Below are 72,089 nucleotides of genomic sequence, written 5' to 3' on the forward strand. Positions count from 1 at the left end.
GTTTAAACCATATAGAAAAATATAATTTATGGCAAAAATTCAAAACGGGAAAGAAGAAGTGAATTTCTACTACTTACAGATGTAACGCTGTAAGTTCTGTGGTATATTATTTTAGAGAAATTATGATAAACTAAACATGTTCATATTAATCATTAGGGAAACCACAAAAGTAGAGAAAATAAAAATTACAAATATAATGGATTAAAGCAAAGATATTATAGCCACCCAAAATTGTTATAAAGAGAGCAAAAAAATATTATAAACACCTTTTAGTTGTTAAATTTGATAAATCAGAAGAAATGTACAATTCCTTAAATGCGCACAGTAGAAGAAATGTGTGGACTGTTTAGTCTTTAAAAGAAATTGAATTTTTCCTTAGAAACCATCCAAAAATCTGAAATTGTTTTCCAAATATGAAAATATCACCTTTCCAATAGACTGGAATGTGGACAGAGAGCTATGTGAAACCTCTTTAACCATGCAGAAGAGGACACTATTTGGGGAGATAGCAAAGCAACAACATAAAAGAAACCTGGGTCCCAGGATTATCTCATGGAAAATAGACACCCACAAAGCCTAGTTAGCTAAAGTCTGTTCTGTTATACTTCAGGATGATATTTTGCCTTATGTTGAGCTTCTCTGTATCTGAATTCTTTCTTACATTATCCAGGCTGTGCTTGACTAATACAGGTTCTCTTTCCAACCCAATCGCAGCACCTGATAAATCACTCTTTCCTTTGCAGTGTTCTTTCTTTCAGAAAAGGACTATACCTGTGTGTCTGAGAATGATTAGCAGCTGTCTCGAAAGTTACTCTGTCTTTATTAGCAGCTCTAGTGAAGACTGCCAACAGCACACCCCTCTTAAAAATCCCTGTAATGTTAATACTTTTTAATATAATAAGTAATGTATTATGTGTTTTCAACTCTGATAAGAGTTGTATAATTTTGTAGAAAAAGTGTTGCATGTTACAGTGGTGATAATGTGAACTCTAATGTCAGACTATCTGTATTTGAGCTTGTCCTTTAATCTGTTGCCCCACCATGAACAAGCAATGAAATCCATCCCGATTTGTACACTTGTAAAATTCAGGCATTCCAATACATATATTAAAGCAATATTTAGGTGTTGGGGATATAACATTAATATTATTGGCAAACATCTCATGCTCATTGGGTTCCAATGAAAGGGAAATAGAGTAAACAAAGGCATAATCAAAATATATACTAGATAGGATAATTGCTATAGAAAACAAATGCAGCATTGATGAAGGATGGAGCAGGTGCAATTTTAAATAGTACCATTTTAAATAGCACTTATTTAAAATAGAACCTATTTAAAATAGCACCTGCTCCATTTTATACAGTGCCTATTTAAATTTTAAATAACATTTGCCACTTAAAATTGCTGGTGAATCATGGTCTTATGAGGAAGGGAATGGGAAAAGATCCATATAGTTATCTGGAGAAAGGGAATTTAAGAAAGAAGAAAAAATGAAAACATTCGAGGCATGAAGTCATTGTTGTCATGCCAGAATGATTGTGATAGATGCAATTATAAAGGATGATTTCATAAATGTAAGGAGTAGGTGCAAGATCATGTTGGAAATGTAGTTTCTTGGAAAAGTTTAGATTTTGACTCAAATTTATGTCAAATCTTGTAAATTTTCTGAAGAGAAGTGATATATAATACAACCTACATTTTATCAATATTGCTGGCAACTACATTGAGATTAAACTCTAGATGCACAAAGCAGAATTGAGGAAGAAATCTAGAAGGTGCGGCAACAATGTAAAGACTGAGATGATGATTATTTGGGCCAGGCTGTCAGAAAAGGAAGCGTTCATAGTCACACATCAACTATATTCTGCCCAGAGAATCAATGAAATACGCATTTGTATTCCATGTCAGGTGTGCAACACAGAAAAAATTCCAAGATGACTCTTCAGTGATTTCCTGAACACGAAGGATACTTTTTCATTACCTGAGATAAAATTTTAGATTTTACAAGTATCTACCTGAAGTATTGTATAGATAATATATGTTAATTATATTCCTAAGTCCCTTTGAATATTGTCTGGCACTCGGTGCTCAGTAAATATAATATTTTTTTCACCATTACTATATAGCATTGATTATTCAATACATATTTTGCTATACTCATTCCAGTCTTTCTTACTTTATAGTTAAAAATTTATATGAATTGAAAATGTAGAAGAAAATAATATACATTTTACTTATTTGAATAAATTGATAAACAGTGATGAACTTGTGTGAATCAATTAAAATTTTAATCCTAAAAATGAGATTAAACTTTAATGCTTCAAAAATCATTTATGAAAATGAATAAATATATTTTACAAAGAAAACCTAAATACAAATGAAAAGAATGCAAATCACATGAAGTGAAAAACTATCTTATAATATGGCTTAAATTTAAATAAAAAGATACATATAGGAAAAGAAGAAAAGATACTTTCTTAAATACACATTAAACAGTAGTGAAAATTAAAACTGCAACAACAGATTATGTAAGTGCATTTTTAAAAGGAAATATTTGATAATGCTTAAAATGTACAGGGTTCCTATTTGGAGTAATGACAATGTATTGGTACATTTCATATATAAGATTTGTCAAGAAAACCATGCATAAAATTCTGCAAAATATTAGGTTACTTCATTTTAATTAATAATTTAAAATAGTTTCCAAATTTCTTCAATGTTCATAATACTTTTTTCTTTAACTTAATTCTACCAAAATATTTGCTTGCTCTGAGACCAAATATTAAAATGCTCTTTTTATTTTTTTTACTTGCTTGTTTGTGTATGAATAAGATTGGCCAAGAGTATTTATAAAAACAACAGTGAATATATCCATAACAAAAGATAATGTGTATTTAAACTTTGCAAGAATATAAGCATTCTGATGATCATGGTCAAAATTTATTAGTACTGCATTAAATTATTTCCATTCATCATATGATTCTATATTTAAAATAAATCTATATTTAGAATTATTTTTCTTGTACAGTTGAGGAGACAAGAATTAAACTTCGGTGACTTACTAAGGGATATACATTATAAAGTTGTTAGATCTAAATGATAAACTCAGGATTTTTCAGTTCAAAGCAGTATTGTTAAGAATGAGCTGTATTTCTTCCCGACAGAATAAATGGAATAATTTTGAAAGAACACTCCAAATAAAATTCTCTGAAATTGGAATATGCATGGTGATTTCTATGACACAGTTTGAAGAATAACACCACTTTTTTTTTTCTTGCACATTAGTTGCCATTAAAATCACATACACTTAAACCACAGGATTAACACATATTTCATGGCATCCAATTACTATATTGATTTCTGAAAACATGTTTTTTGAAATGGTAAAATAATGCATGGTCTAATAGAGCATGGTCCAACAAAAATCCAAACTCCTTAAAGGATAGTACGGTTTTAGAGTGAGACCAAAAATACCCTAGAAGGAAAGCAAAGGAAAATGTACTTAAATATTCAGCATCACTGTCATTTCAATTGTCTGGAGCTCTCTCTCTTCTGCATGACTCTGATGAAAGCATTTTTCACCTCTTTGTTCCTAAGACTGTAAATGAGTGGATTCAGCATGGGGATTACCATAGTATAAAAGACAGAGGCTACTTGATCCTTTCCCAAGGAGTAGGACTTCCTTGGTTTTAAATAAATAAAAATTGTACTGCCATAATAGATGGTGACTCCCAGGAGGTGGGAGGCACAAGTAGAGAAGGCTTTGCGCTTTGCTGAAGTGGAATTAATTTTCAGGATAGTAGACAGAATGGACACATAAGACACAAGTATTGTGATAAGAGACACCGATACATTTAAACTACCAAGAATGAATAACATGATTTCAGTATGGTGAGTGTCAGTGCAGGACAGGGCTAAAATTGGGATTGTTTCACAGAAAAAGTGATAGATTACATTGGAGTTGCAAAAGTGCAAACTATTCATAAAAAGAAGGTTGAGTAATGATTCAGTGAAACCAATCATGTAGGACCCAGTGATGAGACTGCAGCAGAGTCTCCTGGACATAACAACTGGGTAGTGAAGAGGATTGCAGATGGCTACATAGCGGTCATAGGCCATTGAAGAGAGAAAGAAAAATTCAGTGACAGCCAAGAAGAAATAAAAAGACATCTGGGTGAAGCAGCCAGTATATGAAATATATTTGTTTGAAGTCAATAATTTCTCTAAGGTTTTAGGTGTGATGACTGATGAGTAACTGAGGTCAAGGAATGAGAGGTGACTAAGAAAAAAATACATGGGGGTGTGAAGCTGGAGATCCAGGTGAATTAACAATACCATACCTGCATTTCCCAGCAGGGTAATAAGGTATATCAGGAGAAATAACATAAAGAGGACCAACTGGATCACTTCAGAGTCTGTCAATCCCATCAGGATGAAATCAGGCACATTTGTGTTATTCCTACTTCCCATTGTGTCCAATCATTGTCAACTGTTGAGAAATGCAATGTGATATTTAGCATGAATGACTTCAAAACTGTTTCTGCTTATGCAAATGATTTTGGCATTTTTTTTAAGTAGACAGCCTAGTGATTTAAAAAATGGATAACAAAAATGTAGTTTGCAAAATATGACTAAAAAAATTCTTAGTTTGCCTGCCAATTGTAACTTAGGTTAAAAAAATTAACATTTGTTTATTATGTAATAGATATATATATACACATATGCATATGTTGTATAATTGGAATAACACGACACTATTAGAAATACTTCCTTTCATTAGGGCATTTATACAGATGAAAATATTATACTGTAGTTATTACAATTATACATATTTTTATAGGAAAAAAAGCACATAGAAAATTAAGTAATTTACCCAGAGTCACATTCGTTAAGTATTGTTTGCTCTATGAGTTCAAAGATAATGTTCATAATATTCTATTGATACTTATATTTAATTTCAACAAATAAAAATTTGCTTGTTATGTATTAAAAATTATAGAGTATTATTAATCATCTGCTGTTTTTTTCCATCCTATATTATTTAGTTCAAATGACAGATCAAAAATTAAGACCTTGTATCTATTAACACTATAAAATACATATTGCTATTAATTTTAGGCTATGTTTTACACAGATTAATCAAATTTCCTCCAAAAATTATATTTTCAATATATGTACATTTCTTGGTGACGGTGAATCTGTAAGTTCCAAAATTTCCATATCTATACAAATTCTGGCATTACTTAGTTAAGGCCTGCATGATATGTACATGTATGTGTATATCCTTCTAATAATATACCATTTTCCCATTTTTCTTGAACTAAACTAAAACTCTCTCACTTTGTGATTAATACTTACCCATGAGTCAAAGTTGTTGAAAACCTTCTTCCAGCATTATCTGTATAGAAATTTAACAGCCTCAAGTTTTTCTCACAAATAAAATATGTAGAGCGCTTAAGGAGCCTGGAATTTATGTTATGTAATATTTGTTTTGTTTGGGATAACTAACTTTTAATTATTTTTGCATGGGTTACTTGAGGGAAAATAAATCAACCAAAATATTTTTGTTCAGGTCCTAGGCAAATAGAAAGTTCACTTGGAAAGTATGTATACCAGGGAGCTACTGTGAACATAAGCATAGCAGAGCATCCCTTGTCTTTCACCTTGATAATGCCATGACACTTCTTATTTTGAGGATTGCTGATAATGAAACATTTGGTCATCTCTGGGACCAATTTCCAAGACAGATTACTTGACATGATGCCAATAATAGAAGTTAAAGAACTAATGTATGTAACTGTAACTACTATGAAAATACTCAACAAATATCCAAACATTTTTATGTACCCTAAATACATGCCCTAGAGAACTCCCATCTTCAAAAAAATACAATTAAAAAAAAAACATGATGGGTGTGGGGAGGTGGACAGTGGGGTATATGGGAGCCTCTTATGTTTTTTAATGTAACGTTTTGTGTGATCTCTTTACTTTAAAAATGATCATTCAAAAATTAAATTAAATTTTAAAAAAACACTAATATTAGTAAGTCAGGTTTATAACAGAAAATTACCTTCCTCTTTGAAGCCACATAATGTTGAGCAGTATTTTTGGTACTATTTTGTGATGCTCTAATTTATGACTGATTAGAAGAGGAGGCATTTCTACAGAAAAGATAAATTAATCTGTAGCTGACAGGTCAGATTGTTAACCATGAGGCATGTGCTAGCACATTATTCACAATGAAACAATTCTGGATTTGAATGTGACACTATCATATGACTGAATATTGTTTATTATCCAAAACTTACTATATGAGAAAATTCATAGACAAAAATTAAAACCACTCATAAATTTTGCTGTTTTTTAGAAATTTCTTCCATGTATTTTCTTTTGTGCATATAAAGCTTATTTATGCTTAATAATAAGTGTTTATATAATTTTATCTCACTGAATTTTCAGTAGTATCCTGCTTTTATTATTGAAAATAGCCATTTGCAAAACCCACAACTTCGTGCATTTTACATTGCCTAGTGCAGCATCACAAACTTTTTCTAGGAATGTGCAGCAATTGGAAAATGGGGAGTTTTGAGACATCAAAGAAATCAAATAATTTATCAACACAGCATATGTATTGTATTAAACAACAACAATATTTGTTCAACTTATTTTATCATTCAGTATATTGGCTTTTACTATATTGAATGAAATTTGAGAGGAAAGAGGCGAAAATCATTGTTGAAATGAATAAAGCTTTTATAAATATATTAATGGCCAATATCTTATTTTCTCTATATACAACAAGATAAAATCCATTCTTGTAAATCTTTCATTAATTAATGACAATGAGGTCAATTTTCATGTAGGATTAGGAGCAGTTGGTACAAGAGAATCTGTTCATATTGCAGAATTTCAGGAGAGAATACCATGGTATGAATCAAAGAATGGCAAAATAATACATGTTTGATGACTGTCTGAATGTATAATTTTTCAATTCACCAAAAATTCAATTTCACAGAGAAAATATTTGGAGAATAAAAGGCCATCACCAATTTATTTGACCATAGATATCCTTGGGTTTAAGATGTTCTATGTACATCCATCCCAATAGGGTCTGCTCATTCCTTGAAATTCACCATGAGGGAGTTTTTCTTCCCAGCATTTTAATCAATTTTTATAGCCATTAAATGTACTTTCAAATAAAATTAGAATTAGTCAAAGAAGGAATATTTACAAAATTTTATATGACTAATCTTTTTTGTTGAATCTTTATTGATGGGACTCCAGTACATAACTAGTAATAGTCAAATTATTTTGATAGAAGACCAGAAGAAAGATTCAAACAGGACAAATAACTTATTTGCCCTACATTTCAATAAAATTAGAACTTTATCCCTGATAATTATCAATGTCATTATTTGTTAATAATTCCTACCTTTAAATCCCTCATTTTTTATGTTATTTAAACCTCTGTTAAGGAATTTCATAATTTTTTGGTAAATTGGCTCTATTGATCATTTATAGTCTCAATTATTCCTCTGTAATACAAAGTTCTGCTTTTGTAAATAGTATTACATTGCACAATTGTATTCTGATGATTGTATTTACAGGTATACATTTATACATTGTTTATTCATCTATTATTTATAAACATTGCAAAGTTGGGTCTTATATTTTAATAGTTAATTACAAGACCTTTAATTGGAGGCTTAGTGCACTTATATTTAAAGTTATTATTTATTTGCTATTTTCATTTAATATACACTTTTATAATTCTGATTCTTTTCTTTTGGGTTCTTTTTTGTGTAATATAATATTCAATAATAGCTTTTATCCCTCTTTTGGATTTTTTTAGCAATACTTCATTGCATTATATTGTTAATGTTTTTCTAGGGATAAAATTAGCATCCTTATTATTTTATTGCTCTTAAGATTATCACGATTGTTTCTAGGGAACTAAAATGGCAGCATAAGACAATCCAGGGACTGTTCACCCAGAGAATCTTTGAAAAACTACAATAAAAAGCCAAACTATTTTCCTCAAATCTCCCCAGAAAAGTTAAATGATTGTAGTTAACAGGGTGACCTGAATCAAGAAAATGCAACCTAATACTGGTAGCAGGAGCTCACCTCTATCCCAACCCCTTCCTGACACAGTGTGGAGTGAACCTGACTCTTACTGTGACTCTCTTTTGGAGGAAGCAGAGTAACCCCTTTGGGCATACTGGATTGCATGTGTGTGGTTTCCAATTTATCCAGTGGCAGTGTAAAGCTTTACCCAGGAGTCTCATCTTCCTCTTGCTCTTTCCAGAACTTGCCCTGCAGCCAGAATAAGGTTGCAATCAGTTAAAGCAGTGTCAGAAACAATCAGTTCAAAACTGACTGGGGCAAAGGATTCCTGGTTTTGAAACTTACAATAAAGCATCCTGAAAGATGGAAATAATATTTCATAGGGTTAAGGGAGAGATTCCAATTCCAGTAAATGGGCAGGGGGGTGGGATTTCTAAGGCCAAGAATTAAGCTTAGGAGAATACTCAAGCTCAGTAAAAGAGAGCATCCCAGGATTTTGATTGAGGCTGATCTTCTTGACGATGTTGTAGGGGTGGCTACAAGGTTCTTGGCCAAATTATGGAAAATAATTCAAAGACATACCACAGTTAAGCAAAGCAATTAAAGAGTTTAATGTGAATCAAAAGAAATTGAGAGCACACACTCAAGACAGTGTGTGAGCATGCTTATGGGAGAAACACACTGGGGCAGGGGCTGCAGCTTTAAGTTTGACCTTCCTCCCCTTCCATCTTCCATGTCAAATAAGCTTTGTAAGTGGCAACATTCTCGTTGGTTCTGAGTATGCAAAAGAAAGATTGGAATGGGAACATTTTCACTGGTTCTGAGTGTCTTCAGGTATTGGGCAGTTGACTCCTTCTTTGTTGGAAGGACTTTCTGCTGTGAGATGGAGGCAAAACTGGGCCCCTGAAAGCAAGGCTTTTATATAGAACAGACATGTCCTTATTGCCTTAAAGCCTTCCTACGGCACCCTTTATTTTCTCTCTCATCCCTGTTCTAGCCTATCTCAGCTTCTCGCTCAGACCGTTTTCATCCTTATTCGTAAAGGAAACCTGAAAGGCAATGGTCATTTTTTTCTGGAGATGCTTCCTGCTGGTTAGGGACAGTAGTCCCTGCCTGATGGCATGTAAAACTCTCAGGCTATTCAGTTGAGGCAGGTGGGAGGTGCACTTGAGACAGTGTTTGGAACTGGCTTGAATCCTTGCATGATCACTAATTTGCTTTGTAAAGCAATCAAACTGGAAGAGATAAACCTGGTTAGGGCTTCAAAAACATGAGGGCCTATTGGGAGAAAAAAAGAGTAAGATTAATAATGGACCTAAAGGTGGTATGGGCCTGAAAACTTAAGTAACACAGAGAATGTGTTGGGTCCATAAGATATGGAGGGGCACTGTATGCTAGTGAATGTAAGCCTATCCAGAGCAGAAGTAAGGAGAGGTATGCCTTGTTTCTGCAGGGAAATAAAAATCCATTTTGATAGCTTAAGTAAGCTAGGGGAGGATGCCCTAGACATTAACAAGTGTTTGTCAAGCAAAATAAAGGCAGTATTTAAGAGAGCCATTCTTTTATCTTATAGGAAAATTCATTAAATACTTAAAAATGAATCGTCTGCCAAGATGTTTAACATATTTAATATCCCTCTGCATATGATCTAGTATAGAAGAGATATTATCATATCAATCAGGTATATAGGTATAGTAGTTAATACTAATTAATGTACAAGTTTCTCTTTGAGCTGCAGTTAATATATCTAAGTTCCAGGTTTGCAATGTCATGCATATTGTCTCTCCATGGGAGCAGGCCTAAATGTCATTTGTGTTTATTTAAGTTCTACTCACATTTCCTTAGTATTTATTGCTCCACTTGGTATAACCTTCACAACTGCAGCACTGTTGGTCTTGGAGGAAACAGTAAGGTAGCCACCAGTGTTTTACTGACCTGGTGCATAGTGCACTCCAGGCCCATGGAACAGAGCCAGTCTGGAGGCAATGTTCATTATAAATCTAGTGATATCAAGCCATCTCTGGCTGCCACAGGGTTCAAAAACTGTAATGTATTTCCATCTCCTTCAGGAGCATCACCAGCAGATGGTGTAGATACTTTTGTTGTTTTGGGGGTCATAGCAATCAATCTAGCCCATAACTCAAATGGAGAGGTACTATGAAGGTTACTAGGGGCCTAGTTTAATTCATAATAGTTAGGCAATACCGAAGTCTCTCCCTTTTAATTTTTATACAATTTCTAAACACTTCCAGTGCAATTTATAAAATATCAAATAAACTTCACTATTTCTAATTCTCTGTTTTTTTTTTTTACTTTTACAACTTCACTATGATTATATTAATTAACAGGTATTTTACTTCAGCAGTATAGGGAAAAACTACTCCATTATGTTATGAAAATCTACGATTGTAGATGGAATCAAGATTATCTTCCTTCTACCACCTTAATAAGCAGAATGAGGTGGCCTCTGACAGGTTTCTTTGTTATGAGATATGTTTGTTATCAATATCAATTCTGATTTTGACTAATAATGGCTTTGTTTCGGGAAGCAGACTTGGCCCAGTGGTTAGGGCGTCCGTCTACCACATGGGAGGTGCGCAGTTCAAACCCTGGGCCTCCTTGACCCATGTGGAACTGGCCCACGCGTAGTGTGGATGTGTACAAGGAGTGCCATGCCACGCAGGAGTGTCCCTGCATAGGGGAGCCCCATGTGCAAGGAGTGTGCCCCATAGGGAGAGCCGCCCAGAGCAAAAAGAAAATTCAGCCTGCCCAGGAGCAGCACCGCACACATGGAGAGCTGACACAAGATAACACAACAAAAAGAAACAGCTTCCCATGCCGCTGACAACAACAGAAGCCGACAAAGAAGAACACACAGCAAACAGACATAGAGAACAGACAACCAACAACCAGGGGGTGGGGGAAGGGGAGATAAATAAATAAATAAATAAATAAATAAATCTTAAAAAATAAATAAATAATGGCGTTTTGGAATTTTCCATTTAAACACTTCAGTTTAGAAAATGTTTTAACAACTTCCAAGAACCAATCTTAACCATATAGACTAGCTACTTCATCTTTAAATAAGTTTATTAAATTATAGTTAGCAACCAATGATATTAAATTTATCCAATTAAGTCTTCTACTAAATCCCTTATTCAGTTTTGTAAAAACAAGTCATTTCCCTTTAAAGTCTGCATTGTCATCTTTAAGTTAATTTCATTAAATACAAAATTACAAATTTTATCAACTTAAAGATCTAATAAATATACTGCTAATTTATTTTATTAGTATTTTATAATACTAGAGCTATTACAACCAAGCCCCCCAAAAACTGAAACAATTATATTTTATGCAAAAAAATTTCCTTTTTTCATCCTCCACAAGAGGCTAGCAAATCTTTTTATAATATTCTAAAATAGTAAATAGCCTTAAAAGCATACAGATTGCCAAATTCTGGAATATATTATAACTGCTTAATCTGTTTTAATCATAATTTTGAAAAATCTTTCTATAACTTTCAAGGGCTTTTTCTTACTAAAATTTGGAAATTGGATGATTAATTATTCTCATTCCAAGACTGTTAAAATGTTTATATTTGAGAATTACAGGACAAACTATGCAAATCAAGTTTTGTTCTATAACACTTCTTCTGTCCTTATCATTCTTAATTTTCCAGGCTAGTAAACAGAGTTTTAATTTAAACCTACATTTCTGTATCTTATTACACCTAGACCTTCCCTCATAGTTCTCTAAAAAAGAAGGCCTTAGGAGAGGTCAGGGTAGGTCAAGGAGCTTAGGTAAAACTTTTTATTCTTCCATTAGTTTCTACATTTATATTTTTTATATGACCTTTACCTCCTGCTTGTCTTTTCTAATTTCAGTTCGAGAAATATTCATTTACATTGTAAGGGCTTATTTAATTTTTAACAATTTGAATAAAGTTCTTTTAAGAATTTTCATTTACTAATTTTATACTACCATCTGGAGATATGAAAATATACACTGAACAAAGAGTCAGGCACAAATAGAGAGTTAGACACACAAAAACATAGCTCACTAATTTTACTTATAATTTTCATTCTCTTATAAAAAAGTTTAACTATAAAATAACATTATATTCTAATAATCACTTTGAAGGCTATTTCTGATTATTCTAATATGCATTGTGACCATGCAGTTTTGCACAAAAATGTCGTTATTTTTAGTCATTGGCTTATAACCAAATTGTTCTCAATTCTTTAAAATATAATCTACAATATTTTCCTTTACTTCAAAGTGCTACTTATTTCTTATTTCAACTTTTACAGACCTTGGATAAGCAACACCAATTTCAGTAGGTTTTCAAGACCAAAACCAAATTCATCTTATACTCACTAAGGTCATTGAAGTATCAGGAAAAACTGGTTTCTCTCATAACCTCTTGCTTTCAGGCTCCTTGGTGCTCAGGGTGGGTGATCCACAACTCCCCAGTGCGCATAGGTAACAGGATTTTGGCAGCTGCTTGACTGGAAGGGTGAGTGCCAAACTGGGGATCAAGGATTCTACCAGTGATCTCCTCAAAGGCCATGAGGTCCCACCTGGGGTGCCAAGTTGAAGGAAACCCCACAGAGGTCCCTCTGGGTACCTGCCCAGAGTCTATGAATAAGAGTCCACATCAGGATGGTCATGAGAGAAAGCAGGTTCATTAATGCTAATGGAAGGATGCAGGACAGGGTTGTTTCACATCTGCCTTTCCCTGAACCATGGGCAGCAGAGGTTTCTATGGGTTTAAGAGGGGAGAATAGAGTGGTAAACATCACAATAGATTTCATTGGTTGCAGCGGCTTGCTCGGTCGGTAGAGGTGGGGTCTGGCTGCGGACGAGGGATCGGTCCAGCTCTGGACGAGGGGTCGGTCCCGCTTGGGACGAGGGGTCGGTCCGGCAGCAGACGAGGGATCGGTCTCACAAGGGGTTGCGCGGTTCGGCTGACGGGGTCGCCCGGCGAAGCTGGCGACGAAGGGGTTGCCAGGAGAAGCAGGCGACGAACTGGGGACAAGGGAGGCCAGGCCCTTGTCGGGGGCTCTCAGGACTGGAGGGCGCACGGCAGAAGAACTACCGCGGAGACAAGGTAAACACGCAAGTCCACTTTATTGAGGGAGAGGCAACAGTTTATAGCGGCTGGGGAAGGCTAATTGGTCGAAGCCACGCCCTGTTCTGATTGGTTGCTGGCAAAAGGTCAGTGGGGGGTACTGGATGGGGGAGGGGTGGTGGTTAGGGATTGGCTGTCGCTGTTGCTGGGGGAAGGAGCAGGGTTTAGGGATTGGTGGCTGCTGTTGCTGGGGTGGAGGGCAGACTTGAGTTTCCCGCCCACGCCTGGCTGTTGCTGCTGTTGGGGGAGGGAAAAGGGCAGACTGGATTTTTCCTCCCACGCCTGGCTGTTGTTGCTGTCGGGGGAGGGGAAAAGGGCAGACTGGATTTCTCCGCCCACGCCTGGCTGTTGCTGCTGTTGGGGGAGGGGAAAAGGGCAGACTGGAATTTTCTGCCCTGCGCCTGCACAGGGAGAAGGAAGAAGAAGGGTGCCGCCCCACAGGCATCGTGTGGCGCCATCCGGGAGGAGGGGCGGCCGCGGAAGCATGGCTGCCGAGAAGGGGAGACCCGAGGGCACTCTGCGCCCATGCCGAGCTCCCTTCAGGGGTGGCGGTGAGTCCGACCAGCCACCCTATTATGGGGGCAGCGGCTTGGCCTGCTGCGGCTGCTCCCCCGCCAGGCCAGCAAACCACACTTCAGCCCGAGGGATGACCGCAATTGGTTATTAGTGTCTGCTGCATTGAGTGGGGGTCAAGGTAGGGAGTATGAATGGGCTTCTCTTTATCTACTGTATTCAGGTATTCAGATTTAAATGGTTGACTCTTCCCTTGTTGGTGGGACTTCCAATGTCAGGCACAGACAAAGCTGGGTGCCCATGAGAAGGAGCAGGAGTTTTATACAGAACTGTTTTTCCTTCTTGCCCTAGTGCTTTCCTACAACACCCATTTTTTCCCCATTAAGTTCTGGCTTGCCTCAATAGGAGAGCTAAATTCCTGAAGGAGAACACCAGTAAACATACTGCAACTTTTAAAAAAACAAGGAAAGGCAATTTTTTCATTGAATTGTATTTTCTTTATCTTATTTCCAAACAATCAGTGATAATTTGGCATGTAACATGTTGGATACAAACTTAATAATCACACAACTCAAGGAAAATACCATAGTTAAAACACTAAAATATTAAACTGTTCGTGGTGAAACAAAAGTTTACAAAAAAAGACACGAAATCATAGTCATTGAAAAGAACAAATGAAACATCAGAATTCATCAAAGAAGACCAGATGTTGGATAGACAGAAAAACGAATCAGTAAAATTGAACACATTGCTATTAAAATGACTTAGGTTGATGAGGAAAAAGTAAAAAAAAAAAAAAAGATGAAAATAATTGAACAGAGTCTTAGAGACATTGGGAACACTCTCAGACTCATATTATGAATATTTGTATTATGAAGAAAAAAAGAGAAAAAGGAGCAAGAAGAATATTTTTTAAAAATGGAAGAAAACTTCCAAAAGAATGAAAGTAATATACATACATTTAAGAAGACCAGGAAAAACAAACAGGATAAACTTAAGGAGAACCATGCCCAGATAATAAAAGTGTAGAATGAAAAGACAAGTAGAGTATTCTGTAAGATGTAAGAGAAAAATATGTTATGTAAAAGGCAGTCACTATAAACCTTGAAAGCTGGTTACTCAGCAAAAATCATGGAGGCATAAAGAGAGTGGCATGAAATAATTAAGTGCTGAAAGGAAACAATTCAAAAGAGATTTTTTATATCCAGCAAGGATGACTTAAAAATAAGGGAGAGATTAAGCCATTCCCAGATAAATAAAAGCGGAGGGAATTCGTCACTGCCTGACTTGTCTTACAAACAATGCTGAAGGGATTTCTTCAGACTGAAAAGAAAATATGCTAGAGAGTGAACCAAAACAGCATAAAGAATAAAGATTTCTAGTATGCATAAACATATGGGTAAGTATAAAAATCCATATAATATTTTATTGTATTTGTTTTCCTATAACTTTACATTTATTTGAACAGGTTCTAAAAAGCACATGCTTCTAAATTAATGGCAATTCTATAGTTTAGTATATTTAAAACTTAAAGATGTAATTCATAAAAGCAGAGAGGGTCTGGTGTCGTCCTTGGCTGGGTTTGTTTACTTTGTGCAGCAGAATATACAGATACAGCAAACAAGGCTAGGAAGGAAAAGAGGATTTATTAGCCATCAACAGACCAGGATCTACAAACTCAAATCAGCCTCCTTGAACTGGAGAAATTCTAATATTTATACCATTGGGATGCTAATGTGTAATTGGAGTGGAGCTGAACACAGATTCCTTCCTTAATAAACATTAAGGGGTGAACAAGACTTAGAGGGGAGGGGTAGCAAACCAGGGTCAGTCACAAGAATTTGGTATAGGGGCATACAGAACAAAAGTCAGTTACAAGGTATTTCATATGGATATTAAACAGAGGGGGTAGTGTTTGCAAGTCCAATAATAAATATAACCAGGATGAGTTCAATCTAGAATTGCCATTACAATAGTAAGCACACACAAGATGAGGTAAAGTTTTATGTAACCATGAACAGGGATGACAACTGTTAGAATGACCATCATAATAGTAGTTTAGGCTATATCCAGCCAGTTCCAGCAATTTCAGTTATTAACCTTTTGAGATATATATATATATATATATATATATATATATATATATATATATATATATATATATTTAGTAATATAAAGGCATTTATATCATTCTTAACCTTCAATTACAAAGGTTCAGTACAATGCGACAATATGTAAGTTCTCCTGGGGTTTTCTAGTACTAATAAGTACAACAAAAAGCTGGGGTGTGGGTTGGCAGGTTATATGTAACAATGTTATCAAATCAAATGAGATTGTTATATACTTAGGATCTTCAAACTAGAGAATATGCTACTTCACAAAACAAGATGTAATATATTTAAAAAGATTGAAATCGTACAATGAATCTTCTCTGACAACACTGGAGTGATGTTAGAAACCAATAAGAGAGATACTTGGAAAATTCACTCATATAGGGAAATTAAAGAGTTCACTCTTAAACATTGAGTTAAAGAGGAAATCACAAAGACAATTAGGAAATATCTTGACAGGAATGAACAAAAACAAAACATACCAAATTTTACAGATGCAGTAAAAGCTTTGGTGAGATAGAAATTTGTTGCTCTCAATTATTTCAACAAAGACAGAGAAAACCCTCAAATATGAGTTCTAAACTCACAATTTGAAATTCTATTAATAGAAGAGCATAAAATTCCAAAGAAAGCCGTTGGAAGATTATAATGGAGATAAATGAAATAGAGAATAAAACCAAAGTCTGCTTCTTCATAAAGATTTTAAAAATCAACATAACTTTAACTAGTTTGTCAAAGCCAAAAAGAGAGCAGACAGAAACAAGTAAAATCGAAAATGAAAGTGAGGCAGGCTAGTTTAGGGAATGAGAAGATGAATCTGGTACCTGGCAGTAAACTATGGCTGTGAAATATGTGGCCAGGGAACCTGCCTGGATCCATCCCTCTACTCCCCGAGGGAAAAGACGCCCTTCAAAAGGCAGCTGTAAGAACCTTGCAAGAATCTTCCATTTGGAAAGAGATTTGATCTGGGACCAAGGAAAAGCCCTGGATATTCTCGAGGAGACTTGTCACTGGACTCCTTGAGAAAATTAACTGTTGGAGTAACCAATCAAAACAGCAAACAGCAGGGACCCCTCCCCCAAACAGTAACACTTGGAGCAGTAATTAATGGTTTAAAAAGCAACCACACAAGCTCCCTCTGTCTCTCTGACTGGACCAATCGAAAAACAAGAACCTAAAGAAAATCCAGTTACATATTTTTTGGTGAGCCAGCCAGGAAAAGCAAGTAATATTCCACAATCCCTGCAAAGACTGTGCAAGGACTGGTGAGTTTAACTGTGAATAACAGCCTATTCAATGCCCTTTTTAAAATCTATTTTAAACGGGTTGTCATTCATGTCCCCACAAACATAATCCTGAACTGAGGGTGGGGGCTGGGGCTGGACCTGACTCCAGCCAGGAGGGCATGGACACAGAATTCTCATGCCCCAGCCTCTTCCCTCCCAGGATTATGTCCTTTGCCTGCTTGTAGGTGAATCCATTTAAAATGGATAACCAAAGGAAGGCATTAAACTGTAGGCCATAGTTTCACTCTCCAGTAAACCCCTAGAGGGCTTGCCAAATATGTAACTGGATTTTGTCTAGGTTCTTAACTATGTTGCAGAAATGAATTTCAAAAGTATGTTAGGAGAGATGGGGTGGGGGGGGTAATTTATTCAGGTAGCGAGGGAAAAGAAATGAGAGGAAATAACAGATCATGGGTCCCTGGAAGAGGAAGGGGCTGAAGAGTGATAAAGCAGGCTGATTTACAGACTACAATCCCCATTATAGATTATAAATGCCCAGGCTTTACTTGCATGGCAACCATGGTAGAGGGAAAGTGGTGAGAACAGGGCACAGAAGACAGGATAGGGCAGGACCAGCACCAGGACAAGGCAAAGGCAAGAGAGCAAGAGAGCCAGCCAGAGCATTCAGTCTTTGTGCTTAATTTTTTAACCATTAATTATTCCATCCCTTTGCTAAAGGCAAGGAGGAGTCCCAGCTGCTTGCAGTTTTGACTGATTACCCCTCCCATCAATCCCCAAGATGGGCCCAACCATAAACTCCTTGAGGAGTATCTGGGACTTCTGGCTTCTGGAGGAAATCTTGTTCTGAATGGCATGATCTTGTGGGGGAGCATCATCCAGCATCTCTCTTGGGTTTATTGGGTTTATTGGGTTGATTATTCCACATAGACTTCTTGCCAGGTTCCAGATACATCTATTGATTCCATATCTTACTAGCCAGCTTCATACTGATTGTCTACATGGCCACAGTTTAGCTGAGAGTAACCTCAGCATGGAATCCTGAATTCTAGTTAAGCCTGTGTGAGAGAAAGGACAGGACAGGCAGATTTGAGGGCCAGAAATGACGCAGTAATGTCTCCTTAAAGAGATGAGGAAATGAACCTCAAACTTCCTTTAACTCATTTGGAAGCAGCCTTCTCAGTTTTAAACTTAGTTGTGTCTAATAAGTATAGTAAATGGGGATCAAGATCTAGGTTGTTTACTACAACTTTATCCTGGAAGATTAGAAATCTCATATGCCATGAATTAAGATTAAAGCATTCCAAGAAAATGCTAAGTGTATAAATTTCTCTCTTCTGTTTTAATCAGTGCTTAACTTTTTGTCTTAATTTAAAATTGGTATGTAACTTTGTCAGTCTGCTTGTGCCTAGTAAATCAAATTTGTGATTCACCCAAATTGGTTAACAGTGAAAGGTAACCTAAAAAATGAGTCTTTAAATATCAATATTGTTTTGCAATTGGATTTGATGTGTAATTCACAAGTGGAATTGGTTCAACTGCTATAAAAGAAGAAAAACTTAGCAAAGTTGCTGCTAATAAAATTATTTTACCTTTATTAGTAAAAATGCCCACTTTGTATAAAGTGGAAACTTATCAGAAACTGTAACTAAGAATTAAGATCATTATATAGATGCCTTTGTATTATAAAACAGCAGAAGTATAAATATAATAACTGAAATTACCAAAACTGGGTGGTTTAGCCTAGACTTCAGCTATTGTAATGGTAATCTTCAACTAATTTATCTTTGTTTATGGTTACTTCAGGTCTAACCTTCCTTTACTTTATACTAGCTATTGTGATGGTAATTATAAACTGGATTTGCCTTGTTTATGATTGCTTCAGTTCTAGCCTCATGCCTTACCTTTGCTTATGGTTATTTCATGAAAAATTTCTGTCCCCTATGGTTCAAGAGAAAGCAAACTTGAGACCCCCCTGTCTCCTGTTCTTTCACTGGTGCTATTAACCCTGCTTTCTCTCATGGCTCAAATTGTGGACTAAATTGCTCCCTGGTAGAATTCGTGAACCTCAGGGCTCAACGTCCATTCTTCCAGACCAGCAACTATCAGAGTCCTGTTATCTTTGAGGACTGGGGAGGGGAAAAACCTTCCACCTCTGATGTTGGGGTTCTGAAGGGCAGCAATTCATGAGAGAAACCAGTCAATGATCTTAATGAGTTTATCCTGGAGTTAGTGTTGCTCATCCAAGGTCTGCCAAAGTTAAAATGGGAAATAAGCAAAGTTCTGAAGTAAAGAAAAATTGTACTTTAAAGCATTGGGGACATTTTAGTTATAAACCAATAATTAAAGAACAAAATTCTTACACAAAACAGCATGGTCACAGTGCAGATGAATTAGAAATAGTTTTCAAAGAGGTCCTTTAAATATTATCTTAGAGTTAGACTTATTTTGTAAGATAATGAAAATTATAAGTAACAGTGAGTTGTATGTTTTTGTGTCTAACTATTCACATCTGCCCATTTGTTCAGTGTATATCTTCATACATCAGAATGGTAATAACAAACAACAAATGAGAATTCTTAAAAGAGCTCTATTCAAATTATAAAATCACTATGTGCTTATACATGTGAACAAGTATTCCTGGAACCCAAATTAAGCTTAGCAGAATGGAAGAATCATATAAAAATCTGGATATAGAAACTATTGAGAAGGGGAAAAAGGTTTTCCCATGCTCTTTAAATTGCCTGACCCCCTGGACTTATCTTTGCAAGAGCTGTGGGTAAAGGACAATGCATGACAGATTAAAACTCTATTTTCTAAGCTGGGGGATTAAAAATCAGTTTTCCTGTAATTCCCCAATTTAAACCTTTTAACAGTCTTAAAATAAGGGTGGTTCATAATTCTGTAACCAAGTTTCAATAACTACAGGAAAAGTCCTTGAAAGCTATGGAAAGATCTTTTAAAACAAATTAAACAATTATTATTATCCCAGAATCTAGCAGTTAGAATGCTTTTAAGACTATTCAGTTTCAATTTTATTAAGCTTGGATGTAATCTCCCTAGATTTATACGATATTAACAAAATAAATCAACATCGTAAGTATTCAACCTTTAAGATGATGAAAGTTGTAATTTCAGGTCTAATGAAATTAAGTTAAAGAAAGAAATGTTGATACATCCATTTTTAAAGGGGTAATGTAAGTTTCATTGGTTGTTAATTGTAATTTAATATCCTTATTTCAAGGGAAAGTAACTAGTGTATATGGTTATAATTAATCATAAGGAGTTTGTAAAAACACGTTTTAAACTGAAGCATTTAAATGACTAATTTCAGGAGGCCATTATTAATTAGACATTCATAGCAAAAAGTAACTACATACCATGGAAACCTGTTGAAAGTCACCTCAATTTGCATGTTAAAGTGGTGGTAAGGAATGATAATCTTGAGTACTTCAGGAAATAATTGAGAATGTAGATTTTCCCTGTACTGCTAAAGGAAAATACCTGTTAATTAATGCCCTCATGGTAAAGGTGTAAAAGTAAAAAGCAAAGTTCTAAAATAGTTTAAAAGTGTATTAAAATTAAAAGAGAGATTTTAGTATTGGCAAACCCTCTTGTGCATTCAAACCAAACCTTCAATACATTGTATTTTGCCTTTCCATTTGAATTATTGGCTAGGTCAGTCACTGACTTAAAATAATAAAAGTGTCAACTACATCTATGAACATGCTCCTAAAGTGGATGGAGACCATGTTGCAGTCTTACAATCCTGCAGCAGCCCACAATGGCTGGATAGGGTCAAATGTACAACAGATAATGCCTCCAGAATGGCACTGTTTCCTAGTGCAAAGGGCATTATGCACCAGGCCAGTAAAATGGTAGGGTCTTACCTTTGTGGCCTCCCTCTAGGCTTAACTGTCCTGCAGCATGCTGGCTCTCTGAAGGGCAGACCAATACCAAGTGGAGCAATGACTACCAGAGTGATATAAGCAGAACTTAAACACAATTGGCATTATGGCATTATGGAGAGATAACATGTATGGTATTGCAAACCTGGAGCTTAGATCTATTAATTGTAGCTCAAAGAGAAACTTGTGCATTGATTAGTATTAAGCTCTGTATCTATATGCCTGATGATTATATCTTTTATATTCTAGACCATATGCAGGGGATATTGAATGTGTTAAAAGTTCTGGTAAACTGAATTCATTTTCTAAGTAGTTACTGAACATGCCTATAAGATAAAAGAGTGGATTTCTTAAGTACTGTCTTTTTTATTGTTGTCATTTACCATGTGCTTGTCTTGTTGCTTGTTCTGTCTTTGGGAGTTTATGTCTAGAGCAGTGTCTCTCTATTCCCCTCTTAGCTGTCTTAAGCATAACCACCACCATGAAAATTTATGGCAATTTATGCCAAACCCCACTGTCTACTGCAATCTCCTCCTAGAGCTAACTATAGAAGGTTTAAAACAGCAAAGAGCTGCAAAATTGCAGGGCATTTAACATGCTCTGAGCAGCACAGGGAAGAACATGCCTGTTTCTTAAGGCAAAACGCTGCCTCTATATAAATCATTCTGAAATAGTACTAAACAAAATTCAAAATCTACAAGATGAAGCCCAACAACTTCAGGAACACGCTGACTTTGGAGGCCTTTTTTACTTTTGTAGTCCAGTAACCTTTTAGTGAGACCATATATCTTCAAAATTCTAATCAAGTTTATTTCTTCAAGAATTAGTGCCCTTCGGGTGGGTATGTGAGATATATGGGAACCTCTTATATTTTTTTGATGTAACATTTTTTGCAATCTATGTATCTTCAAAAAAATACAATAAAAAAATGATGGGGTGGTGGGTGGGGAGTGGGATATATGGGAACATCATATGTTTTTTAATGTAAGTTTATTTTGATCTATTAATGTTACAAAAAGATAATTAAAAAATAAAATATAATTTTAAAAAGTAAAAGAATCAGTTCCTTGTTAGCCTTATGGGGCTTTTGTCCAACTCCATCCATGGTGCCAGATTCATCTTCTCCCAACCATGACAGAGTAGCAAGAGGGCTTTACACCTTGTCAGGTAGGATCTACTGAACCCTTCTCTGAGGGAAAAGATCCCTACCAAAGGGCAGCTGGAAAAACTTCACAAGAATTCTGCGTTTAGAATGAGATTTCATCCAGGATCAAGGAAAAGTCCTAGATAATCTCAAGGGGCCTTGTTATAGGTCTCTCCTGGAGGGATTGATGAGTGGGGTAACCAATCAAAACACCAAACAGCTGAGACTCCTTCCATGAACATTAACAAAGGGAGGAGTAATTAATGGTTTAAAAAGCAACCACATGATTGCCTCTCTCTCTCTCTCTCTCTCTCTCTGCCTGGGCCAGCCCATATCCAAGAACCTGGAGAAAGTCCCTTTACAATAGGAGGGACATTACCATCAAACTCACAGAAAAAAAAATGTAGTATAAGGGGACACTATGATCAATTGTGCCTCAATAAATCAATAAACTAGGCGAAGTGGATAATTTCATGAAATATATAAAATACCTACACTAAATCAAGAGGAAATAGAAAGTATCAACAGACCAAAACTACTAAAGATATCAAATCAGCAATTAAAATTTCACAACAAAGAAAATCACAGGACCAGATTGGTTGAGTGGAAAATTTCACCAACATCCTCAGAACACTAATTCTCCACAAAATTGCATCAAAGGCAGCACTTCCTACCTCATTCTATATATTTAATACACAATTACATCTAAGCCATTTTATTTTATTTGCTTTAGCAATAAGGAAACTAAGGCACACTTCTAGGGTGAAACTTAGGGAAACCTCTGTAGGATCTTGCATTAGACAGCAATTCCTTAGTATTTATGTAAAAAATCAGACACAAAAGAAAAAATAGATAAATTGTAATTCATAATTAAAAAAAAATTTTGCATCAAAATACTTTATCATGAAAGTAAAATTAAAACCTACAGAATAGTAAAATATATATATTTGGAAATTATATATCTGATGAACATTCATTACCTAAAATAAAGAAAACTTACAGCTCTATAACAAAAATATATACAACCCAATTAAAAATGGACAAAATTCGAATATATTTTTCTCCAAAGAAAATAAATAAATCATTAATAAGCACACAAGAAGATAAACAATACTAATATCATTATGGAAATGCAAAGCAAAAGTACCAATGAAATGCAATTTAACACCATTAAAATGCCTACTATGAAAAACAGAAAATAACAAGTTTTGGAGATGATGTTGAGGAATCAGAACACTTGTTCATGTTTGGTGGGACTATAAAATGATATTAGTGCACCTGCTGTGAACAACAGTTTGGGATTTTCTCAGTTGGTTAAGTAGATAACCTGCCAATCACAGTTTTATGAGTGAAAAATTGAAATCAGTGACTTCAACAGATATTTCATAGGGGCACTATTCACAATTGGTAAAAGATGGAAAAACAGTCAAATTGTCCATCATTACTTGAATGGATAAGCAAAGGGTGGTCTATGCGTAAAAAGGAATAAAGAATATTATTCTACTATAAAAAGGAAGTCCTCATACATGCAACAAATTGAAGACATCATGTTGATTGAAATGAGCAAAATCCAAGGGGTGAAGTATTGTATAATCTCGCTAATAAGAAATAATTAGTATATGCAAATTCATAATCAGAAGCTAGAATACAAGTTATCAGGACCTGGGCTGTGGGTAGCATTAGTGATCAATTGCTACAGAGTTTCTGTTTGGGGTTATGAAAAAGTTTTGTTACTAGGTAGTGGATAGTAGCCCAAGATGAATATTAACACCAATGAATGATATATTTGAAAATGGTTAAAATGCAAAATATTAGGTTATATATGTGTGATGGTTTGAGACTATGTAGTCCAGATAATCATGTTCTTGGAGTTGGTCCATTCCTGTAGGTGTGAGCCTATTGTAGGTTATTGATGATGCTACTTCATTTATGGCCTTGTCCCAAATGGGTCTTACCCCTCTTACTGGAATCCTTTATAGGAGAGTGAAATTCAGGCTAAGAGAGTGAAAGCCACAGAAGGAAGAAGATGGAAACATTGAAACCTGGAAGAAAATGTAGAGACAAGCATATGCCACCAAGTACCTTGACATTGGACAGAGGAATACAGGATTGGCATTGACATATGCTTTGTTTTCTGAGTACATGAGTAGAGGAAAGGATTTTATTTGAGATTTCTGGATTAATAATTTTTCCTTAAATTTAGGATCTAGATATCTATATCTACATATATACATATATATATATTCCTTCTATGCTCTTTGGCTTTTTAAAGTGAAATGAGCTACACATAGACACATGGTAATGATAATTAAACATGAGTTAACAGAAATATCTATTTGGAGAGCATATTAGATAAGATGTCTGATTCCCATACATTTTACCTATCTTGTTTACAGATCCTTTGGTGATATAGAGTAACTCTCTACTGGGACCTCTTAGTCTACCGTATATCTTCATTTTTCAATGAGTATCTTGACTTAAATACAAGATCAGAGAACAACAAGTGATGCCAAAATATTAGATAGACAGGAATATCCTGGCATGTGGCATTATGAAGCTTTGTGGACCCCAAACTATTATGTTCTGCAGGTTAATCCTTTCTAGTGCAGTTAACCTATTATACATGAGATCTTTTGATTAAACTACCTCAGTTAAATGTGCTTGATTAGATTTTGTGACCCAGCGCATGTCTTAATACTCTTACTGGAGGCTTTTATAATAAGAGTATTAGAATGGTACAGACACAAAAAGCTACAGAGACAGACAGAAGCCTCCAGAAATTGAAATCAAGGAACCCAGGAGAGAGAAAAACCACAGGTGGAGTAGCCCAAAGCTGAAAGCAACAAGGCTAATAGGAGAGAGGAGAAATGAGCAGATGCTGCCATGTACTTGACTGCCCAAAGTGCAGATCAGGGAGAAAACATCTCCTGATGATGCCTTGACTTGGACACTTACAAGGCCTTAGAATTATAAGCTTTTACCATAATAAATCCCTGTTATAAATGCCAACCAATTTCTGGTACACTGTTCCCTTCAGCTTTTAGCAAACCAAAACAGAGCAATTTAAGCAAAATGTAGTATTATTTTGCTGATATATCTAAGAGCAGAAGGTGGTAACAGATGCATTTTTTGGTTCCTAATAGCATGGGATATTTATTTTAATTTAATTTTATTTATTCATTATTTTTAAAAATATTACATTCAAAAAATATGAGGTCCCCATTCACCCCCACTGCCCCCACCCAACCGCTCCCCCCACAGTAACACTCTCCCCCATCATCATGACACATCATTGCATCTGGTATGTACCTCTCTGGGCATCGCTGCACCCCATGGCCTGTGGTCCACACCATAGCCCACACTCTCCCACGTTCCATCCAGTGGGCCATGGGAGGACATACAATGTCCGGCAATTGTCCCTGCAGCACCACTCAGGACAACTCCAAGCCCCGAAAATGCTTACACATCTCATCTCTTCCTCCCATTCCCCACACCCAGCAGCCACCATGGTCACTTTTTCCACACCAATGCCACATTTTCTCGATTATTAACCACAATAGTTCATGAATAGAATATCATTAAGTCCACTCTAATACTTACTATATTCCTCCATCCTGTGGACCTTGGCTTGGTTGTGTCCATTCCACATCTATGTCAAGAGGGGGCTTCGATTCCACATGGATACTGGATGCAATCTCCTGCTTTCAGTTGTAGGCACTCTAGGCTCCATGGTGTGGTGGTTGACATTCCTCAATTCCATGTTAGCTGAGCGGGGTAAGTCCAATAAATCAGAGTGTAGGAGCTGAAGTCTGTTTAGGCTTAGGGCCTGGCTATCATATGATCAGTCCAGAGATTCAGATCCCCTAGATATATCTTAAACCCCAGCACCAACTACAATTCCAGTAAAGTAGCATGAAAGGCTTGTGAAGAGATCACATCTGAGTCCAGCTCCATCATGCAGAAACACCAGCTCCAAAGAAGGGCCAACTGACATGGCAGTGAACTCCATCTGCCATGACCATAGAACCTGTGGGTCTCTTTAGCCCTCAAAAGAACCAATGCCTGGGGTTGTATCTACTTTATTTGTCTCTGAGACAGAAGAGCAATTCTTCTGACAACCTCCAGACTCTTTTTTAGAGACTCATAGCCATATAAACTCATTTGTCCTTTCCATTTCCCCCAACATCAAACAGCATTTTTAACTCCTGTTAGTATATGTAGACAGGGATATTCTGCTGCTCCGTGTTGAACCTTTAATTCAAGGTCATTTTCTAGTTACGTCATCAGCTGGTACTTGGTAGTGATCCCTCGGTGCCAGGGGGGCTCATCCCCAGGTGTCATGTCCCATGCTGGGGAGAAGGCATTGCATTTACATGTTGAGTTTGGCTTCGAGACTGGCCACATTTGAGTAACATGGAGGCTGTCAGGAGGGAACTCTTATGCACAGTGCTGCTCTAGGCCTTGTTCTTATTTCAGGTCTATAGGCTCACAAGCATAGTCATAGTATCAGGGGGTCACTGTTGGCACCTCATTCCTTCCTGGTCCTTGCTGTTGCACCTGGGGGACTGCCGCTGCTCCCCTAGGGACCACGACAGAGCCCTCCCTGCCCGACCAGGAACCCAGTACCCCCCCGGCTATTGTTTTTAATTGTTTCCACTATGAGTATATCCAAACATTTCCATGCATCCTGGACACATGCCCTGTATAACTCCCTCTCAACCATATGTCCCCTGTCAATAACATCCTATACCAGTATTATTCCGCTGCCATTGTTGATCCACTCTGTGATCCAAAACTTCCTGAAAAGTGAAGCCCAATATAATGTCAGGTTCCCTTAATAGTAAAATGGAATATAGCCATCAGTTTAAAGGTTAGATATAGAATACGTATTGATTTGGAAAAATTCTACATCCTATCTTTTTCTTTTCTTTTTTCCCTAATTATTGAGCTTCTCTTCACAAGAGCCTTAGATCAAGTAATCCATATATACAATATACAGTACTCTCACATATCCATTATAAAACCTTTTCCCTTCCACAGCGATAATCTTTTAAATTATTCATATCATATTTACTGAAACTGATGTACAGATATTGAGACAATAGCTTTCAAACAAGGTAACATTTGTGTTTACATTGTGGTTTATACTTTAGGTTATACAGTTTTCTAATTTTTTTAGTTATCCAATGTTTTACATTATGGTTTACATTATTAGTCTGTTGTCCCCTATGTTTTTGGTGTAATATTACATGTTTTATATCCATCCTTTTGTACTCTTATGAAACACTTCTTTTGCCCTCACATTTACTTTGCTTCCATCTATTCAATATCTATTTCCCCCTCCCATTGGGGTCCACGGTGACAGTCAATCTTCATTTCTTGAGGAGCCATGTTCAGAGACACTTGCAACAGTGTTGAGGGCAAAATGAGCATTCAGATATTCCCTAGGAGTCTGTCCTGCATCAGATTAGCCCCTTTGAGTATCTTAAACAGGTAACTTTCCTAATTATATTTTGAAAAGGTTTTCTCAGCATTATACTCTCAACCAACACCTGACAATCTCCTATGTTCTTGTATTGCGCCACCCTCCCCCCAATTTCTTGGGCAATATTACCCATCCGCCCATCCCTATTCCCCCTCAAACCCCCAAAGTCCCACCCAAAGGTAACCCTATGCCCCAATTTTATCCCTTCCTTGTATACATACTTACTCCAGCTCATCATAGATGAGCTGCTCTAGGCCTTGTTCTTATTTCAGGTCTATAGGCTCACAAGCATAGTCATAGTATCAGGGGGTCACTGATACTATCCTTCCTCTACCCCCCGATTTCCTGTAAGCCTATCTTCCAGTCTCTAGCTCTCTGTGGCAGCTTGTTTATTTCATATCATTGAGGTCATGTAGTATTTGTCCTTCAATGCCTGGGTTGCTTCACTCAACATAAGGTTCTCAAGATTTATCCATGTTATCATGTGTGTTTGTAGTGTATTTGTACTTAAAGCTGACATCCTTCCTCTACCCCCCGATTTCCTGTAAGCCTATCTTCCAGTCTCTAGCTCTCTGTGGCAGCTTGTTTATTTCATATCATTGAGGTCATGTAGTATTTGTCCTTCAATGCCTGGGTTGCTTCACTCAACATAAGGTTCTCAAGATTTATCCATGTTATCATGTGTGTTTGTAGTGTATTTGTACTTAAAGCTGAGTAGTATATACCACATTTTATTGATCCACTCATTTGTTGATGAGTATTTGGGTCGATTCCAACTTTTGGCGATCATGAACAATGCTGCTATGAACATTGTTGTGCATATATTGGTTTGTGTCCCTGCATTCAGTTCAGCTGGGTATATACCCAGCAGTGGAATTGCGGGGTCATATGGCAAATCTATGGTTAGTTTTTTGAGAAACTGCCAAACTGTCCTCCAGAATGATTGGATCCTTCTGCATTCCCACCATCAGGGGATGAGTGTTCCCTTTCTTCACATCCTCTCCAGTATTTGTATTCTTCTGTTTTTTTCATAGCTGCCAATCTTATGGGAGTAAGATGGTATCTCATTGTAGTTTTGATTTGCATTTCCCTGATAGCTAAAGATTTGGAGCATTTTTTCATGTGCTTTTTAGCCATTTGTATTTCTTCTTTGGAGAAGTGTCTGTTTAAATCTTTTTCCCATTTTTTAAATGGGTTGTTTATCTTCTTATTTTCAAGATATAGGAGTTCTTTATATATGCAAGTTGTAAGTCTCTTAGCGGATATATGGTTGCCAAATATTTTCTCCCATTGTGTAGGTTCCCTTTTTACTTTCTTGACAAACTCCTTTGATGTGCAGAAGGCTTTAATTTTGAGGAAGTCACATTTATCTATTTGTTCTTTTGCTGCTTGTGCTTTTGGTGTGATGTTCATGAAGCCATTTCCTATAACAAGGTCTTGTAGATGTTTCCCTACACTGCTTTCCAAGGTCTTTATGGTCTTGGCTCTTATATTTAGGTCTATGATCCATCTTGAGTTGATCTTTATAGAAGGTGTGAGATGGTAATCCTCTTTCATTCTTCTACATATGGCTATCCAGTTCTCCAGGCACCATTTGTTGAATAGGCCATTCTCTCCCAGTTGAGAAGATTTGGTGGTTTTATCGAATATTATATGCCTATATATATGAGGTTCTATATCAGAACTTTCAATTTGATTCCATTGGTCTGTGTGTCTCTCCTTATGCCAATACCATGCTGTTTTCACTACTGTAGTTTTGTAGTATGTTCTGAAGTCAGGTAGTGTGATTCCTCCAATTTTGTTTTTCTTTTTCAATATGTCTTTGGCTATTTGGGGCCCCTCTCCTTTCCAAATAAATTTCATAGTTAGCTGTTCCTTAAAGAAAGCTCTGTTGATTTTTATTGGGATTGCATTGAATGTGTAGATCAGTATTGTTAGGATAGACATGTTAATAATATTTAGTCTTCCTATCCATGAACAGGGAATATTCTTCCATTTATTTAGGTCTTCTTTGATTTCCTTGAACAGTCTTGTATAGTTCTCGCTGTGTAAGTTTTTTACATCATTAGCTAAATTTATTCCTAAATATTTGATTTTTTAATTTACTATTGTGAATGGTATTCGTTTCTTGATTTCCTCCTGAGCTTGCTCATTATTGGTGTACAGAAATGCTAGTGATTTTTGCGCATTGATCTTATAACCTGCGACTTTACTAAACTCATTTTTGAGTTCTAGAAGCTTTGTTGTAGACCTCTCAGGGTTTTCTATGTATAGGATCATGTCATCTGCAAATAATGAAATTTTGACTTCTTCCTTTCCAATTTGAATGCCTTTTATATCTGGTTCTTGCCTCAGGGCTCGAGCTAGTACTTCTAAGACAAAGTTAAATAGGAGGGGTAGAGTGGGCATCCTTGTCTTGTTCCTGACTTTAGAGGGAAGGATTTTAGTATTTCTCCATTGTAAACAATGTTGGCTGTGGGTTTTTCATATATACTCTTTATCATGTTCAAAAAATTTCCTTGTATTCCAATGTTTTGGTGTGTTTTTATCAAGAAATGGTGCTGTATTTTGTTAAATGCTTTTTCTGCATTGATAGATATAATGTTGTGATTTTTTCCCCTTCAATCTGTTTATATGGTGTATTACATTGATTGATTTTCTTATGTTGAACCATCCTTGCATACCTGGAATGAATCCCACTTGTTCGTGGTGTATAATTCATTTAATGTGTTGTTGAATACGGTTAGCACGTATTTTGTTAAGTATTTTTGCGTCTAGGTTCATTAGAGAAATTGGTCTGTAACTTTCCTTTCTTTTGTGTCTTTGTTTGGCTTTGGTACTAGGGTAATGTTGGCATCATAGAATGAGTTCGGCAATGATTCTTCTGTTTCAATTTTTTGGAAGAGTTTCAGCAGGATTGGTGTTAGTGCTTTCTGGAATGTTTTGTAGAATTCACCTGTGAAGCCCTCTGGCCCTGGGCTCTTCTTAGTTGGGAGGTTTTTAATGACTGATTCTCTTTACTTGTGATTGGTTTGTTAAAATCTTCAATTTCTTCTTTCATCAATGTAGGCTGCTTATGTGTTTCTAGGTAATTGTCCATTTTCTCTGAATTGTAGTTTTTGTTGGAATATAGTTTTTCAAAGTATCCTCTTATGATAGTCTTTATTTCTGTGGGGTCAGTGGTGATATCTCCCTTCTCATTTCTTGTTTTGTGTATTCACATCTTCTCTCTTTTTTTCTTTATTAGTCTCGCTAAAGGTGTGTCAATTTTATTGATCTTCTCAAAAAACCAGCTCTTGGTCTTGTTTATGTTTTCAAGTGCTTTCTTATTTTCTATTTCATTTAGTTCTGCTCTTATCTTTGTTATTTCTTTCCTTCTTCTTCCTGTGGGATTACTTTGTTGTTTTTTTTCTAATTTCTCCAAATGTGCAGTTAGTTCTTCAATTTTTGCTCTTTCTTCTTTTTTGATGTATGAATTTATGGCTATAAATTTCCCTCTCAGTATTACTTTTGCTGCACCCATAAATTTTGGTATGTTGTGTTATCATTATTATTTGTTTCAATGTAGTCATTGATTTCTTTTGAGATTTCCTCTTTGACCCACTGTTTTTCTAAGAGTGTGCTGTTTAATTTCCATATCTTGGTGTGAAATCTGGGGCTCTGGCCCTTGCAGATTTCCAGCTTCACTCCACTGTGGTCAGTGATATTATTTTGTATGATTTTGATCTTTCTGAATTCATGAAGCCTTTCTTTGTGGCCTAGCATATGGTATCTTGGAAAATGATCCATGTGCACTTGAGAAAAATGTATATACTGCTGTGTTTGGGTGTAATGATCTATATATGTCTATTAGATCCAGCTCCTCTAATATACTGTTCAAATGTTTTGTTTTTTTAGTGATTCTCTTTTTTAGATATTCTGTCCAAAGTTGATAGTGATGTATTAAAATCCCCCACTATAATTGTAGATGCATCTATTCTTTCACTTAGTTTTTCCAGCGTTTGCCTCATGTATTTAGAGGCGCCCTTTTTAGGAGCATAAATATTTATGATTGTTCATTCTTCTTCAGAGATTGTCCCTTTCACTAATATGTGGTATCCTTCTTTGTCTCTCACAATTGTTTCACATTTAAAGTCTATTTTGTCTGATATTACTAGAGCTACTCCTGCCTTTTTTTTGGTTATTGTTTGCTTGTAAGATTGTTTTCCAACCATTCACTTTCAGCCTCCATGAATCTCTGGGTCTAAGATGTGTCTCTTGTAGACAGCATATAGATGGATCATATTTCCTTATCCAATGTCCCAGTCTGAATCTTTTGATAGGTGAGTTTAATCTGTTGACATTCAGTGTTATTACTTTCAAAGAATTATTTATGTTAGCCATATTTTGATTGGACTTGTGTTTGTTATATTTTGTTTTTTTCTGCTCTTTTTGTCTTTTTTGTTGGGGTCTTACACTCTCCTCCAACTCTGCCTGTCCTGTTTTTCCTTTCTTCCTGCAGAACTCCCTTTAGAATTTCTTGATGGAGAGGTTTCTTGTTGTAATACTCTTTCAATTTCTGTTTATCTGTGAATATTTTGAACTCTCCATCATTTTTGTATGCTAGTTTAGCTGGATAGAAAATTCTTGGTTGGAGATTTTTTCTTTTAATACCTTGACTATACCCTACCACTGCCTTCTTGCCTCCATGGTCTCAGATGAGATATCAGCACTTAATCTGATGGAGCTTCCCTTGTATAGGATTGTTTTCATTTCTCTTGCTGCTTTTAGAATTTTCTCTTTGTCTTGAGCATTGGATAATTTGACAAGTATATGTCTTGGGGTGGGCCTGTTGAGGTTTATGATGTTTGGGGTGTGTTGTGCTTCTTGGATATGTACATCTGTCTCTTTCAGTAGATTTGGGAAGTTTTCAGCCATTAGTTCCTGAAACACTCCTTCTGATCCCTTTCCCTTCTCTTCTCCTTCTGGGACACCTATAATACTTATGTTTGTGCATTTTGCATTGTCATTCAGTCCCTAAGTCCTAGCTGGATTTTTTTCTATCTCTTTATCGACCAATTCTACTATCTGTTTGATTCCCGATGTACTGTCTTCCACATCACTAATTCTCTGCTCTGCCTTTTCTAAACTGCTGATATTTGCTGCAAGTGTATTTTTGATTTCTTGAACTGTGGTGTTTGTTCCCATCATATCTGTTATCTTTTTGCGTATGTCTGCAATTTCCCCTCCAAGTGTTGTCTTCATATTTTTAACCTCTTCCTTTACTTCATTAAATTTGTCAGTGATATATGTTATGAGATCTTTAATTACTTGTGTGAAGTTCTGCTCCCCCTCCTGGTTTTTAGTTTGTTCATTGGATTCTGCCATGTTTTCCTGATTACTGGTTTGGTTTGTAGATTTTTGTTACTATCTGGTCATCCTTTTATCTTGACAGGTTTAATCAGTTCCTTAGTTTCTTTGTCTAGTCTTGGGGATTAATTAGCTGTTGTTTTTGCATAAGTGTTTTATCTTCTCTTGTCACTTTGTTCTTCTTATTCTAATTTCTTATTGCTTGCTGAGTTCACTTTGAAGGAAAGTATTAGGGCCAGGGAAGGCAATTGTGTAAGAAAGGAAAATGTGTAAACTAGCATTGGTAATAAATGTTAACAGAGCAACAGTATGAGATCTGGGAGGATGGATATTAGATTCATGTAAGTTGTGTAGCATTATAGCAGTAAGTAGAGTACCTATAATGAGGTAGATGACTGAATATGGGAGGAATATGGTATGAATTAAAAAGCTAGTGTTTTCGTGAGAGAGGGAAAGAGAAAAAGGCAATAGTTTCACGAATGAATAAAAGACAGAAAACAAAACAAAGGTATTAGAAATTAAGAGTTAGACAATTTGGGGATCAAAGAAAGGGAGGTGGAATATAGGAGAGACAGTAGATGATGAAGGATATCAAGATGTGGGGGAAAGCGGGTAGTGTTGGTAGCCAAAATCAATTCACACAGAAATGAGGCAATGGAGGATGAGGAAACCCAGCAAATGTGAGGTGTTCCCTGTAGCACCTATTGTATAATTAAGATAAAATAAAATAAGAAGAAAATGAGGGACAAGAGAAAAGAGAGAAAAAAAAGAGAGAATAAAGAAAGAAAGAAAAAGGGGGGGGTGGGTAAAGAAAGGGGAGGGGAACAAGTAAGAAAAAAAAGAAGATATAGAACACCAACCACAGAAACAACAAAAAACCCCTAAATAAATGAAAAAAAAAAAAAAAAGACCTTGGGGGATACAATAGGAGAAAAGACTAAGTAATAATGCAATATTAGCAACCAGGACAATAAAAAATAAAAAATTAAAAATTAAAATTAAAATTAAAATAAAAAATGCAAACATTGAGGGCTGTGACAACCAAGGACCTCAGATGTGCTTCAGGGCATGGTGGATTCAGGGATGGAAAGTCTGTGATATTATAGACTCAAGAGGTGTGAGTCTCTGGGGTGTGGACCACCAGGGTTTAGGGAACACAGACCTGGCAATCTCAAATCTGGTTAACAGGGAGCATGGGAGCACCTCAGTGCAACACAGCCTTCCATGATCCCCATAGCTGGGTGCCAGCCCTATGGGAAAGGTCATATCCGCAAACTCTGACCTATGTGTACAAAACCCACAATTCCCCCTCTCTCTTGGATCTCTTCTGTGGCAGTATCACCCATTTGACTTCAGGACACATCCCGCCCTGCAAGCCTCTGAAACAGCCAGTTGGGGGTGCCTCTATATTGAAGCCAATTTAAGTATGCTGCAGATCCGCAGCCAGGCCTATGGGGTGGTGCTCTAGCCGGAAGCACTGTATCAGTGTCCGAAAGTCCCACGCCTTGCAAAAGATTCCCCTAATCGGCTTCCAGACGCCTCCCACCCTGCAATCCCCCGATATAGCTTCCTGGTGTTGTCTCTTTACTGCAAGTGATTTAAGGCCGCTGCAGGTAAGCAGCTGGCCTTGGGGGCAGGGCTCTAGCCAGAAGCGCTATTATTCCTGTCAGAAATAAATAATTCCCCACCTTGCAAACAACTCCTGTCTGTCTCACCAAATCGGTTTGTGAAGGCCTCCTGCCCTGTTAGCCCCTTAATAGCCTGCTCAGGGTTTATGAATTCCCCAGTACCGCGGGGGGGGGGGGGAATCACCCCCGTAGTGCCGGTGTCGCAGTTCTGCCCTCCCCAAGGGGGAGCGTCCGGTGCACAGCCCCTAAATCCGTATAAGAGTGCCTCAATTTTATCTGTCACACGAATTTTCTCTGTTACCTTCCCATGAAATCGATGTCCAGACACCTCCTGCCCTGCAAAATCCTGAAACAGGCTGGTCCTGAAGAATTTCTAACGCTGCCCAGCCGCTTCTTTGCAGGAGAGACTATCAGGTGCACTCACTCAACCACCATCTTGCCCCGCCCCCTCAGCATGGGATATTTTGATTCATTGGGTTTAATTTCAATAAAATAATATTTTAGTATCACCTAATAAGAGTATGCATAGCTAAAAAAGGAAATATTTAAATTATGGTTTGGAGCTCATTTATTGTTCAATGATTTGATGAAAAAAAGATTCTATAATTATTTTGTTTTAGATCAATTATATTGGAAATCATATTTCAACTGTATGCTTACTTCACATACAATGAAAAATTGGTATAATAAAACTAGTTTAATGCATTTCATATATGAGCATCCTGTAATGACACCACATTCATGAAGTTGTAGTTGAAATTGGTCAAATTATTTATGGTTTGGTTGGGAAGGATGGAGTTACTTTTCAAATTCCACTCTAATTTTGGGTTAAACTGAGATTTAATACAGGGTTTTAAAAATTCTTTATCTTCCACAATTGTTTTGTCTCAGACACACTAGTGAAGTATAGAATCATAATGTTGATTCCTGCTACCATCCTAATTCTCATTTATCCTTTCCCTCTCCAGCAAATATTTTCGTGTGTATTCCATACATTCTTGTAAAAGAGACCAGTGTGGAGGATTGAAAAGAAGAGAGAGAAAGAGAGAGAGACAATAAAGCATATTTTTAGCATTGAGTAAAACTGAAAAGAATGTTGGAGATCAATCCATTTCTCTGTGGTTAGAAACTAGGAAAGAAAATGTCTTAATTTTAGCTAATATTGTTTTTATATAATGAATATTTGCTAAGAAAGCATTAATCTGTCCTCCAATGAAATTTGCAAATGTAGATAAAGTGTATCAGTATATGACTATATTGATTTTATTCAATCTGATCCATATTAAATATTCATTGTTAAATTTAAATGTATATGTATTGTTAGTCTTTCTGTAATTTGATTTTCACTAACTATAATTAGAGGTCATGTCCTCTGGATTTGATGGCTAAATAAAACCTTACATTGTTTACTGTACATTCAGCTTTCATTATGAAGTTAATTCCTCTTCTGGAATCCCTGTGCAGGACCTCCAAGAAGTTATTTACTTGCATTCACACTCTCAGGTCCATCCTCTGGTCATTCTTTTAATTCTCTTTGGATCAAAACCATATATTTTTGTTCCATTATTTCCTTCCTACTATCCAATCTCAGATATTGGTTAGATCCATTGTGAAACTCCTAAAAATATATACTGATATGATATGGTGATATTTATTGAGTGTATAAATAAGGTTCTGGGAAAACAAAATTATAGCATAAAGAAAAACTTAAAATTTGCTTTTAGGTACAGATGCACCAAGATCTCAAAAGCTAGCCTTCCCTAAAAGGACCCCATTGTATTAGATCCTCTGTCAGTTCCTATCAATGCCTTTATCCTCTATCTCTGAGAAATGGTCTCACATCTATCATTATTTCTAAATTTACGCTAAATGAACACATCCCTCAGAAATGATCTCACATCACCCCATATCATACCCACTCCAACTTTTTTGATTATGCTTTGTACAATTTTTGTTCTAAGATTTGTTTATTTTAGGAGCCTTTTAAAGGGGGAAGGGTTACTTTTCTGTCAATGAAATTCAACATTTTACTAGCAGGGATGCTTGTACTATTGACTCCATCAGATCAATCCCATTAGAACAAAGTAATCAAAGAGTTAATCCTTAAGTGTGAGTATGTGACCCAAGATAATAATTGTCAGAACCTCAGATTTAATTAGTTATGCAAGGAGAACTCATACATCTCTTGGAATAAGCACATATTTGATAACAGAATGTGGTTTAAACATATGCTCAAAGTTCATTAGAAACAACAAATACATTTTCTGAGGCACACCACTGACTTTAATGTGGATAAGATGTTTTCTTATACAGAAAGTGACCTACATGAAGTAACAGAATCAGGAAATTTTCTTTCCTGATTATGATTTCTTGAGATGATTTTTTTGGAGTAAATGAAAATAAAAACTTCTTCAAAGAATTTCTAAATAGCTGTCAATTACTATAATTACAATATTCTAGAAACTTCTTTTTTCTTTAGGGACATTTTAAAAGTCAGGTTTATTAAGATATAAACTATACATAATAAATTACAGGAGGATGAGTTTTGACAAATACATAGTACTGGAATCACAATCTCAATATTTTAATTCTCTTAACCTAAAATGTTCCAACAGGACCTTTTGTGGTCAATCTCTTCCTCCATCCCAGGCAAACAGTAAGTATATTTTTGAGCAAATTTTTAATTATTTAATCAACACAAAACACACTAAAAAATGGGACAGTAATGATAATGCAGTTCTCAAAATGTAGTTGGCCATCTTACAGCACAGCAATTACTGGGAATATTTTTAACATTCTTTCTTTACAATTTATGGGATTTCACACTTTCTTGGTTAGGATCCAATAGCCATGGAATTTAAGCCATCTTCATCTCTTAAGGGAGAGAGTCTCAAAATGTACCAGAGACATTACTTTTGTAAAAACAGACTCCTTTGGTCCTATGACTGATCTGCTGAAACTGCCACAACTCTTGCATAAAGATTCTGGAAGCTGAAGAAATACTGTCTTATATAACAAAGATTGTCTTATACAGCCCTCTCGACTTCGGGCATACCAATCTTCTGAAAATGTTAATTTTTGCTAACAAAAATGATGAAACATATAATTTCTTCTACTCTCTGCTGTTTTTACTTGAGCTCAAGTTAGAATAATAAAATAAGTTTGGCAAAGAAATCCCCCCAAATCATTAAGATACCACAGGGAAAGTTTTATATCCTACTGTTTTTGAAATACTTTTTATTGCTAGCACCACAAAAATATTTCAGGCTACTCTAGCCTGAAAAAAATGAACTCATTTACATTAAAAGGTGGCTTCAGCTAAGCATTCCCTTGGATACTTGCAACAGTGGTGGTCTAAATTCTATGAAAACTGAAATTCAGATAATTTTATTTAACTTGAAAACATCCCTAAAACTGCATTTAGGGTCAATACTGTTTTGATTGAAAAATCATGAGCATTTCTAGGTAAGGCAGAAGTAGTCCTAGGTTAACAAGACCAGGCTTGACTTTGGACTTTATTTTTAAACTGTAGAGTGTAGTGGAAAAAAGCAACTTTTTTTACAGAAAATAATATTTACATATGTACTCAGAAGTATAAAGTTGGTGACAGAAAACATTTAGCACATACTGGCAACCCAGAAGCATTTCACGAAGCGCTTTGTTTTATTTTCTCAGATTTTAAGTATATTTAAAACATCTTCACGCTCAATCTTGAGAGCCAAATAGTACTTTAAATGTCCCATCAGGAATTTATATTCTTTAACAAGAGGTACATCTGCAGGCATACTGGGTGTTACTATTGTCGAGAGTGGAGTGGTTTTTGTAAAGAAGTTCAGGTATTTAGTGAAAAAGTTAGCTGAACTTTTCTCATTCGTCTTTAGGGTAACATCTCCCTCCTCTTTCTCGACATTACTTCTTTACAACTTAATGTTTCTATTTCCAAGTTCTCCACTTGCAGAAAATTTCACTCCATCCATTGCATAGGAAATTACAACAGCATCTCCAGTATGACTGAGATCCCAGCACACTTGCAAACTAGCCAGAATTCATCTTTACTACTAACCTATACTACTCTTCTGGAATTCCAAGTTGTTCAACATCCAAAACCATTAATTTCATTTCATGGTCTGAAACTTTTTCTTGGTTTAGTCCTTGAAATACTAGTGCCAAGGTGTCCACATTTTCTTCAGCCCTAAATGTAATGATGTCTTCATAGCCAGCACATTTTAGTGTTTTGTTGAGTTCACTTCCATGCCCAGATTCTGGTTGCAAAAGTAGGTGTCAAAGCCCTCAGAGTGCAGGGTGACCTGCACCAAGGAGACTTGGGATGAGTCCAGGCACTTCAGGTTCATGCAGATAGAACTGATGTCCCAGGAGGCCTTGTTGATGAGGTCCTTGAGTATTCCAGAGCTTCTTCAGGATGGAGCCCTGGACTAGGCACACCTCAAGCATGGTGGTGGAGTGGCAACTACTTGAGTACATGCAAGAGAAAAGAAGGAAGTTCTACCTGGTTTAGGCTTGTCAAAGATCCAAGCAAGTGAAAGAATTTAACAGCCAGAGCTTGGGACCCAGGGAGAGTTAGCATTCCCCAATCACTGCCTCAGCAAACTTTTAAACTCCATGATCATTTAAAGGGCTTTTACTAATCAAATAAGGGTTTCATATTGTTAAAGTGCGGTCACCCCTCGGGCTGAAGTGTGGCCCGGCGGGGGAGCGGCCGTGGCAGGCCAAGCCGCTGCCCCCATAATAGGGTGGCTGGTCGGACTCACCGCCACCCCTGAAGGGAGCTCGGCATGGGCGCAGAGTGTCCTCGGGTCTCCCCTTCTCGGCAGCCATGCTTCCGCAGCCGCCCCTCCTCCCGGATGGCGCCACACGATGCCTGTGGGGCGGCACCCTTCTTCTTCTTTCTCCCTGTGCAGGCGCAGGATGGAAAATTCCAGTCTGCCCTTTTCCCCTCCCCCGACAGCAACAACAGCCAGGCGTGGGCGGAAAACTCAAGTCTGCCCTCCACCCCAGCAACAGCAGCCACCAATCCCTAAACCCTGCCCCTTCCCCCAGCAACAGCGACAGCCAATCCCTAACCACCACCCCTCCCCCATCCGGTACCGCCCACTGACCTTACGCTGGCAACCAGTCAGAACAGGGCGTGGCTTCAACCAATCAGCCTTCCCCAGCCCCTATAAAACTGTTGCCTCTCCCTCAATAAAGTGGACTTGCGTGTTTACCTTGTCTCCGCGGTAGTTCTTCTGCCGTGCGCCCTCCAGTCCTGAGAGCCCCCGACAAGGGCCTGGCCTCCCTTGTCCCCAGTTCGTCGCCTGCTTCTCCGGGCGACCCCTTCGTCGCCTGCTTCGCCGGGCGACCCCGTCATCCGAACCGCGCAACCCCTGTGAGACCGATCCCTCGTCTGCTGCCGGACCGACCCCTCGTCCCAAGTGGGACCGACCCTTCGTCCCAAGCGGGACCGACCCCTCGTCCAGAGCTGGACCGACCCCTCATCCGCAGCCAGACCCCACCTCTACCGACCGAGCAAGCCGCCGCATTAAAGTTTCAATCAAGTTAATCCCATAATTTATATGTTTAGTTGTTCTTTCAAATACACCAATATAATCTTTCTTAAAGAAAGGAAGAGGTGAGCATTATGCCTAAAGGTATCTGGCCAATAATACATTCAAAATATAAGACAAAAATAAATGTCTAGTTAATCTGCACAGAATTCCGTTATCCCTCCCCCCTTTTTACACCTGTAAGAATACAAATGATGAAAATTAGCAGTGTACCATGTTTTTCTCTTTTAAAGGTCAACATGGAATAATGGTATCTGTAACTTTCAAGTTAATAACTTTTCACTGTCAATATCTCAACTAAATCATCTTTCCCTCCACCATAAATTTGTTGATTTCTCTGCCCCCATGCAGTCTCTCAAATGATTTGGCTAAGTCATAATTTAATATATGTTGTGAATATTTGGTTAATATCTAGCTCTACCACTGCCCTGACTCTTTAATTTTCATGAAGACAAAGATTTTTCTGTTTCTCCACACAATTACATCACCAGGGCATAACATAATGCCTGGAACAAACATACATTTAATTCCACATATTTTTGAATGAATGGTAAATCACAGAATGAATAATAATTAATAGGATTATTAGCAGTCATATGCAATTTTATATTTACTTGACTTTATTTAACTGGAATACATGTATTAAGTCTTTATTTTCATAGTAACTCTAAGAAGAGGTTCTGTTATTGCCCTATAATCACAGTTGAGGAAACAGATGTACATCAACTCTAGGGAATCTGCTCAAGTCCACATAGGTTTTAAGAGTGATACACAGAGGGAATGTAGCTTAAGCAGTTGAGCTCCAGCTTCCCACATGGGGCAAACAGATGAGAGAACCAGAGTGGCTCAGTGGTTGAGGGCAGACCTCCTGCATACAAGGTCCCAGTCAGTGCCTGTTCCTCAAAAAAAAAAAAAAAAAAAAAGTGATACAAACCTAAACTTCCTGGCTAAATCCCTGGTTTTAAGCACTTTAGTATATAGAATGAAATGATAGACTTATCTACTTTTCTTCCTGCATTACCAGGGCTCCAGAAAATGTCATACGAGCAGTGAAAGTCTTCATTTTGTCAATGGTGGAAACGGGAGAAAATGGAATCTATGTAAGAAGTATAGCACTAGAAAACTAGTTTCCATTACTTTTAACTAATTATTCAATTGGTTGATACTTGTAGAATTTTCAGTTTTTTGGCTGAAATAACAATATCAAAGATATTAAAAGAAGAAGCAGTAGGATTATTATTATTATTAGAAAGAAGAATAAGGAGGAGGAGGAGCAGGAGAAGACAATGAAGACAATGGAAGAGGGAGAGGTAAAAGGATTTTAAAAGTAAAACAAGTGTTGGAGAGGATGTGGAGAAATAAAACTATTCATGCATTAGTGATGGTTATGCAAGTTGGTATAGCCACTGTGCAAGACAGTTTGACAGTTCCTCAGAAAGCCAAACTATAGAACTTCCATATCACTCAGCAATCCCACTACTAGGTTTATTCCCCAAAGAATTAAAAGCAGAGACTCAAACAAATATTTACACACAGATGTTCATAGTGATGTCATTCAAAATAGTGAGAGATGGAAGCAGTCTAGTCTCTAATTGAGAAACAGAATGTAATATATACATACAATGCAACATTATTCAGGTTTAAAAAACCATGGAGTCCTGGTAAGTGGGGCTACATGAATGAAACTTGAAGACACCATATTGAGTGAAATAAGCCAAACACAAAAAGACATATATTGTATGATCTCACTGTTATGAACTAGTTACATGAACAGAGTTAGAATCTAAAATATATGTTTCCATGAGACAGAGTGTGAATAGTGAATGGAGAGTGAAGACATAATATACAGGGTTTCTATTTGTCAATGTTTTGGTATTGGGTGGTGATGATGGTAACACAACATTGTGAATATAATTAAAACACTGAAATATATATCTTACTATGATTAAAAGGGGAGAAATTTGGATTGTATACATATATATGGTAAAAGAAAAACATTAAAAATAAATTCATGGAACTACATTACAGAGTAAACCCTAAGGTAATCAATGGGCTATAGTTAATAGAACAATCATTAAAATGTGCTTTCATTAGTTATAAGAAATGTTCTGCAGCAAGGCAAGGTGTTAATAATAATGTGGTCTATGGAAACCCTGTGTTGTATGCATGATTGTTCTGTAAACTTATAACTTCTTTAATATAGAAAAAAATTGTAATTGAATGAGACTAGTTATATCTAAAATGATTCTGAAGTTCCATTATATTTTCAAGATGTAATAGTAGAACCCTAGAAAGATATTTTTCTGGCAAATGTGAGGTTTTCCATAAAAGATGTGTTTGAAATTACAACAGTGGATAGGATTTGAAAGGGAATATAAAAACCGCGCTTCCACTTAGGATGTAGGAAGCTACAAAGACCCCTTCCTCCACTTTTACAGCTTTAAAAAATCTTTAATATAAACATTTATAGCTGTCCTTGAGCCCATCAGAAAGATAATATCAAAGAAATCAAATTCCAAGTTGAGACAAGTGCCTCAAAGATGTGATGGGAAAAATGAAATATTACAACTTTTACAGAGGGCAGGAGAAAGATGTGGCCACTGTACAAGCAGCCAAAGAGAATAAGGATACATTTTAAAATATCGTTAAAGTGAAATGTGAGCTACAGAGCTAATTGGGATAAAAGAGTGAACACTGTATTCATGGGGCTTGCATTCATATTGGACTACACTCAATATCTGCTCTCCAGGTCTATTTCAAGTGCCCATGAGAAAGACTAGGGACAAGCTATGAGACCTTCAGACAATGTAACAGTGCAACCCACAAAACACCAGTGCCGGGCTTGCTTTCATTTATCAACATTTCTGTAATTTAGAAAATGTATCCTGTTTGGTGATGTTGGAAACAACAGCCAACAGATTCTCTAACTTTCAGTCAACAATACTTTCAGGGTATGCTTAAAATTTTTTTTTTCAGATTTTATTTATATTTTTATTTATTTCTCTCACCCTGCCTCCATTGTCTGTTGTCTGCTCTCTGTGTCTATTTGCTGTGTGTTCTTCTGTGTCTGCTTGTATTCTTGTCAAGCTGCACCAGGAATCTGTGTCTCTTTTTGTTGTGTCATCTTGCTGTGTCAACTCTCTGTGTGTGTGGTGCCACTCCTGGGCAGCCTGCACGTTTTTTGTACTGGGTGGCTCTCCTTACAGGGCGCACACCTTGCTTGAGGGGCTCCCCTACGCGGGGGACACCCCTGCGTGGCGTGGCACTCCTTGCACGTATCAGCACTGCACGTGGGCCAGCTCACCACATGGGTCAGGAGGCCCTGGGTTTGAACCCTGGACCTCCCGTGTGGTAAGCAGACACTTTATCCGTTCAGCCAAATCTACCTCTAGTATGCTTAAATTTTAATTAAATACAGAATACTCAAACCTCTTATATTTTACAAAGCGTTCATGATGTTATTAAATAAATGTAAAATAAACTTTGGAAAATGTGAAAACACTAGAGTATTTGCATGGTCCCCTTTTTTATCCCTATGTGTATCAGTGCATATTATATTTTTTGTAAGATTTGGCCTTCAGTATTTTTAAGACAAAATAAAAGCATTAGTTTTTATTTACAAATGATTGATGTTATATAATAATAGCAAAACTGGGTTATATTTACTGAACACATACTGAATGCCAGACAATATTTGAAGTACTTTAGGTATATAATTAAAATAGTTTATCTCTACAAGATAATTCTTAGGTAGGTTCTGGAAATATCTAAAATTTAATCTCAGCTAAAGGAAAGCCTGCCCCTTATTCATTCAAAAGAGTCATAAGATTTATTCTCTAATTTTCTCTATGTAAAGTAAGTTGATTAATGTCACTTTGCTTCCAAAAACCTACACATCTTCCCACTCAACATGAGCAAAATCAAAACATTGTATAAGTCTACAGATTCAACATGATCTGGCCCCTCCTCCTTTTGGTATGAAAACATCCTCATAGAGGATAGCACACACACAAAAAATCAAACTAATTAAAATATACTACTGTGTTTAGAGAGAGACCAATACTACCAAAATAGGAAAGGAAGAAAAGGTGCACTTTAAAATTCAGCATCACTCTCATGTCAGTTGCCTGGAGCTCTCCCTCTTCTGCATGACTCTAATGAAAGAATTTTTATGGTTTTGTTCCTAATACTATAACTGAATGAATTCAGCATGGGGATCACCATTGTATAAAACTCAGAAGTCACTTGATCTTTTCCAAAGGAATAGGACTTCTTGGGTTTTAAGTAAGTAAAAATCATTGTGCCATAAAAGATGGTAAATCCCAGAGGGTGCAAGGCACAAGTAGAGAAGGCTTTGTGCTTTCCTGAAGTGCAATTAATTTTCAGGATAGTAGAAAGAATGGACTCATAGGACACAGAGATTATGATTAAAGACACTACTGCATTGGATTCGGTGAGAATGATCAACGTGATTTCAGTGTCACGAAATGTCAGGGTAGGAAAGGGCTAAAATCTGTTAAGTCACGGAAAAAGTGATAGACTACATTGGAGTTGCAGAAATGCAAACTGTTCATGCAAAGAACAATAACTAATGATTCAGTAAAACCAATCATGTAGAAGCCAGTGATGAGGATGTGGCAGAGTCTCATGGACATAACAAATGGGTAATTAAGAGGATTACAGAAAGCAACATAGCAGTCACAGGCCATAGAAGCAAGAAGATAAAATTCAGTGACACCGAAGAAGGCAAAAAAATACATCTGTGTGAAGCTGCCCATGAATGAAATAGACTTCGTAGAACTCAGTAAGTTCTCTGAGGTTTTAGGTGTGATGACTGTTGAGTAACTGAAGTCAAGGAATGACAGGTGATGCAGGAAAAATAAATGGTGGTGTGAAGTTGGAGATCCAGGCAAATTATAAGTATTATCCCTGCATTCCCTAGAAGAGTATCCAGATAAATTATGAAAAATAACATAAAGAGAACATGCCAGATCTCTTCAGAGTCTGTCAATCCCATAAGTATGAAGTCAGGCACATTTGTGTTATTCCTACTTCTCATAGCATCCACCTTTTGTAAACTGTTGAGAAATCAAAGGCAATAGTTAGCATGAATGACTTCTAAATTGTTCTTGTGTATATAAATGATGTGGCATTTTTTTTAATTAGCCATATTCTAGTAATTCATAATAAAAAGTAGTTTTTAAAATATGACTGAAAAAAAATCTTTGTTTGACTGCCAAATAAGTATTAGTTACAATTCATCATTTGGATGTTTTATAATAGAAACTCATATATAATGCATAATTAGAATGAATGTGGCATTGTTATAAATACCTTCTTTTATAAACACATTTATTCAGATGAAAACATTATTTATCATAGGTATTATTATTGTACACCTTTTTTTAGATTAAAATAAGTGCACAGAAAGTTAAGTAACTTATAGAGTCCAATTAACTCTGTTGGTCCTATGATTATACCAAATTTCGTTGATCTAGAGATCTTGCTCCTATGTCTATATTCCTACTTATAAGCAATTTCATTAAAACAGAAATAAACTCCTAGATAAATAATAAGCAGTGATAGAGTTTAATGCATCACTTAACTTATATACAATATTATTTAATAAAAATGTCAGATCATAAATTAAATCCTTAGACCACATTATTGAGGTATATTAATTTTATAGACCATATATTACTATTAAAATTTAGAATTTAGTTTCTTAATTTATAATTTAAGTTAAATGTATTCTGATTATATTTCCATTATATGTATAGTGCTGAATCTATCAATTCTATGTTTGAATTTCTTCTAAAACTATCCCCATTTTTTGAGAACTAGAAAACTCTACATTTGAGAACAATATTTTCTAACACCATTAATTTGTCAACCTCAAGTTTTTCTCACAATTAGTGAATCTCACAAATAAAATAGGTAAACACTTTAAGGAGCCTGAAATTTCTGCAATATGACACTTGTTTTCTTAGAGGTAACCTCTTTTTTCATGCATGAATTTTTGTTTTGTTCTGAGGTAAAATGAATCAACCTAAAATTTTTGTTCAGGTCCTGGTCAAATGTAAAGTTCACCTGAAAATTAAGTCTCACAAGTACTAGGGAAATACTGTGAACACAAACAGAGCCAGAGAAACCCTTGCCTTTCCCACTGACAGTGCCACAACACCTCTTCCATTTAGGATTGCTGGTAATGTACCATTATACTATCCCTGGGACCAATCTCCAATGAAGATTGCTTGTCATGTTCCAAGGACTAATGTATCCATGTAAAGTTTGTGCCAAAGAGTTACTTATCTCTTTAAAAGTCATGTAATTTTGAGCTTCATTTTTTGGTATTCTTTTTTTTTTTTTTTTTGATATTCCAATCGATGACTGAGTAAAAGAGAGTATATGTCTAAAGAAATAATGTATTTGTGGGCAAAAAGCCAGAAAATTAACCACCAGAGATGGAACAGCACATTTTTCAAATGAAATATTTTTATATTTAAAAGTGTGAAACCATCATATAGAGTAAAAATCTTTATTATGCAGAAAATCGAATACAGCAAAATTACAAAGGAAAAATGCAAATCATTCGTGTTATTCTTTAACTGTATTTTCTAACAATGATTTTCCTTTATGCTTATAATGCATATTTATATATATATATTTCTGTATTTACATAGTTTTTGTAACATTGTATTTTCAGTAACATTCTCATTTTTTTTATTAAGTATTTGTTTAATTAACAACTTTACTTCAAATTCACAAAAATAAAAACAGAATAAGGCAGCTCAAAGATTAAAGGACTGGTTCCTAGCAACCAGGAGGGTTGTGGGTGCAGCTGCCCCGAGGCCCAGGCTGCATCATGAATCCGCAGTGGTCTCTGTGGGTCCTGGAGGAGAAGGAGGAGGAACATTTATCCACCCTGATTCTTGAGCCCTCTATCTATTCTGATATCCCGCAGGAGCGGTTCCAGGTCCGATGCCTGGAGGCCTGGAGGCAGGAAGCACTTGGAGAATATTTAGATGGGAAAAAGGATAGTGAGGAAGACCAAAGCAGGAGCTGCAAACAGAAAGAAGAAAGCAGACTGAAACTGGCTAAACTTCTGCTCTGTGGCACCGAACTGGTAACAAATATCCGGGTGGCTACAGATATCAGAGAGATCCACAGGAGAGTGGAAGAAGAGGAGATAAAGCGTCAGAGACTCCAACAGATAAAGTTGGAGAATGAAGTCAAGAACAGCCAGAACACACATCTGAAGATGCCAGCTTGTTGCTGAAGCAGGTCTGTGGTATCTAGAGAGCCATTCTCATCTGATTATGGACCTAGAGTTGGGAGAAGCACTCAGAAGAGGCAGGCTAAAAGGCACCTGGCAGGTTATTAGGTGGAAATTGTGAACTCCGCAAGGAGAGTCCTTTGCTTTTTGTTGAGTGCTTCTATCCCTTGTGTCTGACATGTTGATGACCAATAAAATATTTACTCTATGGAAAAAAAAAAAAAAAGAACAGCCAGAACAAGTTTATGAAATCATCACTAAGTGGGAGGAGGGCAAGCAGAAGAGAATTCCCCAGGAGCTGTGGGAAATGCTTAACAACCAGCAAGTGCTGTGCTGGGCTGATAGAAGATAAAAACAAGGTTATCAGTGAGCTACAGCAGGAGTTAAAAACAAAGGATGACCAGTATGTGAAGTATTTGAAGAAACAGGCAGATGACACCTCCTGCTTCTAGAGAGGATGGAGGAACAAGAACGTATGGAAACCTTTCGCCAGAAGCTCCAACACATTGAGAAAGCATTTGAGATGGAACGACAAGAGCTACTGGCCAGTAATAAGAGGAAATGGGAGTGGGCCCTGCAGGCTCACAATGCTGAGCTGGAATATCTTATGAACCCCATTAAGAAAGTAGAGGAATATGAAAAGCAACTCAACAAGCAGAGGATATGGGATTGTGAAGAGTACTGCACGATCAAGATCAAGCTGGAGAAGGATGTGCAGATTCTTGAGCAACAGCTTCAGCAGACGAAGGCAACTTCACAACTAAACCAAGAGAAGTCAGAGTACAACTTCCAGGTCCTGAAAGAAGAGGGATAAGAGAGTGCTATAATTAAATCCCATACAGAAGAGAAAGATCAATCGCCTACACAATATACTTAACAATTTGAGATCAAAGTATGCCAGGCAGATAAAGAAGTTTCAGGAAATTAACCATTCACTAACAGACTACAAACACCCTGTGATGCAATTTAAGGAGCTACAGAAAGCCATGAGGCATTTTACTGTTATTGATGAAGAGAAGTTTCAGGAGATTTGGCTGATGAATGAAGAGGAAGCAAAGGATCTGATAGGCAAAACCTTCAATGTAGACAGAATCATCCATACCCACCATCTGGGGCTTCCCTGGACAGAACTTAATTTCTGGTTCCTGAACAATGTGGGGCCTATTTCTCAGCAGCAGCAGAAGTCTGCTGCACAAATTGTAAAAGAGGTGCTGATGCATACAGAAGAGGAAGGTGTAGGTGGCGGACTTGGCCTAGTGGTTAGGGCTTCTGTCTACCACATGGGAGGTCCTGGGTTCAAACCTGGGCTCCTAGACCTGTGTGGAGTTGGCCCATGCGCTGTGCTGATGTGCTCAAGGAGTGCCATGGCACGCAGGGGTACCCCCCCAACCCCCCCGTGTAGGGGAGCCCCAAGCGGGAGGAGTGCGTGTAAGGAGAGCTGCCCAGGAATGGGCGGTGCCGCTAACAATAACAGAAGCAGACAAAAAAGATGCAGCAAATAGACACAGAGAACGGACAACCCGGGTGGGGGTGGGGAGGAGGGAAGAGAAACAAACAAACAAACAAATAAATAAATAAAAAAGAAAGAAGAGGAAGATGCAGAAGAGACCGCTTCCAGCCTGGAGTCTTACCTGGACCTGCCACAGCAAATTTCAGCAAAAACTACCTGAGAGATTCTGATGCTTGTGTGTGAGGAGTGGGGTTTCCTCACAGAGAGCAAGCTGCTGAGCATTCTCTTCTCCCGGGAGAAGAGCGAAAGCTCACTGCTGAGGCTGGACGCCATCGTCTCGGCCCTTGGAATTGAAAATGAGGATGACTTGTATAAACTGGTGAACTTCTTCCTCAAATACCGAGCTCAGCAATTATCCTTTAGCCAGGAATGAGCAAGCGTGGTTGTGGCCCCAAGGCCCGGAGAGCTGCTAGGCCTTGAGGAAGGAAAAGGAAGCCTTCCTAAGGGGGGAGGACGTGCAGGAGGCCCCATCTTCTCCCAGGCTCATCCCCCCCAATGACGTCCTCAAGGTTCTGAGGGCGTTCGTCATGGGCCTGAAGAAGCCCACGGACTACTCCGAGTACTGGGCGGCCCTGGCCACAGTCATCCCTCCCAAAAAGCACAGCCTCTGGGATGCCCTGTACAAAGCCTTGGAGAAGTACCACCTCGTCCTGACCCAGAGGGCCCAGCCGCTGATGGAAAACGACTCTCTGGAGCAGCAGAACAGAGCTCCAGATGCCGCTGCAGCAGTACCTCGGGTCCAAAAGAAACTCCAAAGAGCAAGTTCCTCCAACTCAGGCGTTCCAGATGCCCAGGAAACAGAGCTAGGCCCGAGAAGCTGCTGCATCGGAACTGAGCCGGCCTGTACCACCCTGGAGCCGTCCTGGCCCGCCGTCTGGGTTGTCTAGAGCTGTTTTTAGAGGGCCTGTCGAAAGGGCAACAAGAGTTGCAGAGATGCTGCACTGTTACGATTAAAACTTTGAAAGGTTGTGTCTGAAGCTCTAGTGGGACAAGGGCCCCTGCCCCCACCTCTGTGTCACGAGGGACTTTTGTGCGGGGCCTCCACAGTGGTGTGAGAACAAGGCTCGCTGTGAGATGGCGGCCGGGGGCGGTGGTGTGGGGCTGGTGCCCAGCTTTGGGGGCGTTTACTTTGTCTGGGTCGGGGTTGGGGCCCTCTGGGGCCTGAAGGACCTTTGAGGGAGCTTCGGGCCTACCGTGCTGTGCTCCAGGGTTGTGGGCACACGGGGTTCTCAGAGGCTCCTCCCAGGGGCACCCAGGACGTCAGCCCTGCGCCCCAGCTCTCCTTGAACCCTTGGCCATGCAGGGCCACCGTGAGCCCCTGGCGTGCACCCACACTGTGGCTGTCCCCTCACTTCACTGACTGCAGACTTGGCTCAGGGTTTGGTTTCTTTTATTAATTGGAAGATCACCACTCAAGTAAGGAAAGGAAGCCAATAGCAACCCAGCTCGGGTAGGCGGGCAGGCAGGCAAGCAGGCAAGCAGGCAAGCAGGCAAGCAGGCAAGCAGGCAAGCAGGCAAGCAGGCAAGCAGGCAGGCGCAGCGGCAGGCGCAGCCCTCTGGAGGGGAGGGGCTTGCAGGGAGTGGCAGGGGTTGACGCTCACTGCTCCTTTGGGGGTTTGAGGCGCTGGTCCCGGCGTATCCAAGGTCTGGGAAGCGACCAAAACCCACAAGTGGGACAGGAACTTCTGCCCAGTGTGGGAGCCAAGGGCCTCAGCAAGGAGCCGCGCAAAGTGGATTTGTGTGTAGGCCCGGCCCACTTCTGCAGAACAAGGATGCAGTTGTCTGCCCTGCTGGCAAGAGCCCGTCTGCAGGCCCGAAGTATTCTGCGTCATTCCTTTTGAGAGCCCTGGGCCCTGGCCCTTGCTTCTTGGTTAATTTTGTTCATGCTTTAGTCCTGGAAAGTTCTGGAGTCGAAAGGCCTGGGGCAGGGTTGGGACAGCTTCTACCGGACCCAGGATCTGAAGTGGGTGATGCCTCAGTTCCAGCCACCCAGCCCTTCCCACACCCTGCAGCCCCAAGTGCTAGGAAAGAAGGAGCAGGACCAGGCAAGCGATAGTGTGGGGTGGGCCAGAAGGAGGTCCTCTGGAACCCCGAGGACCCCCAGGGGGCAGGGAAACCGCCAAGCCCAGGGAGAGCAGCCACCGAGGAGCAGGGCTTCAAGCTGACCCTGGTGCTCAGACCCCTGGGAGGTTCTTTTTTTTTTAAGATTTATTCATTTATTTACCCCCCCCCCCCCCCCCATCTGTTCTCTGTGTCTATTTGCTGCATTGTCTTTGTGCGGTTCTGTTGTTGATAGTAGCAGGGGAATCTGTTCTCTTTTCCTTGCCTCATCTTGTTGTGTCAGCTCTTCGGCACCATTCCTGGGCAGGTTGCACTTTCTTTCTGGCTGGGCGGCTCTCCTTACGGGGCAATCCTTGCGCGTGGGGTTCCCCTACGCTGGGGACACACCTGCTTGGCTGGGCACTCCTTGCGCGCTTCAGCACTGCAGTGGGCCAGCTCCACACCAGTCAAGGAGGCCGGGGGTTTGAACCACGGACCTCCCATGTGGTAGATGGAAGCCCTAACCCCTGGGCCAAGTCTGCCACCGTCCCTGGGATGTTCTTGACTATGTAGCACGGGAGGCTGTAGAAGAAGACGAAGACGGCAAGCAGAAGCAGCGCCAGCAGGATCTTGACGGTGAGCCACTTTTAGCGGGTGCAGATGAGGTACTTGATGGATTTGAGGGGGTTGAGGAACCAGACAACCAGACAACAGCGGTGTCAGGCTGGCTGAGGGACGGGAGGGGCAGCCGTCAGGCACCGGCAGGAGCCTTACCCCAGGCACCTGCTATCTTTAGCCCTTCCAGACCCCAAGAAGCCCTGGCCAGGCCAAGGACTCAAAACAGCGAGTGCTGTCCTCTTCGCAGGATGCTGCGGAGCCTCCAGCTTCCTTGCCAGGGCCTAGACAACATTTCTGGCAGGTCAGCATCTAGCCTCTACTTGAACACTTGCAGTGACGGGAAGCTCACTACTTGAAGAACTGCAGGGAGTTCTGTTAGAAAGCTCCTTTACTTAGTGCTTTATCATATGCAGTCTGGCGTGGCCCTGGTGTGCTCTCACTGGAATTCAGTATTTCTGAGCCTCTTGACCTCTCTGATGCATACAAGCTTCTGCTCCCACCACAGCTACCCAGCCCCAGGGTGCCAGTCGCAGCTCTCCTGCACAGCCTCCCAGCCAAGAACAGCTTGTTGAGCTTTGCTTTCTGTTGCTTGTGTTACAAAAACGAAGGTTTCATAAAATGTCATTTTATATATATATATATAAAGATTATGGAAACATTACTATTAAAAAGTTCTTTTTTAAAAAGACATTTATATATCATTCAATTGTAACTGCTAACTCAGCTGTTCCTCCAGTATTCAGAAGGTTACACAGATAAACAGATTCATAAAATGGCATAATCAAGGTTTCCTTTTTAGTAAAAATAATATGAAGGGAAAAAGACCTGTGTTCATAATTCATAAAACTAGACCTCTGTATTCTTTTTTTCACCTTTAGAATTAATATAGGACCAACTTTACTTTTGCTAAAAAGACATTTGTTAACTATAGACCATAAATTATGTTTGTTATATGTCACCACATATAACATACATGTCACCACAATCTTACAACCTTGTACTAGAACATTCCTATATTTACATTATTAATCACAGTCCTCATCTACTTCCAAAATCATTGTTATACATTCCCAATGTAATCCTCCCGCTGTTCTCCAACTAAAATTAACCTTCCTACACTACTTGTTTTGGCCACAATTACATCCATAAATCAACAGTTGTTCTTACGTTCCTTATAATGTGTAAACATCATGTCCTTGATGGTAACCTTGAGGACATTACGTTGAGTGAAATAAGATAGACACAGAAGGGTGAATATTGTATGGTCTTACTAATATGAACTAAACAGAGTGAGTGGACTCATAGAGTTGAACTATGAAGTATAGATTGGTGGGAGATGGAATGTGGGGTAAGAAAGGGGACAATTTGCTGGATATATGTAGAATGATTAATAAGGTCAAATGTAAATATTGGTAATGGAGGGTAACACATTATTAAATATTTATAATAAATATTGACCTATGTTATAATAAACATATATAAAACCAAAATTTCATATATTTTGCATTGGCTAATGTGCATAACTAACTTATTTCTATGAATTTGCACCAGCTGATTAATAGGCAATTTTTAAACATTTCAGGGAAAACATGGTAGAATTTCTCCTGTGTATTTCAGCAGTGTCAGCTGATTCATTTGTCCTGCAGATATATTGTTATATTCAAACACAACAATGGTTGTGAAACCTATTTTGTTATTTTACTGTATTAGCTTTTATTAAATTTAAAAAATTGTGAGAGAAGAACATAAAAATCAGTGCTGAGATGACTAAATATTTTATAATGAATTTAATGGTGGAAACTAATTTCCTCTATATATAACCAGGTAAATTGCTTTCTTATGAATGTTGCACTAATGAACAATCATGAGAAACATTTATGTAAATTTAAAAGCAACTCAATTTACAACAAAAAGTATTCACACTCTGAAATATCAGAAGAGAATGTGATGGCATGGATCAAGGAGTAAGAAAATGATATATGTTTGATGAGATTTTTTTTTTTAATTTTTTATTGACTTTGTAATAATATTACATTAAAAATATATATGTGAGGTCCCATTCAACCCCACCCCCCCACCCCCCCTCTCCCCCCCCAACACTCGTTCCCATCATCATGACACATGTTTGATGAGATTTTGAAAGCACAATTCTTCTCTTCAGCAAAATTCAGTCATATTGAGGTAAGCTTATTTGGTGATTTAAAAGCCAAATTGATTTCTTTAACAATCGGAGACCTCCGAGTTTACGCAATATGGGAAACTAATGGAGATTACGTCATTGCCACCCTCAATAGGATCTGCTTACTCCTTGCAAAATAACCAAGATGGAGTATTTCTTCCCAGAGTAGAAATAATTTTTATAATCATTAAGTGTACTTTCAAATTATACAAGTAAAAGTTGACGAAAGAAAACTTACAAAACAACTTTACAACAACTCTTTTTTATTGAGTATTTATTGCTGGGTTGGCAATATATCATCTCTAATAGTAAAATAGTTATGACAGAAGATGAGTGAGGAACAGAGAGGAAACATCACTTCTTTGTCCTGTGTTTCAACAAAATTAGAACTTCATCACTGACAATTATTCAATTTCATCATTTGAAAAATTCTAACACTTTTTAATTTTGTCTACTTTTGTTTTATGTGTTTTGAAGCTCTGCTAGGGAATTTATAAATTTTCTAAAAAATTGGGTCTTTGGTTATCTTATGCTGTCCTTCCTATCTCTGGAATATAGAGGTCTACCTTTTCTAACAGTATTATTTATATGCTTATATTTACGATGTATGTTTGTATATCCTATTATTATTCACCTTAGAGCCATCACGTAGTTGGTCGTACATTTTAATAGATTCAATTAGTGTGAAAAATTATTGTGTATAGATACAAAGCTATTTTAAAATCCTTGGATATTAACTCAAACTTTGGGTGTATCTTGAAAACTCTTTCTATTAAATTTTTTTCATTAATATGGTTTACGTTTTCTTGATTTGTCTTATGTTTGTACTTTTTATAATAGATTATACTTTATGGATGATATATTGGAGATAGTCTAGAATATTTTGTCTCTTAATAAGGGATGTTGAGCTTTTGTCTGGCTGACAAATAAATGACTAGCAATGTCTTTTGAAACTCTCAGGCTTCAAATTCTTTTTTGTTAAAAAGATGTATTTCATGTTATCCTCAGTCTTAAGGCCTAGTATCTACTACAGGGCCAGTGACTCTTTTATTTATTTATTTACTTACTTATGTATATATTATCATTTATTTATTTATTTTGGTCTTAACTTCATGGCTAATTTAATTAAATATATTTGTTATATTTGCTGGGCCACAATTCCAGATTGTCACAGCCCTTCATGACCTCTGGTATTTATGTTCTGTTTTCAGCCTTATACTAGGCTCCGTTGCTAGTTATATTTCTTTTCCATCTGCACATATACAGCTCAGACTTGATTGGGAATCCCAGGACTTATATTTAGGGTATCTTTTCATACCTCATCTTTAATGTTCCACCTTCTTAAACAGGTGGGAACTCCAGTGCCTACCTCTTCTGCTTATGCAAGACCTTTATTCTCTTATGACACTCTATATCTTACTGATCAACAAACAGTACAGAAAGGCAGAGTCAATTTGATTCCTTTCTCATATAATTCTATTATCTCATGGAAAACTGACCTGTTATGCCTTTTGTCCAATGCCTGAAAACAGTTTCTATGAGCATTTTGTTCATATTTAGAGTCATTTATTATCAAGGAAAATTCTTGTGTCCCTCACAGTCTCATGGCAGAAGCAAAAATCTGACCAGAGATTATAAATACTTTCTGATGAAATTAATGATATATTTTGATCCTATAGATCCTAACAACATCTTTCCCTATCTTACTTACCTGCCTCTTTCTTATCACTGTTTTTTCCTTTTTTATCTTATAAAAGAATGGATCTTTATCTTTCTATCCTTTATAATAAAGGTTATTGAATTTTAGTTTTATTTTAATTCATTAATTTTTCATTTGTTTCCCCTTTTTATTTCTCCTAATTTTATATGGTTATCATACTTAATCAGATTCTGTTATTGGAATGAAAAATCTTATATAAGTTAAATAAAGAATAAGTGAATAGATAGTAGCCTCAATATATTAATAAAATAATGAACTATATATTAAGTGTTTTTCCTTTTAGTATAATATTTACTAATATGAATTGTTAAAAAGTAAATTATGCAGGTGTCAGATGCTTGTGAATTAGTTAAGAGAAGAAAAGGAAAATATAATAGCAAATGTATAGTATGTACTCATATACATACCCACAGAGAGACCTCATGACTTGAACTAATTTCACTCATTCCCATGACTATGGACCGATTTGTTTGTTTCTGATATATCAGCTATCAGAATTTTCTAATCAGCTGTCCCCAACTATTTAAGTCATATATGCAACTTATAACTATTGTAACAATTTTCCTATCCTAACTATTTAGTAAATACATCTTTTGAGAAAATATATCTGTAAATTATAGTGCCATATTTATTATATGAGGAATATTTTGAAAAATAATCTGAGAAATAAAATTTTCAAAAAAAAAAACATTTTTGAATGCCAATATGGAAATGGTTGCCCATTTACTAAGGAAATATACAAAGATGACAAACATAAATATGATAGAATCCTTGACCTTGATGAATTACTATCAATGTGTTTTCACAAGTAAACCAAAACAAAAGAAATTTACCTTCTCATAGCATGTATATATAAAATCATGCATCTTTAAATACATCCAAAAACCATGCCAAGACATGATCAAAATTTTGTATGTTATACATTTGCTAGATTCTGTGAAGAACACAAATATAAATAGACAACCTCTTCTCTCAAAGAGTTTACAGCCTTCTTACACAGAGAAAAATACCACACACCTGCGTCACTCAATATATGTTAAAAGATATTCATCAAATTTATCTTTGATTCCTTTATTTCTTTCCCCTTCTCCCTCCTCCATTGTCTGTGTCCATTCACTGTGTGTTCTGTGTCTGCTTGCATTCTTGTCAGTGACACTGGGAATCTGTGTCACTTTTTGTTGTGTCATCTTGCTGCGCCAGCTCTCCAGGTGTACAGTGCCACTCCTGGGCAGGCTGTGCTTTTTTTGTGCAGGGCAGCTGTCCTTGCGGGGGCTCACTCCATGTGCATGGGGCTTCCCTAAGTGGGGGACACTCCTGTGTGGTATGGCATTCCTTGCGCACATCAGCACTGTGCATGGGCCAGCTCATCACACAGTTCAGGAGGCCCTGGGTTTGAACCCTGGGCCTCCCATATGGTAGGCAGACGCTCTATCAGTTGAGTCAGATTTGCTTCCCTAATTCCTTTCTATATATATTTCAAATGCATTGGCTTAACTCATTTCTTTGATTACTACTCAATTTTTCATGCATTGTAGAGACAGCACTAAAAGATACACCCCTTTTAGTGTTCATATTGTAAAAAATGTCTGGAAGAGTGCACTCATCAGGGTTAATATTAAAGAATAATTGTTCAGTCCTGAAATTCTCTCTCCTTGGGAAAAATAATTTTCCTTTTAATGATAGATTCATTATCAGCAAAGAGTTTCTGATTTACTTGAAGACATGAAAAACTCTATCAGTACATCCACATTGCTTCAGGAGTTATTCTGCAGCTAATGTTTCATTCATGTGCACACACATATGCACACATACTTTTGCTTATTAAGTCCTTGAATTAGTCACACTACAGTTATTTAAGTACTAAACTGTGCTCTTTTTAATGAAGAATGTGCTCTGCTTCTTAGAAAGATTATTTTTATTTAATCAAACTGTGTTTAATCACACATAAATTATTAAAATTATTTCATTGCTATAGCAAAATGACCCAACATTATCATGAGAGTTTCCTATTATTGCTTCCTGTTTATTGAACATCGCTTTATTGAGCCTCTCATATATTACATAATTTAAAATTAAAGATTTGTGGAAAACTGCCGTGAACAAGTCTATCGGCAATATTTTTCCTACAACATGCTCACCTCATGGGTCTGCATCATATTTTGGTAATTATCCTAATATTTCAAACTTTTTTATTATTGCTGTATGTGCTATGGTCATGTGTTATCAGTGTTGTTTGATGTTGCTATTGTAATTGACGTAGCATTATCAACTGTACCCATGTAAGTCTGTAACTTAATAAAAGATAAGTGTTGTGTGCATTCTGACTGCTCCAACTACTGGATGTTCCTCTGTCTGTCTCCCTCTCTAGCCCTCTCTATTCCTTGAGACACAAAATATTGAAGTTAGCCCATTTCTAACCCTACAATGGCCTCCAAATGTTCAAACAAAAGGAAGATCCTTAAGTTTGTCCCTTTAGAACAAAAGGCCAAATAGTTAAGGTTAGTGAGGAAGACATGTGAAGAGCCAATTTCAACTGAACCCTAGACCTTTTGTGTGGATCAGGGAACCAAGTTGTGAATGCAAAGGATAAGTTCTTAAAGGAAATTAAAAATGTTACTCCAGTGAACACATGTATGATTAGAAAGCAAAACAGCCTTATTGCTGGTACAGAGAAATTTTTAGTGCTCTAGAAAGATCAAACCAGCCACAATATTCACTTAAGCCAATGTGGAATCCAGAGCAATGCCCTAACTCTCTTCAGTTCTTTGAAGGCTGGGATAGGTGAAAAAGCTACAGTAGAAAAGTTTGAAGCTAGTAGAGTTCAGTTCATGAGATTTATGGAAAGAATCATTCTTTATAACCTAAAAGCACAAGGTGAAGCAGCAAGTGCTTCAAGTTATCAGAGGATCTGGCTAAGACTATTGATGAAGGTGGTTAAACTAAATAATAGATTTTCACTGTTAACAAAATGGTATTATATTGGAAGGAGATGTAATCTATGACCTTTGTAGCTGAGGAGAATGTCCGACCTTAAAGCTTCAAAGACAGGCCATCTCTCTTGTTAGAGGTGAAAGCAGCTGGTGGCTTTTAGTTGAAGTCAATGTTCAATTATCATTCCAAAACTTCTAGGGCCCTAAAAATTATGCTGATTCTACTCAGCCTGTGCTCTAAGTGGAACAACAGAATGGATGAGAGGGCATCTGTTTAAGACTTGGTTTACTGAGTACTTTAAACTCACTGCTGAGATCTACTGCTCAGAAAATAAGATAACTTTCAAAATATGACTGCTTATTGACAATGCACCTTTATAATATGTATATATATGCAAACACACACATAGAGCCTGTCATGTGAACAACTTTCAGTCACTCCCCAAACCGAAGATTGATTCTCTATACAGGAGACGTACAACGAGATGCAGACGGTTTTCATGCCTGTTAACACAACATGCTTTCTGTAGCGTGGATTAAGGAGTGGGTTACAACAAAAAGAATTACAAGACTCGGACCCAAATTAAGAAGGAGTCTCTAAGGCAACCTCCAAAAATCACAGGGTCAAAACCAAGGTCACAAGAAGAAACTTTATCCAATGAAACTTACAGCTACAGCATACAGGAAACACAGCCAAACTCTCAGCCTAATCCACCTAAGCCTTCAGACTAATTTCAATTTACTTCCCTTTCTTCAACCTGATACAATATGTCTGGTCTTCAACAATAATTCTCAAAGCAAACTAGAAGGCAAAACAGTCTGAAAATCAGGGCACAACAGTTTAAAAATCAGGGTAAGCATCGGAATCAGAAGCCGGTATGGCAAACGCATTGGAATTATCAGACAACGAATTTAAAGTAACTACCTACCAGGAGAAGGAAGCAGAACATTGCCAACAACCCAGAATATTCCCTTATGTTGTCTTGTAGTCACTATCTTCCCTCTAAAGGTTACTCCTATTTTGCAGCAAAGAATAATTTGTGTAGTAGGTTCTTGTCAAGTAGGATAATTTTAATATAAAAACATAAAAATTCACCATTTTCATGTACCAGTTTTGTGAATTTTACAAACATCTGCAATTGTGTAAAGAAGAATGTTACAATTTTTAAAAAATTGACAGCTTATTTTTATTGTCTTTCACTGTGATTTGTTCTCTTCCTAATTCCTATTTTGCTCTTTACCCTCTCCAGTCGTTATTTTTTAATGTGTTTCATAGAATCTTGTAAAGAGACAATGGTAACCTGAAAGAAGTTAAGAGAGTGATTGGGAGAGAAGAGGTCAGGTAGAGAAAAAATGAGGAATATTTTGTAAAATAATGCATTTTGACTAAAATATTAATACATATTTGTATTGTTATTTAATAATACTTCATAACCTTTCAAACTAAATTAGAAATTATTATAAAATTTGTTTTTATGAGACCTTTATAAATTATTTTAGTTGAATACCTAGTAAGTTGTGCATCTATATTTTATTCACTTTGAGAAAGAAATATTAGGAGGCATTGCCTCATTAGCTTTGACTAAGCAATAATATCTCTGAAAATATGGGTTTGATTTTCTAGTTATGACTTTATAGCATAATCTAAGAAAAATACCAAATTATTAAAATGTGTTTACTTATGTGTCATCTAAAATTATCCAGGAAATTCCTGAAAATATACATATCTGATAAAGTGAAAAGATCCTCTAAAGCAGGGTGTCTGCCTTAATTTTGAATGCTATACTCAAATCTTTATTTCTTTTTCCAACAACTATATATTAAAAACTTTGAATGAACACATTTTAAGTAGAGATGTGCATTTTCTGTATCATTAATTCTTAACTCTTTATTCTTTATTTCAAAGTCTAGTGCTTCCAAACCTCAAGTAGGAGATCATCCATATTTTGTGCAAAGTCTTCTGGATTAAAAAAATGAGGACTGCTCTGCAACTCAACCGAGGAGGTCAGCATAAACCCATTAAAAAAGAATAAAATTCATAAATAGATAGACGCACAAATAGACTTAAAATGAGGATAAACATCAATATATCTTAAATGACAACTTTAAAGGTAACCTCTAATCTATTTTCTGTCTCTATAGATTTTCCTATTCTAGACATTTCATATGCAAATAGTCTTAACTGAGGTTGGTAGATTGATCAGATTAAGATCATCCTATTCCATATAAAGGAGAGAAAGGAAACAGTGCAGTAGAAAATACATCAAGACTGAGAATCTATGGGTGAGTTTATATCAGCAGAACTATGAACACATGTTATATTAATATTATAAAACAAAAAAGGATAAACACCATAGTACTCTCAACCAACATAGCTAACAAAGGATATATATCCTTATATATCCTTATTGGGTAAAATTAATGTATTATCTCAATAAGAGAACATTAAGTTTCACAACTCAGGGACATTGGTGAATGATTAAAAATATGTGAATGAAATATTCAAATCACTATTATACAACTTGTAATGATCTTTGAAGATTTTTTAAAATCTGTACTTCTTCAACATTATCAAATCCCATATGCCAGATTCTAAAATACATGAACACAGTCCAAGGTATTTGGTTGACCTGAAAGGTTTGTATTGTAGTTGTGCCATAGAAGAGGGGCCTGTGGAGAGATACGGGAAGTTCCCGTTCTTTTTTCTTCTCCAAACAGAGTTTTCCCAATTTCCATGCAATTTGTAAAATTTACAGCGTGGATTACCAATCAAAATGAATGCATAATTCAGTGCTTTTAGGTATATTCTGAAAAGGGAAAGGGAATACCCAAGCACAGACCAATGGAGTGTTTAAAACTTGGTAATATCATCAATTCTAAAAACAGAATATAAATACGTGACATAATTTATCTAAGGGTTGGCCCTACTTGACCCTTTAATTTTGCTGATTTCAAACCCAATTTGTCCCTCATTAGAAATATATTCAAATTATTTCCAAGACTTGAAACACATGAAAATTTAATGCAAAAATAGCAGGGTCCAAGGCATTCTTTTATTGTAGCTGATGTATGTATTGGACTAAGCCAAAATATTTAATATTTTATTTTTACTTTCCCATCAATTTAATATTGCAAATACCACTTTGGCTGAAACATGTCTCCCAACTCCTTATCACTTTGGACCAACTCTGATGTGGCCTGCATTCAAATCCAAGATTCAGCTTCTTTGACCTTCCTTGGGACAAATTCCAAGAAGTTTTCTGCAGGATACATCAAAGCATGACCAGTGATTGAGCTCACTTAGTTGCAGCAGTAACTTGCTCTCAAATGCACACTGTTAGGTTTTCTCCCTTATGTGCCTCACATAACCCATTTCCTCATTTATGCTTTTAGGGATCACATACCTATTAAATATCATATATCTAAGTCCTTATTGAACATTTAAACTCTGACAATGCCCATCTTTTGTATGAAATTGGTAAAATGAGAGCCTGGATATCCATGGCACAAACAAAACTCTGTAGAACAATTAATAGGAGACAATGATAATGTTAATGTCACATTTCTAAATACCAAAAAACTCTCACCAAAAACTATTATATTTGAAACATAAACCCATACTCAGTATCAATAACAATGAACTGACCATCATAACCTTTGCTAAGACCACATTCTAGATGAAGCATACAAACACTGCTTACTCCTTTCCCCTTCAGAATTTTCGTTGCGTAGAAACAATATAAAAATCACACAGAAAAAGGAATCATTCCTTGCTTTCCTCAAAGAGCACAGTAATGGTGATAAAAATGTCAAGTTATTCCAGGAAATCTTATGAAATGACAATATTAATTTGTATGGCATAATGTACTGAGTGTGGCACTGGTATTATTGATATTTCAATAACTCAAATTATTGAAAGCATGAGTCAAGGATTGTCACTGGAGATCATCTTATAATCATGAAGATGGGGCCCCTTATAATCATGAAGATGGGGCCCCTTCTACTCACCTCAAATGAAAAATATGTTATTGCTGCCTCATGTGGTTGCTAATTTCACTGAAATCAGAAGAATTTATGAGTGTCTCTCCTTCGAGGAACATCTTGGCAGCTTGAATGCAGTTTGTTATTATTCCCAAAGCATCAGAGACCAGGAAATACCACGGGGACTTTTAAAATTATCTAGTGTTCCTTTGATTTCCCTATCGAGAAACATTCTTTTAAATACAATTTCCTTGCTTTCCTGTATTATTTTGTACAACCCCCTCTCAACCACATTGATTTAAGTATATTTAATTGTTGGATATTTAGTTAAAATTTTCGCAGTAGCTTTCTCCAACTTTTATGTCTTGGGATGATTTCTATTACATGCCCTATTGTTTTTTTTTAAAGATTCAGGAAGAATAAAATTATGCTCAGGTATATTACCTTTATTTTACTTCCTTCTTTTAATTTCACAACTAAATTTAGTTATTCTGCCTTAATTCCCTACCCATTGTCATCATAAGTCATAAGTCATCATTCCTCTTAAATTCTCCTCCATATATAGGCTACCTCTTCTAAGATGGATGATATGTATCCTTAAAAACTAAACTAAATATAACTAAATCTAATGCACATTTTAATAAAAGTGCATATGTTGTAACATATCTCATTATGATATCCAGGGTCTTTGTTCAACTAGGTTTTTGTATTTTTAAATTAATTTTACTATATATACACCAATTATCTGTGCCTTTTCTTCTCCATTAATATTTTAGTAATATTATTAAGTTGCTATTATAATCTGTATCTATCCCTGTTTGCTAAATACCTTTTTTTTATTTAGTAAGAAACTTTTGGCAATTTCCTAAATTATTGGGTTCTACATGTATCACCACACATAAATTTGCATGTGTCCCTCTGGTGATCCATATTGAATATCTTTATGAAATACTCCAAGAATGGATCCCTGATTCAGGACAAATAAACAAATTTGATTTCTAATGAGTATACTCTAGATTACTTTTATCAATATACAATACATGCTACCACCTCTGAACAAATATTCCTGGCACCTGACATCTTGCTTATGACTTGTGCTGCTTAGATATAAGGTAAGTATTGAGAAAAATAATTCAATCATATTTAATTTGATAGCACAAATTTATTTTATTTCCCTTAATATATTATTACAATTAAATTCAAATAATGTTCTCAATTTAAAATGCAATTAAGCACAGTCCATGTCAACGAAGAATTTCTGATATTATAATAGAGACAGATAAACACAAAATTTTCATAAATCTTTAATATTTTAGGATTGTTAGTGATAAAATGGACAGTTTAGTGTAATGCTGATAAATCAGTTGTTGATATCATACAGAACTGATGAACACTCTATAGGAAAGGTGGCCTGCTAATTACCAAATCTTTGACTTTGTCTCCTGGGCACATGGTTGGAATGTTTCTCATTCTCTCCTGTAGGAAAGTATGGCAAAGTGGCTGAGATCTAGCCTAACTCCTGTGTGGTATCACAACATCCAACTCACTGTGAGTCATTCTTTTCTTCACTATATGTTTGTCCTGAGTGTTTTTCTACACTGGCTTTCTAGTTGAGAATCTGTTTTCCTATTAGTGACCAATAAATTGTTGGTACAATGTTGAAAGAAGCATGAAGTCTGAAGTATAAGATTGCTACAAGCTTTCAATTTGTAAAAAAAAAAACAAACAGTATCTGTTAAGTGCAGTAGAGTCAAACAAAATAAAATGAAGTATGCCTATAATTTATGGGTGTAAAGTCATTTTACAAATTGAAAGTTTGTAGCAATCTTTTATTGTCTAAGTCTAATGGTGCTATTTTCCCAAAAACGTGTTCACTTTGTGTTTCTGCATCACATTTTAATTAAGATGAGCACACACTTAGACTTAAGCATTATTTCACACTTGGTAGACTACAGTATAGTGTAAGCATAACTTTTATATGCACTTGGAAAACAAATTCATTTACCTTCCTTTTTGCATTATTGCACTTGAGTCTGTATGGAGATGCCTATAAAGTATTAAGGTATAAAATTTAGTCTTCCAGCACATAATGATTTACTCAATGACTCATTAGTAAAAGAAGTATTGGTTTTCAGTCACTTAGATTTGAGTTAAAATTTCAGAATGTTACTTGCTATGTTTCTGAATTAGGGAAAGTATTGCCCGTTCTTAACCTCATATTATCCGTGGGATTCAGTCGTTACCTAAGCTGAGATGTACACACTTGCAATGCTTTCTGTTCAAGGCATTCCCTAACTCGTAGACTTTGGTCAGAACTATAGCTTCTGCTACTGCTACAGAGTAGGGAACCCTGTGGTTGCTATTTCAGTCTTTCCTAACTTTAATAGTTGTGGCAGTTTGAGATTATTTATGAATTCCAAAAAGAGAAATTATGTTTGTAAACTGGTGTGTTCCTCTCAGTATGATACCCTTTGATTGTATTAGACTCAGCTGAGATGACTTTGATTAAATTATCTTTGATGCGACCACATCATTAGGGAAACTCAGAGTTGAGTCCCCACCCCCTTGGTGGGCTATATAGACAGATGATCAATCAAGAACACAGAGGTAGGTACAAGAGAAAATACACAGAGGAAGAGAGATGGCTCTGCAGACATGGCAGAGGTCTCAGGAAGAGAAATGAGCCATTTATCTGATAGTGTATGGTTGACCTTGTGAAGAGAGCAGAGCAGCTGAGCCTGGAAAGAAAAGAGCCCTCCAGCCTCCAGCTGAGATCAGAAGGGGCTGGGACCACAGAGCCCTAAGAAGAAAGTGGAAGTTTCAACCCTCACAGACATTGCTAGCCATCTTGTTTCAACATGTGCAACTGACTTTGGGTAAGGAAGTACCTTTTATGGAACCTTCAGTTGGACTCTTTAGGGCTTTGCAACTGTAAAGTTTTACCCCCAAATAAATACCCTTTATAAAAGCCAAAAGATTTCTGGTACTGTGCATCAGCATCCCTTAGGCCGACAGTCCTTTCTTTATGACTGTGCCTTGCTTCTCATCGCCACTCAGGTTTTGAGATCATGGTTTACACACAAGATGCTATAGGTATCCCTGGACGTGCAGACGTGTACAATCTGGAACTGCAGGTAAAGTAATGTCTTGTGGGGTTTACTTGGACAGTAGCAGATCACAGCTTGCAAATATATTATTTTTTCCCATTGTATTTCTTCAGAAACTTGAGGTTGCTGATGCCTCTGGTTGATTTATTGAGTTGGTTCACCACTTTTGAATGACAGTGTAACAAGGTTTATGTCAGTATGGAATCTTTGAGCCAAATCATTTTTTATCCTTTATTTACAGAGGATGCCATGTAAAGTTTGATTGGAGAAAATAATGTTAGTTAGTAGTGTGGAATTGGTATATAGCCTGTAAACTTTTATGGAGTTATTTTGCTGAACACTAGTAAGTAGAGAAGTATAAGATGTTAGGTTGCTCTTTCCAAAAATAAGCCAATATAAATATTGTAGGCAGAAAAATGGCCCACCTTCCTATAGATGGCCAAGTCCTATTTCCCAAAACCTGTAATTCTCTACCTTTTATGGCAAAATGGACTTTACTGATGGAATTTGTTGAGGAAATTGAGATGAGGTAATTATCCTCATCTGGATATGACAGAAATTCTGCATAAAAAATTACAAAGGATTTTATATAGGACAGATGGAGACATGAGCAACAGAGACAGAGAACAGAAGCAGGTTGGAGTGATGTGATTACTGACTTTCAGGGGTCCACAAGCCAAGTTATAAAAACAGCCTGTAAAAGCTGGAAATGGCAAAAAAACAGGTTCTTATAGATGCCCCAGAGGGAATGCGGCCTGCTGACACCTTGTTATTATAGCAAACCATTTGTTATTTATGTCTTCTAAATGTGTAAGAAAATAATTTTTAGTTGTTTTAAGCCAATAAATTTGTGGTAATTTTTTTCAACAGCAATAAAAAATGAATACCTAAGAAAGAATATCCATTTTAGAAAATTCATATAGAAACGTAATTAAAAGGAAGAAAATGCTACAGTTTTCAATCTTGACCTTAATTTACTTAATAAAATATATTGGAATGGCAATATTTCAAAGTGAGTTTAACTGTATTGCTCCAATTCTGTTCACCCAGCCTGATGCATAATGAATCGTTTTTACTGGGAAATATACTTCTCTAAATTGTTAATTTAGTGGCTGGTGAAGCCAAATCTGCTTGTAATAATTTAAAACAAAGCAATCAAACAAATAAATTAGTAACATAATATGCATGAAAGCTAATGTAATAAAATTAATGCCAATTTTGTATCTTGAGACCTGAAATAATCAAAATACACATGACCAATGCTAGAAATTCATTCACTTCTCTGAGACACAATTCTAAGTTTTGGCTCATTATTGACTTGCCAACAAATGTCATATGTCTGCACTCTACATGTCGTGATTACTCTATCTCAATTCTTCCAATGGTGGAAGCATTTTAAATATTCAAAGATCTTTCAGCTTCTTGAGAAATGGTGCCACTTTAAAGACAATTGTCTGTTTTCCTAACAACGTTTTCTCCCCTGAATACACAAAATAAAAAATGTCAGAAGAAGTATATTTGATATTATGGTTTATAACAAAGCCAATTCTGTACAACAGGATTTGGCATAAGAACATCATATGGGGAAATTTTAATTGTATATCATATTTGGATGAACATAAATATTTTCTTTAGTGTATGACTGAATAAGTGGCATGAAAGGTAGAAACCCTTTTTTTTTCCAGAATATTTCACCATATGTCCTATACCATGCATCTTCAATTATCCATGTTTCGTTTTTATTTTCCCCTAAAGTTATATTTTGTCTGTGATATAAATTGACTTTCAGCTCAAGTCTGTGATAAAAATGTGAGCCAATGAGTGTACACTTTGAATGTATTATAAAAAGCATGATACTGTCTTTAAAACAGGGAATCCAGTTTTGAAAGATGGACTCTGGTTAACAGGACAAATATGAGAATGTTTTCTATTGAGTGATAATAAATATATATGCTAATATAGGGTGATAATAACTGGGTTCATTGGGGGAAAATACATCAATTGTAAGATATGGGATATGGTTAGTAGTAATATTTTGAGAATGCTCTTTCATAGTTGTAACAAATGTTTCACAAAAATGAAGGTGTTGGTGGTAGGGAGATGTATGGGAAACTTGCTTGATGATATGAATGTTTGTTTTGTAAATTCACACATTTTACCCTACATTTATTGTTTATACATGCTCATGTATGAATAATATACTTCAATAAAATTTTATTTTAAAAATTGACTTTAAGTTCACAATAAAAATGGGCCCAAGAAGATTGTAAATTGATGGAAAAATGATACAATAAAAAGTAAAAAAATAACAAAATCTTTAAATGTTGAATAAAGGAAAGAGTTGACAAAGAAGATGATCTAATTTTCAAGAAATGATTCTTGCCTACCCCTGTTACCATCAGACTACCTCTTAGTTTTTAAATTACATACTAAATTATTAACTGGGATGCATTTATTTATTTTCAAATTATTGTTTATGAAATATATTTGTTTAAATTTTATACTTTATACGTTTCTATATATGGAATAATTGGCTGGATGTTTTAGCTGGAAATAAAATGCATTGATTTATCCAATTAAATTTAAATTAATGAAAAACTAACTATTTATTACATATCTATTATTAACAGGATTTTTAGGAGGAATTTTAAACCCTAAATTAAGAGAGTTACAGTTATCAACTTTCATTACTTTGAGAGTTTGGCATAGGCTAGTCAGGAATCTCTTCAGTACATCATTCACATCCTTTTCTTAGAATATAAATTAGAGGATTCAAGATAGGTTTCACTCAAGTATAAAAAGACCTGGCACATTTTACCACTATTTATTGAGGTACTGTTATTGTTTGCAAATACATGAAAAAAAGAGTACCAAAGAACACAGAGATAACAATCATGTGAGAAACATAGAAAAGGATTTTTTTCTCCCACTCTGAGGAACATATCCTCAAAACGGAGAGGATATCATGGAAGTAGAATATCTAAACACTGATCCAGGAAGACAGCAAATCATTCCCTAAAAAGACAAAGATTGTTGCTTCTGGATTATAATTGTCAAAGGTAATGTTAACAGAAGGAACTTATCACAATAAAAATTGATGATTACATTTGAAGAGCCTTATAACACAAAAAACACTCCAGAGGAGACAATCATTGCAATGGTCAGACTGTGCAGGTATGTGAAGAAAGATAGCAGGGGCCAGATAGCCAGGACACTAACACTATAGAGCACAGGAAATTGAAATAGCCATGAAGTGGTCATAGTGGTCATAGGCGATAGACTATTGCAACCAGAAAGAAAACTAAGAATCCACTCAGTTGGGCTGCACAACCAAAAATAGAAAATGGTTTTCTTCTTAACCAAGAAATTGACCAGCGCTTTAAAAGCAATGATAGTAAAATTGTAAAACTGATGATAGCCAAAAATCAGAGGGAAAATCTCTGTGGAGTTTGAAATTGATAATCGGCACAGTTGAGAGTAGTGATGCCCAGATTCCCAGTCCAGGTAAGATGGCTGATAACCAGTGAGAGGAGGAAAAGAGGAATCTGGAGCTCTGGATAGTTCAAGTCTCCCATGAGAATGAATTCAGTCACTACGGTGCCATTTTGTGGTGCCATTTATATTGTTGCTTTCATCTTTTAATGGAAAAAGTAAAAGAAATTAATTGATGGTAAATTTAAATTGGTTGTTAAAGGATTAATCTTTGATAAATATTTCATTTAAAATATGTTAATATTTCTTTTTAAACACAGAAAAATTTCAGGTTGTAATTGTTTTCCTTTCTGCCTTTCGCAAATTTCAGCAATACAAAGTCATAAGAAATTCACTGAGTTTCTTAGAATTGTATGAAAAACCTGTTAACTTATTATTGAACTATTAATTGAAATCCAGGAATGTAAGTCTCAGGAAATACTATTTCAGCAATATATAATGTAGAAGTGTGAGTAATACTTTGGAAGATAAGACATGTACATCTAAGGTAGTCAAGAAATTTCAGATACAAAAAATCACGAATTAGATTGACATAAGAGATTACAAGTAGCTGTACAGTGTGACAGTTTGTTATTATATAAATCCCAAAAAGAGAAAGGTTATGTTTGTAAACTAACCATTTTTCAATGTGTGATACCTTTTGATCGAATTAAATTTATTTAAGCTGTCTTGATTAGATAACCTAAGATTGATTTAGGCTTTAGATTCGACTACATCAATAGGTATGTCACATGTTGAATTCCCACCCATTTGCTCGGTCTGATATCAAAAGACACTCACTGAGATTGACACAAGAGGAGACAGGAAGTGAGAGCTCTGTCATTTTAGATACTGCTATGTGACAGAAAGACAAAGGCTTAAACAGCTGAGGTCCTGGGGAAAGATGAGCCATTTGCCTGATAGCTTACAGCTGCGATTTTAAAGAGAGCAGAACAGCTGAGACTGATATAGGAGGCCCAGAATGAAACAAGACCCTGTGCCAGGAGAGAGAGGACTAAAGAAACACCAAGCATGAAGCCTCAAGAGCCTGGGCCCAGGGGCTCAAGAGGAAAGGGTGATCCCAGAGGGGAAGTCACAGACCAGGCAGAGATCAGTGGCCATCTTCCTTACACATGTGACAATAGATTTTATTGAGAAAACACCTCTTATGGTACCAAGAGCTAGACTTTCTATGGCCCTAGAACTATAAGCTTTTACCCCAAAAAAACCCCCTTTGTGAAAGGAAGCAGATTTCTGGTAGTTTGCACCAACACCCCTTTGTCAGACTAATACATGAAGTAGAAATAATTTTAGGATCATCATAAAAACATGAGTGATTCATTGAGTATGAAACTGGATAAGTTATGATGACCTAATATTAACCTATTAAATGTCATTAAACAATGACATTTAAACATAGGTGAATAAGAGAATCAAAACTATGAAACTCCAAACAAGAAAGAAGGATAAATGGAACCAAATATATTCTAAAATGTAATAATATCAGAGCATAAAACAGCAATGTGGCAAGGAAGTAAGTAATTTAATATTGCATAATAATGTAAAAGAAAATTTTAAGATAGCTAAAGCTTCTAGAAAATCATATATATCAGAAAGAGGATGGAAAAACCTAAGGTGAATATAAAATCAGAGGTCAGAGGAGTCAGAAATAAACTAGATAAAAAACAAACAAAAATCTAGTGAAATTTAGTAAAATGCCTGATGATTAACTACCATAGAAAACATAATTAAGGAAAGAAAATATGAAAAAAGACAGCTATGAAAAAAATTCAAATGAAAAAAATTTTAATTAAGGGTAGTTGAAAAAGACATGGGAGCAGAACACTGACATCACTCCCTTAAGCAGTCTTCTAGGCAGGATCTATGGGAAAGCGTTTTCTCTGATGGCTTTTGGCGAGTTTGTATGAGCTGATAAAATGCCAGGCTGGATGTAAGAAGAGACAAGACAACATGAAGAAACAATGATTTCAAGGACAAGACCATGGGAACGTCTAAACTGAAGACATATGCTCAGGCCAAGACTTTGGGTACAGCAGGTTTTCTGACCTAGGACTGGAGGTGGCATTCTTCTGTCCAGATGTTCAGGGAGGCTTGTGCTGCCACCCCAATGGCAGATGGTGTGTTCTTCACACAGTGCCCGCCCACCATGTCAGATGTTGGAACCTAGGCCCCTACTGTTTGCAGAGCAAGACATACTCTCCAGGTACATGAAAAGGGGGTCAACCACATCAGCATGGCCAGACGACTATGCATAGCTCTACAGATGACTCTCATACCTTGATATCTAGTAGTGTTTGCAGGCTAGGTTTCAGACTTACTTGGGAAACCTGATACCTTTTTTCTTCAGTTTCTTTACCTCTGGAAAGGGAATGCCTATCCTATGCATTTCCCACTAATATGATTGGGAATTAACTTGTTTTCTAGGTTTCACATTTCCAAAGATTAGAGAGGAATTTTTCTCCAGGTTGGACTACATCCCCAACTGGTTGTGATGATACTTTGGACATAGAGACATTGATGAAATGACTTAAAGATTTTGGATAATGAGATAGATAAATGTACTTTGCTCATGGGTAAAATATATCTTGTGTTCCAGAGGGTAATTCATGGAAGATTGAATTATGTACCCCAATTTAGATATATTACTTATATTAATCTTCATACATTTGAGAGTAAACCATTTTGTAAATTAAACCTCTTGAATATATTATTTTCATTTAAGGTGGTACCAAAATGAATTAGACTGGATCTTTAATACCCTTACTGGGAACTTCGTAAAAGGAAGAATCTGGAAACCAGAGGCTAGAGAACAACATGCAGAAAGAAGGTGGAAAACAGAACACAATAAGAAATAAGATCAGACACAAGGAGAAAGAGATCTTCATGTGACAGAAAGCAGAGATCCAAGTTCAGGAGCCCCAAGAATTGCAGTAAACCTGCAACAGTGCTAGAGAATTTGGGAATAAAGCAGGCCTTTCTGTTATCTGAATGTGGACCTTTAACTTTCAAAACCCTGAATCCAATAAATTTGTGCTTTTTAAGCCACCTGGCTTGTAGTGTTTGTCATAGAAGTCTGGCAAACTAAGAGGGT

General features: G+C 36.8%; 1 protein-coding gene and 2 pseudogenes across 1 annotated transcript; 1 reads left to right on the forward strand and 2 right to left on the reverse strand.

Annotated features, from left to right (window-relative positions):
* Window positions 1–3,523: 3,523 nt before the first annotated feature.
* On the reverse strand, window positions 3,524–4,471 carry LOC105747491 (olfactory receptor 8H1-like). The gene has a single exon (XM_012530577.1). The coding sequence runs from the start codon at window positions 4,469–4,471 to the stop codon at window positions 3,524–3,526; it is 948 nt and encodes a 315-aa protein (XP_012386031.1).
* A 33,781-nt stretch (window positions 4,472–38,252) lies between these two features.
* On the reverse strand, window positions 38,253–39,033 carry LOC101419892 (proliferating cell nuclear antigen pseudogene; annotated as a pseudogene).
* Window positions 39,034–47,010: 7,977 nt separating this feature from the next.
* On the forward strand, window positions 47,011–49,738 carry LOC101419447 (dynein regulatory complex protein 1-like; annotated as a pseudogene).
* Window positions 49,739–72,089: the final 22,351 nt, after the last annotated feature.

The sequence above is a fragment of the Dasypus novemcinctus genome, chromosome 10 (genome assembly GCF_030445035.2).
Source record: "Dasypus novemcinctus isolate mDasNov1 chromosome 10, mDasNov1.1.hap2, whole genome shotgun sequence".
NCBI lineage: Eukaryota > Metazoa > Chordata > Mammalia > Cingulata > Dasypodidae > Dasypus > Dasypus novemcinctus.

Bases quoted from the DNA above. Each gene is read 5' to 3' on its own strand.
- LOC105747491 (XM_012530577.1), bottom strand. From the start codon at position 4,471: ATGGGAAGTAGGAATAACACAAATGTGCCTGATTTCATCCTGATGGGA.